This window comes from Vigna unguiculata, chromosome 5 (genome assembly GCF_004118075.2).
Source record: "Vigna unguiculata cultivar IT97K-499-35 chromosome 5, ASM411807v1, whole genome shotgun sequence".
Classification (NCBI taxonomy): Eukaryota; Viridiplantae; Streptophyta; class Magnoliopsida; order Fabales; family Fabaceae; genus Vigna; species Vigna unguiculata.
In genome coordinates, this window is record NC_040283.1 from 33,578,138 (window position 1) to 33,650,226 (window position 72,089).

The 72,089-nt window shown below is 33.0% G+C and overlaps 3 protein-coding genes across 3 annotated transcripts; all 3 read left to right on the forward strand.

Moving 5' to 3' along the window:
- The first annotated feature begins 17,880 nt into the window (after positions 1 to 17,880).
- On the forward strand, positions 17,881 to 18,836 carry LOC114184642. The gene is made up of 2 exons (XM_028071958.1): positions 17,881 to 18,133; positions 18,241 to 18,836. Exons 1-2 carry the CDS (start codon positions 17,881 to 17,883, stop codon positions 18,834 to 18,836), a joined length of 849 nt encoding a protein of 282 aa, XP_027927759.1.
- Positions 18,837 to 20,951: 2,115 nt separating this feature from the next.
- Positions 20,952 to 24,382, forward strand: LOC114184643. The gene is made up of 3 exons (XM_028071959.1): positions 20,952 to 21,173; positions 21,285 to 23,254; positions 23,683 to 24,382. Exons 1-3 carry the CDS (start codon positions 20,952 to 20,954, stop codon positions 24,380 to 24,382), a joined length of 2,892 nt encoding a protein of 963 aa, XP_027927760.1.
- A 4-nt stretch (positions 24,383 to 24,386) lies between these two features.
- On the forward strand, positions 24,387 to 26,392 carry LOC114184644. The gene is made up of 2 exons (XM_028071960.1): positions 24,387 to 24,710; positions 25,304 to 26,392. The coding sequence occupies exons 1-2, from the start codon at positions 24,387 to 24,389 to the stop codon at positions 26,390 to 26,392; spliced, it is 1,413 nt and encodes a 470-aa protein (XP_027927761.1).
- The last annotated feature ends 45,697 nt before the right edge of the window (positions 26,393 to 72,089 follow it).

Sequence of the window (72,089 nt, forward strand, 5' to 3'; positions counted from 1 at the left end):
TACATCTACAAACTCAACAATAAGTATTATCACCCAAGTACAATTTTTCTGGCAAAAATTACAAACCTTCTTACAATTTTTTATGGACCAAAATTGCAAACCCCTTATAGTGCAATTTTTGTGGACCAAAATTGCAAACCCTTCATAGTGCAAATTTTCTAGCAAAAATTGCAAACTTTCCAATGACACACAACTACCCAAGTCCCCTTATACACCCAAGAGACCTATTGAGTTACGGTCACAACTCCAAAACCAACTCTTTACTTTTATAGTATTTTTTTGCTACTCTCTTCTTCATATTACTCGATGTGGGACTTTGGTGAATACCCACTTGAGAACCAACACTAGGTTTATATAAGGAATGGTGATGGTTCAAATTTTCTCAGTCAGTGTTTTTATTACATGTTTAGTAGTCTTAGTGCCTTTGTTTCATTCAATTTTGTAATACACCACGACAACAACATCCAAGCTTTCTTTCTTATATATATATTTTTTTAAATGTAAGTGTTAATATGTAGTGGTGTTTGAATCTGTTTTACGTTGTGGGATAGCTTTGCCAATTTTTTTAAGTAATTGGAACTGTAAAACAAACCCCAAGGCAATGGTCATTATTTTGACTCAAGCCAAATAATATGAATTGTTATCTGAAAAAAAAAATTATCATGATGAGTAGATAATATATATGTGTATTCATGCATTAATTTAGGCCATTTTTATTCATTTGTGCATTATTGGACTAATTTCATCATGCATTATCTTGTTTCGGATTATAATTTGGATTTGTGTACTGTTTGTGTAAACAAGTCTAGAGGGAGTTAATGAGACACAAACAGCATGTTCCACAAGTGCCTGGTGGAGTTTTCCACGACTTGTGGATTTGGCTTAAAAAATGTGGGATTCAAAACAACGTGTTCCACCAGTGCTTGGTGGATTTTTCCACGACCTGTGGATTTTTCTTCAAATTGCATGATACAAAACCACATGTTCCACAAGTGCCTGGTGGACCTTTCTACAACCTGTGGAGTTTGCTTCAGAAGATCAAACGCAAAACAGTAAGTTCCACAGGTGGCCTGTGGATTTTTCCACAACCTATGGATATTTCAGTTAGAAATCTAAATATGACGTGCACTGACAAAGATTTAAAGAGAAAGAAAATAAAAGAAAGAGAAAGAGGGGGGAAATGTTAAAGGAAAGAGAAAACCACCTCACCAAAGGGAGAGAATGTGGAAAAGATAAAAGGAGGAGGAATGTTCATGAAAAACTTCTTCTTCCTCAATTTTGTCATTCTCTTTTGGCTAGCGTTTTTTAGTTTTCTTTTTCATGATGCAAAACTAATTTTCTTTTTGTTCCACTATCCGTATGTATTAATTAATTAATTAATTATTTAATTAATTAAATTTAGTGGATCTTACAAATATAGGTAAGATGTGATTCGTCGAGAAACATTACCTTCAAGTGCTAGCAAAAGGAATCGACTAAAAATAAGAGAATTTTTTGCTTTCATATCCAAACAAGACAAATAAAAGCCATTACTCTATTGAGATCTAAAAGGTTGTTCCAACAATTTGTGGTAGATAGTTATACCATGATAGATTCAGAACAACTATCTTTTATAAGGAGCAATCAATCAAAGTTAAAAGTTGACAAATACAATAATCTCTTTGACTGAAGTTTGAATTCAGAAAAGAAATGGGCAAGCAAAGGAAAAAGAATAGTGATGCCTTCAAGTTCTGTTGGTGGTAGACACTTTATGGATCAATTGTACTTTGATGGAATGACCATTTGTAGTTATCTAGGTTTTCCGGATTTGTTTGTTACCTTTACATGTAATCCTAAATGGTCAGAAATAACAAGTTTATTAAGAGATTTAAGTCTCACAACATTAGATAGACCAGATATAGTTTCAAGAATCTTTAGGATTAAATTTGAAGAATTGTTAGAGGACTTAACTAAAAAAAGATTTGCTAGGGAGGGCAGTTGCATGTCGATATCATGATTGTGTTCATAAAATTGTTGTTCTAATTCATAATTGATTGTGATAACAATAAATATTTTTTGTCTTTTGAAGATATGTATATTTTTGAGTTCCAAAAGCGCGGACTACCTCATGCACATTTATTACTTTTCCTACACCAAACAAGAAAATATCCTATTGCGGCTGATATAGGTAAAGTAATCTCAGCTAATATATCGTGTCTTGTAATGAACACATTATTGTACAATTGTGTCAAGGATCACATGATTCATGGCCATGTGGAATAGCAAAAAAAAATCATCTCCATGCATGAAGAATGGAGTATGCTCATGATTTTATCCAAAAAAAATTCAACCCATGATTGTTATAGATGAAGATGGGTTTGCGCATTACAAAAGAAGGGATAGCAGTGTCAGTGTTACTAAGAATGATATCTCATTGGATAATCGTTATGTCTTCCCTTAAAATCGAAACATATTAGTAAAGCATCAAACACATATCAATGTTGAATGGTGCAACAGAAGTACTTCAATAAAGTACTTATTTAAATATATCAACAAGGGATATGACAAGATAACAACAACTATAGTTCCTAATCATCACGATGAGTCTCTAATAGTTGAAGATAAAGATGAAGTCAAACAATATCTGATGAAGGCGTGACCACCACCACTACCTCCTTAGAAGCTCCCTCAAGAAGGATCACTAGAAGCATGTCTAGAGGGAAGTCTTCTATTCCATCATCTTTATCTTTGTTTTGCATTTCTTTAGTTTGAATTCCCTAAGTTGGTTTAGAGTTGACTTATTTGGGTTAACTTGTTGACTTTGACCCAAGTTGACCTTTTGACCAAGATTAGATTAACTTAAACCAACATGTTATTCCTTGTTTGTCTTGTTTTTGTAGGTATTTAAGAAAAAGTAGAGCATGGCTAGGTGGCACATGATGATTGGAGCACTTGGATGATGTGGAAGAGAGAGGAAAGCAAAAAAGCATAAAGGAAAAGCAAAAGTAGACATGTACCTTGTCTCCTTTTGCCTTTTTGGTTTATTCCTTTGAAGGCTACTTGGTCTCCTTCCTCTTTTGGCCTAGAATCCTCATGGAAATGCATCCACCAATCATGTTCAATCATTTGGCTGAGAACTCCATTAGCTTAAGGTTTCTAGGGTTTGCTTGTTAGTCCATTTCATGTTTGTGTATTTGCTTAAGGACCCCTATGAACTCCTATTTAAAGGGTGCTCCTTGTCTTGTAAAAGGGTTGAACATTTTGTTGCTAAACTATTGTGTTTCAACCATTGTTCTCCGTGAGCTCTCCTTCTTAGAAGTGAACTCACCTTTGCCTTATCTTGCTTGCAAGTGGCGGCACCATCACTCATCTCTAGGGCTTGGTTGGCTTAGATCCCCCCTATGAGTGGCGTGCTTCTCCCATGCTTCATCTTCTATGCTTTCCATTTTCTATGTTTCTTCTTTCATTTGCTCTTTTAAGTGTTGCTGAATCCGTGTGTGTGTTACTTGAAACCAACTCTCTTCTTCCTTTCATGAGCTTGAGAAATGAACCTTCACATCTAGATAGCATGCTATCTTAATGTCTAGTGGGAATTTTCAAAAAGCTTTCTTAAACAACCTCACCATATTCATAACTCTAAAAGAAAACAAGATAATCCTTCATCATTTGGTATCTAGAGCCTAGGTTATTTTGAATATGATGTTTTTCTTGTGCTAACCTTTGTTTGTTGGCTTGTTTGGCTTGGGGGAGCTCTCGGGCTTTGGTGATTCAAGTTGCTATGCACATAATTTTTCCACTTCACTTGAGGTTAAAGTATCTAAAATCTTTGTCTCTTGATATATGTTGTTTGGTGAAGTGAAAACATGAAAATTTGGTGCTTATGTTTCCTTTGGCTGAGAGCTTGCTTAAATATTACCATGCCAACATTTTTCTTCACATGTTAAAAGTCTTCTTAAAATGTTCATAGCTACTTTTGAGTGTCTTGTCATATGCTTGGGGGAGCTCTCGGTTTTTGGTGATTCAAGTTGCTATGCACATAAGTTTTCCACTTCACTTGAGGTTAAAGTATCTAAAATCTCTGTCTCTTGATATATGTTGTTTGGTGAAGTGAAAACATGAAAATTTGGTGCTTATGTTTCCTTTGGCCGAGAGCTTGCTTAAATATTACCATGCCAACATTTTTCTTCACATGTTAAAAGTCTTCTTAAAATGTTCATAGCCACTTTTGAGTTTTCTTGTTCTTGTTCCTAAGTTTTTGAACTATTGCATGAGATCTATGCCTTGTGTTGTTGTATGCTCCTTGAAATTGATTTTGACCTAATTTTAAGGAACTAAGTGTTCAAGACACCCTAAAACATCCTTCTCATCATTTTAAGTACCTAGTTTTGAAAAGAAAAAGTGTTTTCATGACCAAATTTTGGCCGAGAGGTTTTACAATGCTTGGTGAATCCATTTGGCCATTTTTACTAGGTGTTATGCTACCAAACCTTATACTTGGATTTTGGGTGATTTTGGCAAATTAGTTCCATGCTTTGACTTGGTTATGATCTTTCATGGTGTGTGCATAATTTGAGGTATAATCTTGGCTTGTTCAAATGCTTTCCATAGAGTCCTTAAAAGTGCTTTTCATTGTTTTAGTCTTGTTCAAGTTTTGTCTTTAAAAACAAGTTTCCTTAGAAGTTAAACTTTCTTGTTTTTTGAGCTTTGCTTGCTTGTCTTTAGGTAATCTTTGTTTTGTCTTAGTAGTTTTATTTTCCTTGTCTTCCTAAGAGTATTGTGGCCGAGCCACTTGTTTGAGCTTTGGAAAGGTTTTCATCTCTTTAAAGGTGTTTTCACTTGTTTGGAAGGTTTTTGAGTGCTAGCCTTTCTTGTGTGCTTTGGGAGTGTGATAAAAACACTTTGGTGCTTGAGAAGACCACACTTGGTCTCGGGTTTGGAATTGTTTGTTAGCTAACCTCTTCCTTGTCTCGGTTTTTGGTGAGTATTTGGTGTAGGAACATGAATATGGATCCAATCTTGGAGGTAGAAGAAGAGGAGGAGTCGGCCTAACCTTATTCCCCTCCCATGGTGACTCCTATGGCCCAAGAAATTGAACAAATGACCCTTGCCAACATCTTACGTGAGATGGAAGTGAGTAGGAGAGAAACTTTTGACCAATTGAGGGCAGATAGGAGGCAAAGTGAGATCTTCCTACAAGAGCACATCCAAAGACTTGTGCTTAGGGAAGATGAGAGGAGGAGGAGGTCCTCTTTCCGAGGACTCTAGCCATGGTGGAAGAAGAAGAAGGCACGACTATGATGGTGGTGGAAGGCACAATCAACTCCCACAAAGACAACCTCCACCAATCAAGATTCCCAAGTTCAAGGGGGAGAATGATCCAAACATCTCCATAAAGTGGGAGCAAAAAGTGGACCAAATCTTGAACATTCATTTAGTTGGTGATCAAGAACAAGTAGAGTTAGTAGTTTTAGAATTTGAAGATTATGCCATGACATGGTGGCATCAATTGTGTATGGACAATATTAACCAAGAGCCATCTGTGGCCTCTTGGATGGACATTAAGACTTTGATGCGCGCTAGATTTGTTCCTTCCTACTATAGGAGGGAGACTCTTTTGAAGCTCCAAAGGCTTCAACAAGGGTCTATGTGTGTGAATGAATATTTTAAAATGATGGAGTCCATGCTTCTCAAAGTAGGACTCCAATTTGAAAGTGAAGAAGAAAAGGTAGTTAGATTTGTGAGTGGTCTTAGAAGAGAAGTTCAAGATGTAGTTGAAAGTCATACACACTCAAGGTGCCAAATCAACAACAAAACTTGCTCCCTCATAATTGATAGTGGAAGTTGTGTTAATGTGGCTAGCACAAGGGTTATGGAAAGGCTTGGCTTGAAAACCATCCCTCATGCCAAGCCCTATAAGCTTTCTTGGCTTAGTGAGGAAGGTGAAATCAAAGTGGACAAACAAGTCCTTATTAACTTCTCCATTGGAAACTACAAGGATGAGATATTATGTGACTTAGTGCCCATGGAAGCAACTCACATTTTATTAGGAAGACCATGGCAATTTGATAGAAAAGCTTTTCATGATGGCCATGCTAACAAGTTTACCTTTAGCTTCCAAGGCAAAAAGATCACATTACTACCTTTTTCACCAAGAGAAGTCAATGAGGACCAATTACAAATGATTAAGAAAAGAAAAGAAGAGAAGGCACAAAAGAAGGTGCAAGGGCATGAGTCCAAGAAGAGCATGATCACCCTCAAGGGGGTGAAGAAGGTAATGCTTGCCCAAAAACCCATCTTCCTAGCTTATCCTAGTGAATCTTCCCCCTCCTTCCAAAACCCTCACTCTAGATATCCCTTAGACTTGTCATTAGTCTTAGATGAGTTCAAAGATGTTTTTCAAGAACCTCTAAAGGGTCTCCCACCCCTAAGAGGTATAGAATACCAAATTGATTTCATACAAGGCTCATCTTTGCCTAATAGGCCAACCTATAGGACTAGTCTCGAGGAGGCTAAAGAAATTCAAAAAACAAGTGAATGAGTTGTTAGAAAAGGGGTGGGTGAAACATAGCATGAGTCCTTGTGCAATGCCCGTGATTCTAGTCCCCAAAAAGGATGGAACATGGAGAATGTGCATAGATTGTAGGGCTATCAACAACATAACCATCAAATATAGGCATCCCATTCCTAGGTTAGATGATTTGATTGATGAGTTACATGGTGCAACCATATTTTCCAAAATAGACTTGAAGAGTGGGTACAATCAAATTAGAATCAAAGAAGGTGATGAATGGAAAACCTCTTTCAAGACTAAGTTTGGATTATATGAGTGGTTGGTCATGCCTTTTGGCTTGACCAATGCACCTAGTACATTCATGAGACTCATGCACCATGTTCTTAGAGAGTTCTTAGGGAAGTTTGTTGTGGTGTACTTTGATGCAATTCTCATTTATAGTATGTCTCAAGATGACCACTTGCATCATTTAAGGAATGTGTTAGAAACCTTAAGGAAGGCATCCTTGTATGCTAACATTGAGAAATGTGTGTTTGGGATGGATCATGTGATCTTCTTATGTTTCAAAATAAATCAACATGGGGTCCATGTGGACCAAGAAAAAGTGATGGCCATCAAGGATTGGCCTCCCCCAAAGAATGTAAGTGAGCTTAGGTCTTTCCATGGGTTGGCTAGTTTTTATAGGAGGTTTGTGTCAAACTTTAGCACCATAGTCGCCCCTCTCAATGAATTGGTCAAGAAAGGTGTGGTCTATAAGTGGGGCAAAGATCAAGAAAAGTCTTTTGAAACTTTAAAACAAAAATTTATCAATGCACCACTGTTAGCCCTCCCTAATTTCTCTAAAACTTTTGAAATTGAGTGTGATGCATCAAATGTAGGCATTGGGGTCGTGCTTCTCCAAGAAGGGCACCCCATAGCTTATTTTAGTGAGAAACTCAAGGGGAGTCACATCAACTACTTCACCTATGACAAAGAGCTTTATGCTCTTGTGAGAACTTTGCAAACTTGGCAACACTATCTTCTTTCAAAGGAGTTTGTGATACATAGTGACCATGAGTCACTCAAATTTTTGAAAAGTCAAAGCAAGTTAAACAAGAGGCATGCTAGGTGGGTAGAGTTCTTAGAACAATTCCCATATGTGATCAAACATAAGCAAGGAAAGGCTAACATTGTGGCGAATGCACTTTCAAGAAGGCATTCCCTCCTTTCCATTCTTGAAACTAAATTTCTTAGTTTTGATCATATTAAGGAGTTGTATCCAAAGGATGTCGCCACCAAGGGGCTTACAAAGACTTTTACCTCCTCAATCAATATCTTTTCAAAGGTAAGAGACTTTGCATTCCCCAAGGTTCCTTAAGAGCCTCACTCATTAGATAGGCACATGAGGGAGGATTAATGGGGCATTTTGAGCAAAACAAGACTTTGGAAGTCATAAAAGAACACTTCTATTGGCCTCACATGAGGAGGTATGTAGATAGGCATTGCAAAAGTTGTATAGCATGCATGAAAGCCAAGTCTAGAGTCCAACCCCATGGTCTTTACACTCCCTTTCCTATCCCTTCCAAGCCTTAGGTTGACATTTCTATGGATTTTCTCTTAGGCCTTCCAAGGACCAAGAAAGGTAGGGATTCCATTTTTGTAGTGGTGGATAGGTTCTCTAAGATGGCCCATTTCATTCCTTGCCATAAGATTGATGATGCAACTTATATTGCAAATCTTTTCTTCAAGGAAGTGGTAAGACTACATGGCCTACCTAGGTCCATTGTAAGTGATAGGGACTCTAAGTTCCTAAGCCATTTTTGGAGAACCTTGTGGGGTAAACTTGGCACCAAGTTCTTTTCTCCACCATTTGCCATCCCTAAAGTGATGGCCAAACCGAGGTGGTTAATAGAACCCTAGGGCAAATGCTAAGATGTATGATAATGCAAAACATTAGAGAGTGGGAGGAACTTCTTCCCCACATAGAGTTTTCCTACAATAGGGTTGTGCATTCAACTACTTCTCATTCCCTTTTTGAGGTTGTGTATGGGTTCAATCCCCTAACTCCCTTAGACCTTCTTCCCCTACCCACTCATGAGGCATGGACTTGCCAAGATGGTGAGGCCAAAGCCAAGTACATCCAAGACTTGCATTCACAAGTCAAGGAAACCATTGAGAGGAGAGTTAAGAAACAACAAGAGGATGGTAATAAGGGAAGAAAGGAAGTCATCTTCCAAGAGGGAGATTGGGTTTGGCTTCACTTGAGAAAAGAGAGATTCGCTACTCAAAGGAAGTCTAAGCTCCTCCCTAGAGGGGATGACCCCTTTCAAGTCATTAAGAGAATTAACAACAATGCTTATGAGTTAGACCTACCCCCAAGCTACAACATAAATAACTCATTTAATGTTTGTGACCTTTCTCCTTTTAATGTAGGGTTTAAGAATTCATGGTCGAATTCTTTCCAAGAAGGAGAGGATGATAAAGGCGTGACCACCACCACCACCTCCTTAGAAGCTCCCTCAAGAAGGATCACTAGAAGCATGTCTAGAGGGAAGTCTTATATTCCATCATCTTTATCTTTATTTTGCATTTCTTTAGTTTGAATTCCCTAAGTTGGTTTAGAGTTGACTTATTTGGGTTAACGTGTTGACTTTGACCCAAGTTGACCTTTTGACCAAGATTAGATTAACTTAAACCAACATGCTATTCCTTGTTTATCTTGTTTTTGTAGGTATTTAAGAAAAAGTAGAGCATGGCTAGGTGGCACATGATGATTGGAGCACTTGGATGATGTGGAAGAGAGAGGAAAACAAAAAGCATAAAGGAAAAGCAAAAGTAGACATGTACCTTGTCTCCTTTTGCCTTTTTCCTTTGAAGGCTACTTGGTCTCCTTCCTCTTTTGGCCTAGAATCCTCATGGAAATGCATCCACCAATCATGTTCAATCATTTGGCCAAGAACTCCATTAGCTTTAGGTTTCTAAGGTTTGCTTGTTAGTCCATTTCATGTTTGTGTATTTGCTTAAGGACCCCTATGAACTCCTGTTTAAGGGTGCTCCTTGTCTTGTAAAAGGGTTGATCATTTTGTTGCTAAACTATTGTATTTCAACCATTGTTCTCCGTGAGCTCTCCTTCTTAGAAGTGAACTCAACTTTGCCTTATCTTGCTTGCAAGTGGCGGCACGATCACTCATCCCTAGGGCTTGGTTGGCTTAGATCCCCCCTATGAGTGGCGTGCTTCTCCCATGCTTCATCTTCTATGCTTTCCATTTTCTATGTTTCTTCTTTCATTTGCTCTTTTAAGTGTTGCTGAATCCGTGTGTGTTACTTGAAACCAACTCTCTTCTTCTTTTCATGAGCTTGAGAAATGAACCTTCACATCTAGATAGCATGCTATCTTAATGTCCAGTGGGAATTTTCAAAAAGCTTTCTCAAACAACCTCACCATATTCATAACTCTAAAAGAAAACAAGATAATCCTTCCTCAATATCTTGACTGTAGATGCATCTCCTAATGTTGGAGAATATTTTCATTCCATATTCATGGAAGAAACCCAATTGTAGAAAGATTATTTGTCCATCTACCTAGAGAACAGTCCATACTTCAAAGATGATGATGATATTGAAGAAATAGTGAGTCAACCAAGTATTATAGAATCAATGTTCACAAGTTGGATGGAATGTAACAAATTTGTTTTGCAGGAGTTGGATGGTGGAGTTATGCATACAAGATATTTATCACATATAACTTTTGATGAATAGAGCCAAATTGCATAAATACATGTTTTAGCGTAATTCAGTTTCATTATGGAATATTGTAATATCTCTCATTTTTAATATCATATTTTCTCATGTTTTCGATGTGATTAGCAAGTGAAGATGTTAAGTATTCAACTCTAACCAAAGTAGAACTGAAGAAGTTGTTTGCCAAGAAAATAGTACGTAGACATTCTTTTCACGTTTAAGAAAAAGGGGTTTCCTATTTTTCTTGTCGTTGTGATGCACATAGTTTTTTGGATTAGCATATAATTTGGATTGCTTTTGTGCTATAAAACTATATCTTTCTGGTTGTAACGGGTAATGGTGTTTTATTATGCAAATAAAGGGGTTGAAAACGATAACCAAAAGAAGTCAGAAATAAAGAGAATGAGATGGAAGGTTGAAGGAAACAATGGACAAGAACCTCAAAGACTTAGAGGTGGCCCTGTCAGCTATCCTAATTTGGTTGTTGAGCTTGGCCCCATGGAAATTAGAACTTTCCTATTGAAACTTTAAAATACCTCAAATCATCATTGATGATTTTATTTGAAGAAATAGACATTGTAATGATGATGTCAGTGAAATAAACATGTTTGATGTTTCTATCTTTTGTCTTCAATTTCTAATTGCAAAAAGGCAAACTAAATCCTGTATTTTTTTCCTCATTTTTCCTAAAGTATTTGTAATATATCAAATATTTGGATAATAAATTTTGAAATGAATGTGTTTATCTCTAAATTATATACAAATTTTACATTCAGGAGTTGATGAAAATTGAGTGCAATTACTTCTCTCCATACCTTTGTTAATGTAGGATTTAATTTATCCTCAATTTATGTACTTGTTCAAAATATGATGCATTATAATTATGCCATTTTTTTTATAGGTGATGGACTTTATAATTATGTATTTTTTTTCAAGATTGTGTATTTTTTTTTATATTTACATTGTAATTGTTAATAATTTATCATATAATCAATAAAATTAATTTTGGTTAATTTTTGTGTACATTAAAAATATATATTTTTTATTTATTTATTATTATAAAAATAATTTCATTAAATTAGTAAATTATAAATGCAAGTGGGGAGTTACAAATAAAGGAGGTTACAATCCCCTACAAAATAATAATATCAATAAGTCACCATAGAAGATGTTAAAACCCTCCACAAAACAACATTCGCAATATAACTCGGATACTAGGGATTGCCAAAACCTCCACAAATAGTTTGTGATGACTCTAACTGCGGAGGTTTAAAAAACCCCCACAAATTAATTTGCAGAGGGTGAAAACCTCCACAAATTGAAAAAAAAAACTCTATTAAATAATAATTTTTTTGTAGTGATTGTTGCTTCCGGGAGGAAGAACAACACATTCAAATTTTAAATTCCAATCCTACACTAAAGAACTTAGTTTGTAATTTTTTACAAGGATAAAATCTCTCACAATTGTTAAATAAAGTTGAGTTGATAATTTGGGATGAAGCACCAATAGTGCACAAATATTGTTTTGAAGCATTGGGCAAAACTATGTGCGACATAATGAGGAAAAAAAAATAAATCTAACATGTTCTTTGGTGGAAAAATAATTGTTTTTGGAGGAGACTTCAGGCAGATTCTCCTAGTGATTCCAGGAGGGAGCATATCCAATATTGTTCATGACAATTAATTCTTCTTACTTATGGGATCTTTGTCAGATTGACAAAAAACATGTGTTTAGCACAAGGGGAATCACAAACCCAGAATGTTACTATAATTAAAGAGTTTTTGGAATGGATAATAAAACTAGGAGATCACAATTTATTTGAACCAATTGATGGTGTAGTACAGATACATATACCATTAGAATTCTTTATATTATAGTTCAATGACCCTATTGAAGCTATAGTGAAAAGCACACACCCATTGTTAGCACAAAACTACTCACGTGATAAGTTTCTACAATCAAGAGCTATCTTACCAGTAGAATTGAGACTGTTAATGAAATTAATGATTATGTTTTGTCTTTGATTCCAGGCTTGATATATACCTTAATTAATTATTGGATATACTTTATATAAATATATCAGTACTTTTATTATATGACATAAATTGTATGAACCCTTATAGGTGAAGAAAAGGAATATCTTAACTTCAACAACATTGACAAATCTGACCAAATAGAATTTGACGCATATTAACATATTACACCAGAATTTATGAACTCATTGAATACATCAGGTTTGCCAAACCATAGTATTAAATTGAAGATGAGGCACCCATCATGCTTTTGAGGAATTGGGATCAATCGGAGGGTTTATGTAATTGAACTATATTGTTGTAACTTGACTAGTTAATCATGTTATTGGAGCAAAAATTATCACAGGAAGTAAATCAAGTAATGAAGTATATATTCCTCGAATGTTCATGTCCCCATCACAATCACCATGGCCTTTCAAGCTTATTAGAAAACAATTTCCAATAATATTATCCTATGCCATGATAAGAAACAAATCTCAAGTTCAATCTCTAGCATTAGTAGAACTGTACCTACCGTCACCAATTTTAAGCCATGATCAACTATATGTGGTTATGTCTAGATTTCATAGCAGATCTGGGTTGAAAATACTAATTCACGACAAAGAGAAAAGACCTCTCAATTCTATAGTCAATGTAGTTTTTAAAGAGGTTTTTTAGAACTTGTAATAACTAAGTTCTTAACTACTTATAAACTGTAATATGTCATTAGAAACCTTATTTTGTTAATGTTATTAATATTTTGTACTTACTACATATCTGCAATCACCAATTACATCAGTTTTACATTTCCACACGTCCTCATTTGCATCTTTTCTCTCAGTATGATTAATATATATATATATATATATATATATATATATATATATATATATATGTATGTATGTATATATATTCTTTTGTTTCAAAACACAATTGCCACCAAAATCCATCTTAGCTTCATCTTAAACCAACAACACATTAAATCTTTTTGTACACGTTTAGGATCACTTCAAACACTAATCACCACCTTTCAAAATCTATTAAATATAAATTTTTGATTAAAATTAATGAAGTTTATAATGTCTTATATATCATAACTACTTATCCTAACCACTACATTTGCACGAGTTGAAGAACTATCTTTGCTCAAAAAAATAGTAATTAATATGTAATATAACAAGTTTACTAATATCATTTAGAAAATGGTTATACACATCTACAGATCTACTCAACAACAAAAAAGAATAAAAAAAATAGAATGACCAATTATTAGATTTACTAAAAAAAAACCAAAACAACAGTTTTGAAACAAATTAAACATATCAATTATTGGAGTAAAAATGAAAATTACCTGCCACAATTCTTCTTCATAGAGTATGCCAAATTGTGTTATGGAATGCACATGTTTTCACGAACAATGACTAACCTAATCTATTTTAATATAGTAATAGAATGTATAAGGAAAATTACATTACTAACACCACTTAAATAGTTTACAAGTGTCCAAATTTTCAATGTTTTCCCATGGCTCAGTGACCAACATGTGACAATGCTCTTATTTGGTTTGATGTAGTGATGATACAATGAAGATGTAGATGGCGCCAACACTATAGCTCGGTGTGATGCTTTCTTTAATATCTTTTGTGCACATTGACATTTGAAATCATTTATGTGCTTTCCTTTCTCCTTCATCACTTGCTTCGTTTTAGTTTTCCTTTTATTCTTCTACTTCTTCTTCTTCTTCCCTGTAATACATTTGTTTTCCAAGGTGATTGGTTTTGGTTTTTGGATTGTGTATGTTTTTTAAAGTTGTTTTCTTGGACAGTTGTTGTCTTTCAGTTCTTCTGTGGAATATATTTTCATGTGTACTACATTTTTTGTTAAGGTGATTGGTTTTGGTTGTTGGATTTTGTCTGTTTTTAAAGTTGTTTTCTTGGTCAGTGGTTTTGTTTCAGTTCTTATGTGGAATATATTTTCGTTGGGTTAATGTTTAATTTATTTTCTAGGGTTTTGTTTCATGTTTGGTTTGTTTAAGGTTCTTATCATTTTTCTAATATGGACTACCGTTCGTATATTAGTAGTGGTTTTTGTGCTTCTGTTTTTTGTTTTATTTTCTATTTTGTGTTTGGGTTGAGGGTTTTTCGTTGTTGATTGTACTTTTGTTGTTCCTTGATTTTTGTTTTGCAGTTGTTTGTTTATAGTGTTCATAGTTGTGTTTGTTTGCTTCTGGTGTTTTGTTACAAGTTTTCGTGTTTGTGTTAGAAATTTCATTATAAATTTGGGACTATATTTTTTAGTTGTTTTATAACTCGAATATGTTAGATTATTTGTGTTTGTAGGTATACTTGGGTACCAAGATTGTTGTTAAAGTATGACCAAAATTTTTTATATCATTAAGGATATTAATGGAAATAGGGAGACCCTAAAACTTGGAGTTAGAATCAATGATCTTTAGGAGGTCGAAAATAGGGATGGAGGTAAACATATTGAAATGGTTTTGGTGGATGACAAAGTAATATGACTACAATTTCTAACTACATACTTCTTTTTATGTTTGACTTTGAGATAAACATGCTTATATATATGTTATAGGGGGACATGATTCCAGGTATGGTGAAGAAGGAAGACTTGGCTATTTGGGTAGAAAAGTTGGTAAAGGGTGAATCATATATAATGCTGTCAACACCCAATTTCGTTCGGCTAAATAAATAATAGAATAAATAATAATAATTTGTTTTTTCAAAAGAAAAGGGTAAAAAATATAAAATATAAAATATAAAAAAAATCATTTTCTCTTTGGTTTTTTTTCTTTGTCTAAATAATAATAATAATAACAGGATAATAATAATAAATAAATAAATAAATTAAAATAAAAAATTTTGTTTTAATCTTGTAGGTATTTTCTTTTGAGGCTTTGTTTCTATTTTAGCCCAAAATACTCTATATACCCACACCATTTTTCTTGCAACTAACGGCAGCCCAACATTTAATTTTCGCACCCTCACTCTATGCTTTGTCGTTTCTGCTCCAGATTAAGAAGTTAGTCTAATAATTAGAAATAAAATATGTTCTAATATTTAGAATTATTTACTCTGATTTTGTGCTCTGATTTTATGACACCTCCTTTTCCAGATGAGGAAAATATTAATATGTTTCTCAAGAATATCTTTTTTGTAATTATAATTGATTTGTCCTGATCACGTTTGATTTTGTGCTCTAATTTTATGACACCTCTTTTTTTCCAGATAGAGAAAGTAGTAATATAATTTAAAACAATATCTCTTTTACTAATTAGAATCAATTTTGCGGATCACGCTTGATTTTGCGCTCTGTTTTTTTCTATGATTTAATTCCCATATTGTAATAATATTGAGACCAGTTCTTGCCTTTTAAAACTCGTTGTAATTAAGGCAGACCTTTATTACGAGATTACATTAGATTTATACTGCTGTGTATATAAACCCATCAGAAAAAGAAGAAAAAAATTAATTTTTTCTTTCTCAAAATTTTCTGGAGACCTCTCTCACCCTAAGCACACATTCTCTTTTAACCCTCGCACATAAAAAACCTACTCACCTTCGATCGCCACCCCCACGTGCTTCTTAGTGTTCCAACGCAACTATTGTAAGTATGATCTCCCGTTTAGGTTCCCAAAATTAAGTTTTTATTGTGTTGTGCAGTATTTCTCGAGATGTGTTTTTCATCTTGGTTGAATTTGATGTTTTCACTATTTCTTTTTGATATGGAAAAAACATTATTGTCATGCTTTTTGGGGTTCATTAGTTTTATAATTAATGTTTTGTTGATTGCTTTGGGTTGTGAACGTTGTTGCGTGAATAAGTGAGAGATATCATGTTTTGACATTTTATGAATATGTTGTGCCATATTTTTTTTCATGTTAAGGATTGTAAAACTTTTTCATATTAAAATAATATGTTTAATCCTAAACGTTATTTCCTAATATTTTATTTATTTATTTTTCTAATGTATTCATAAATTGTGGATATATAATAGTCACATTTTGTTGGGTATCAATGTCTTATTTCGGAAGTTTGTTTTTTAAAGGAAGTAATAACAAATAAATAATTTAAATACCCTTTTAACTTTTAAAATGTATAAGTGCTCGTGTGACCGCTCGCGTCGACTTAGTACTTAATACCTTTGCTTTTCTATAAGATTACTAACAAAATACAAAATTTTCAAATATTAAAAAAGAGTGATATCAACATCTTCGAACAAATTGTTTTCAAAAAGTCTTTTTCATAAAGAACTACGTGACCCTGATTCTCCATTATGAATGGAGATACGTAAGAGCAAGGAGTAATCCTTGTCGGGCCCAAAAAACAAAACAAAAATCTTTTTTGTTTCGTTTGTTTTTCTTTGTCATTTTTTTTATTTATTTTTATTAATTTATTAATTTATTAATTAATTTATTTTATTTTATTTATTTATATTTATTTTTATTTTTTTTATTTTTTGTAAATAAACATTTAAAGGAGACCACATCAATTTGTATTTTAATTAAAGGTGTCGTCTTAGGATGGGCGTTATGGGGTGCTAACACCTTCCCTACGCGTAATTAACTCCCGTACCCCCAATCTCTGTTTTCGTAGACTTTGCTCATTTTTATGGTTTTCCATAGTTTCTTATAATAACTATGGTTCCAAAACTTTTTTTTTTTACAAATTTTATTTTTTGGTTCGTCATCCCGTTGTGATTTCGGTTGCGACAAATGGCAATTCCATTGGGGACTTTAGAGAGTTATGCCATTTAATTAAATATATAAAATTGATGTGGTTGTTTCAATTTTTTTTGTTTTTTTTGTTACTGTTATTTTTTTCTCTCTTTTCTTTTTCATTCTTTTTTTTCGTCTTATATTTATTTGTTTTATTTTATTTTATTTTTATTTCTCATTATTTATTACTATTGTGTATATTTTTATTAATTTTGGATGATTTTTTATTTTATTTTATTTATTTATTTATTGTACATATTATTTTATTCTTATGCTTGAATTTTGAATCTTAGGATAGATGACTTTATTATATATATTAGTCTGTTTTTTGTCTCTATTTGTTTGCAGGAAGGGGTTTGGGTATGCATTATTCTCCCTTCACACACACACACTATGTGCATGACATGAGTGGGGCCCTATACCCGGGCATGAGTAACTTTAGAAGTAGAGGGGATTGTGTAGCAGTGTCATAGTGGATGTACTTCCCAAGTGGTCATTGTGAGAACCCCAGCTAGAGTTTGTTTCCTTCATTGGTATTCCCACCTCTTGTTGTTTACCAACTGTCGTGGGAAATGCTATGAAGTGGGTCATAGCTCTAGTGACCTTGATATTTAGGTATTAGGAAACCATCCTGGTAAGCGCATGTATTTTACCTTAGATCCATTAGGCGCCAAACCTTTGTTAAGGCACAAAGGGAGATATACACGTTTTTTATTCCTCGGTTTATTTTATTTTATTTTATTTATTATTTATTTATTTATTTTCTTTTCCTCTTGATTTTTGTTTTAGTAATAAAATCATGCATAATATATTATTGCATCCATATAGTTATGTTTTCCCATATCATCTCATCATGTTTATTTAATTTTAGGTCCGAAATTATAAAGCTGTGATTAAGTTTAAAAAGAAAAGGCAAATTAACATGGAATCTGGAGTCGGGGGGCAATTAGATTTTGTTTCTTTGAAGAAAAAGTTATCCATTAAGGTTGTAGAAGGTAATTTGAGTAATTTGAGAGAGTTAGCTGGAAGAATGAAAACCATATCAAGGAATACTTTCAAGAGGAAATATGAGAATTTATTAGGTTTGTTGAAAGTGGAAGTTCAAGTTGCATCACTCACAACTTTGGCCCAATACTACGATCCACCATTAAGATGTTTCACCTTCCAAGATTTCAGTTAGTACCCACAATAGAAGAATTTGAGCATATCCTAGGTTTGTCAATGAAGGGCAAGGTCCCCTATAGATACTTAGACCAACTTATCTCAATTGTTATGTTAGCAGGGATCTTGAAAGTGCATCCTGTTGAGCTAGAAGGTAAAATGATTACCAAGGGCAATTCGAAAGGCATCTCTCAGGGGTATTTGGAGTGGCATTTGCAACAATTGACTGAAGAAGGATTTGGAGAAACATTCATGGACGTCTTAGCTATCACACTTTACGAAGCCATGTTTTTCCCTAACATGGAGAATATCATTGACCACACCGCCATTAATGTATTTGTGGTTTACAAAAATCATTCAGAAAGCCCAGTTAATGCAGTTTTGGATGATATGTACGAAAGTCTAAACCTTTGCCATGACTTCAAGAAGAAGAAGATGTTATGTTGTTTACCTGTGTTGTACGTGTGGTTCATCTCAAGAATTAATAAGGGTATTTCAAATGTTGAGGGTCCAGTTGAAGAAGTTTTATTGAACAAGCCAGAAATTAAAGGGGCAAAGGATTGGGCTCAGTTTTGTGCAAGCTTGAATGGGGGAAAGATCAGATGGTGCCTTCCTTGGCAATCTAGGTCACGTATCATTTCATGTGGAAATTTTCCTAATGTACCTCTCATAGGCAGAAGGAGCTATATAAATTATAATCCTGTGTTAGCTCAATGACAATATGGGTATCCCATTCGGGGCGCTCCAAATCCAAGAACTTTGCTGCCCATATGGACACATTATGAGGAAGGAGTTTCCCCCGATTTAATTCGACAAATTAAGGGATGAGATTATGTGTGTGGAGGAAGATCCAAGGTCTTGGATATTTGAGGACAGAATGTCTTACAATCGATGGATTATGGAGAGAGTTAAAGTGATAAAGCTACCGTTCAAGTCAGACTTCTCTCCTTCAGAACAATCACAACCAGCAGAATCTGAGGAAGCGACAATCTTGAAAGGAGAAATAGAGGTAGTAAAGATGAAAAATGACGAGTTAAGTAATGATCTCCAGAGGCTCCAACAAGAATGTGCAGGCCTTAGGCATGATAATGAAGAAAGGACAAGGATGTACCAAGAGCTATTTAGGACACTGAGGGAAGAGAGGAATCATTCATTCAGAGTTAAACAAGATCTTGCTACAGCCAATGTCGAATTAACATTAAGGGCTCATGAAAGAGATGCAACAACTTCATCTGAGTACTACAGGAATAAAATGTATGAAGAGGTTAAGAGAGATAAAAAGGAAGCATTAAAAAGATTGCACGAGGCCCAGATTAAGATCAATAAGATGGAACAACAGATGAAGGAGATAATGATGACCTATGATATGAAGATGAATAAAGAACGTCAGAATCAAGCAGAATCCGAGAAAAGATATCAAGAGATGATTGCCCAGATGAATGACTACACATTGGGGCAAGAATGGAATATAAGACACTGGAAGAAAAGTTTTTCGCAATTGGCGGCCTTGGCCAATAGAGCCATCGAAGACATTCCACGATTACTATCTGAAGTTGAGTCTGCACAGCCGATTTTTAATCCTCCGAAGAAGATTGAGACCTTTTTGGACCACTGCAAGAAATTAATAGAAGAGATGAAGAGCATGATATCTAGGGCTAGAGATTAAGATTTTCTTTCTTTTGCATTTCATTTATAAGCTTTTTAGAGGGTGGGATTTGTATTGACTCTTTTCCATGTTAATTTACTTACAGCTTTATAATTTTGTTTAATAAATTAAACGTTTTGCATTGTTTTCCTTCGTTTTCTTTTTCTTATTATTTCTTTTTCTTAAATAATAATAGAGCAAAAATAATAAAAAACAAATACCACAAAACCAAGGCATCCCTACAGGACGCGAGCAAATAGAAAGAATATGGAAGATTGGGAAATAGCACAAGAGGCAGTGAAAGCAGATATCAGTCAACTAAAGGACCAAGTAGGTCAAATACTGGAGGCCTTGAAGTCCCTAAAGGCATCAAGAGAAGCTTCATCGGCAAAGGGTGAGGAAAGCACTCACGGCGGTCCTGTTACTTTCTCAGCATACGGATTGCCATCTGGTTACACCCCACCTGTTGGAGAATATTCAGAGACTGAGCGTGCTTCCTTCTCATTCCCAATCAATCCTCAAGAGAATGAAGCGACTATCTTCGCAGGACCCCGAGAGACTGTAATGCCCAAGCCTTTAAACACCACTATCAGTGTTAACTCTTTGGACAAGATTACATCACGTCCTACTATGCAGGCCGTATCCGCTGAGTTTAGGGAACGAAAACTAAATTAGAAATTTTGGAAGAATGACTACGAGCTATTGAGGGAGGTGGAAACTATGGGTTTGGCGATGTTGCAGGTTTAAGCTTAGTTTGTGATGTAACAATACCTCACAAGTTTAAGGTTCCGGAGTTTGAAAAGTACAAGGGTACCACATGTCCTAGAAGCCATCTAACCATGTATTGTCGAAAGATGGCTGCCTATGCTTACGATGACAAATTGTTGATCCACTTCTTCCAAGACAGTTTGGCTGGGGTAGCGTTGAGTTGGTACACCCACTTGGAGGCGTCTTGCATTCGCTCTTGGATGGATTTGGTAGATGCTTTTCTGAAACAGTACAAGTATAACATGGATATTGCGCCAGATCATTTGCAATTGCAGAACATGGCCAATAGGGATGCAAAATCATTTAAAGAGTATGCCTAACGATGGAGAGAGCTTGCTGCTCAAGTGGAGCCTCCTCTTCATGACAAGGAAATGGTGGCAATGTTTGTGAGCACATTATAACCACCATTCTATGAACACATGGTAGGGAATGTATCTTCAGTTTTCGCCGATATTATCATCATAGGTGAAAGGATAGAGATTGGGTTGAAGAATGGAAAGATTGCATATAGCTCGCTCGCAGCTACAACTCTTAGAAAGCTCGGTTTCAATCCAGGGAAGAAAAAGGAAGTAGAAGTGCACGCAACGTCCACAGTACCAAGGTGGGAAAACCAAGCCCACACTCAAAATTATCAACGACAGGTGAATCGACATCCTTATGTGACTCATACAACAGCTACCCACCAACCACAATCTCCATAATAGGGATTTAATCAGCCACTACACACCTCAAATAACACTTGGAAAACTTAGGCTAGCACAAATCTCAACCAGCCTTTGGGGCAAATCGCTAGTCCCAAAAGCAATCAAGAAAGGAATTTTGTTCATTTCACTCATATTCCTGTGACTTACACAGAGTTGTTGCCAGATTTACTCCGTAATGCTTTAGTAGCCATTTGCCCGATGAAGCCCTTGCAACCGCCATATCCTAAGAATTTTGATATAAATGCCAAATGTGATTATCACGGAGGAGCCATTGGACACTCTACCGAGAGATGCTTATCTTTCAAAGACAAGGTGCAAGCTCTAATAGACTCAGGGTGGTTAAAATTTCAAGAGGATAAACCCAACATCGAGGCCAATCCCCTCTCTAGGCATGGTAATGCTTCGATAAATGCTATTGATCTCAATGAACCCAAGTTGGTTAAGAATGTGAGCGAAATTCAGAGTTCACAAAGGGATATTTTTGAGGCGCTACTAATAGCAGGACTGTTGGAAGGAGAATATAACTTGAATGAGGCATGTGGGTTCCATCCAGGTGCTAAACACTCCATCAAGTTGTGCAATAGGTTTGAGAGCTTTTTGCAAAATCTGATCAATAAGAATATCGTACAAGTATGTCGTGGGGGTAAGGAGGAAGAAGTTTTTGCACAAACCAATGAGAAATCTGTCATGTCGCCACCAAAGCCATTGATAATTCGTTTCGCTATATCCACTCTTGCACCAACATTTCCGAAAAGACAATCTGTTGTCATCCTATCACTTTCACCCTTCCCATACAAAAGTGAGAAGGCGGTCCCTTGGAAATACGGTATACATGTGTTAGGAGAGGGACAACAAACAAAAAATCAATCAGCCGATGGGGAGCCAATTGTAGAAAATATATCAGGCACTGGAGGAATGACAAGAAGTGGTTGTATCTTCACCCCACCCATTTTAAGGAAGGACGTAGTTGGCAACGAGGGAATAACAATAGGAGAAATTAAAGAACTCTTGAAAGAAAAGGACGTGCAAACACAGGAAGGACCTAAAAAAAAGGAAAAGCAAGAAATATCTGATGCAGAGGCTTGTGAGTTTTTAAAGTTTATACAAAAAAGTGAGTACAAAGTAGTAGAACAATTGAAACGCATGCCTGCTCGGATTTCCCTTTTGGAATTACTTATGCATTCAATTTCCCATAGAAAGATGTTAATGAAGATACTCAGCAAAGCTCAAGTGGATCAGAATATTTCCCTAGACAAGTTTGAGGGAATTGTTGGCAATATCACGACTAATAATTACCTCACCTTTACTGATGATGAGATACCTACTGAAGGTAAAGGACACAATAAGGCGTTGCATGTATCTGTGAAATGTTTGGACCATGTCATGGCAAGAGTTTTAATTGATAATGGTTCCTCATTAAATGTGATGCCAAGATCGACGCTAGAAAAATTGCCATGTGATGGTATGCACATGAAGCCGAGTGCCATGAGTGTAAGGGCCTTCGATGGAAGCAAGAGGGAAGTAATGGGAGAAATAGAGTTGCCAGTTCAGATCGGTCCTTGTATCTTTCAAATAACATTTCAAGTCATGGATATTATTCCAGCTTACAGTTGCTTGTTGGGCCGCCCTTGGATCCACTCTGCGGGAGTGGTGCCTTCAACATTACACCAGAAACTGAAATACATAATGGGTGATAAACTGGTAATAGTGTCAAGTGAGGAGGACCTCTTTGTGAGTGGGCCCTCATCATCTCGTTACATTGAAGCAGCAGAGGAAGCCTTTGAGACAGCTTTTCAATCACTGGAAATTGTGGGGAATGCATATGTTGAACCATTTTCGATGGTCCCACACATGTCTTGTGCTTCCCTCATGATGGCCAAGGTTATGTTGAAAGAGGGTTACCAATATGGAAAAGGGCTTGGTAAAAATAACCAAGGGCTAACTTTCCCCTTAGAGGTCTTTGAAAACAAGGGTAGATACGGTTTGGGGTACAAGCCTACTAAAGAAGACAAGAGGAGGTTGTTAGAAGAGAAGAAGGAGCGAATCTTGGCTCGCATAGAAGGTCGAGAATGAAAGATAGGGAAGATTCACATATGTGATATCAAGAAAAGCTTCCGCAGTGCTGGATGGGTTAACACTTGTCAGATATCAGCTATAAAGGAAGGAAGTGGATCTGAAAGCTTGAACTTCGTGCGATCTTGTCCTCCAGATATGCAGCTGAACAATTGGGAGATAATAAATTTACCAATGATGTTTAATTTGAAAAAAATGTAATAGTTTTAGTTTATCCTTTTGCTTTACTCACGGTTTTAGGATGTAAGACTTTTTGAGATGACCATTTTTAATCTTTAAATCTTTTTATGCTCAATGTGACAATAAAATCATTTTTAATTGGCGTTTTTGTTTGTTTCATTTTATTATCCATTTTATAAACTCAAAAATGCAGATATGATGATGGATGTTTTGAAAATGTTAATGTCGATTTTCCTAATTTTGAGCACCTCGTTGATAATATGGAAGGTGATTATGAGGATGAAGTGGAACAAGAAACTAAAGAGATAAAACCCCATCAAGAGAATGTTGAAGTGCTCAATTTAGGAGATGTAGGAGAGATAAAAGAAGTGAAAATTGGCACTAGTGTAAAGAAAGAAGAAATACGGGAGCAATTGTGTGCTCCACTAAAGGAGTTAAGGGACGTTTTCGCATGGTCATATAATGACATGCCAGGACTAGATACTAACGTATTGCAACATAAACTCCCTCTCAAGCCAGAGTGTCCTTCCGTCTTGCAAAAGTTGAGGAGAATGAAACCAGAAATGTCCTTGAAAATTAAAGAAGAAGTAAAAAAGCAATTTGATGCTGGTTTTTTGGCTGTGGCGAGATATCCCCAATGGGTAGAAAACATTGTACCTGTGCCTAACAAGGATGGGAAGGTTCGAATGTGCGTTGACTACCGAGACTTGAATCGGGCCAGTCCAAAGGATAATTTTCCATTACCGCATATCGATACGTTGGTGGACAATACAGCCAGATTCTCGTTGTTTTCATTTATGGATGGTTTCTCGGGTTATAATCAGATCAAGATGGTGGCTGAGGATATGGAAAAAACTACTTTTATTACATTGTGGGGGAACTTTTTGCTATAAGGTGATGCCTTTTGGTCGCAAGAATGCTCGGGCAACTTATCAGAGGGCGATGGTAGCTCTTTTTCACGACATGATGCACAAAGAGATTGAAGTTTACGTGGATGATATGATCGCTAAATCTAAATCTGAAGAAGAACACCTCGTCAACTTAAGAAGATTGTTTGAAAGGTTACAAAAGTTTAAACTCCGTTTAAATCCGGCTAAATGCACATTCGGTGTGAAATCGGGAAAGTTATTGGGTTTCATTATTAGCCAAAAGGGGATAGAGGTCGATCCTGACAAGGTGAGGGCAATAATAGAAATGCCAATTCCCAACACGGAGAAGGAGGTGCGAGGTTTCCTAGGCAGGCTGAATTACATTGCTAGATTTATCTCCTAGTTAATCGCTACCTGTGAACCAATTTTCAAATTGTTGCGTAAAAATCAAGCTCTAGAATGGAACGAGGATTGTCAGACTGCTTTTGATAAGATCAAGCAGTACTTACAAGACCCGCCAGTACTGCGACCACTGGAATCCGGAAGACCCCTTATTTTGTACTTAACTGTATTAGAGGAATCCATGGGTTGTGTGTTGGGCCAACACAACAAAACCGGGAAGATTGAGCATGCAATATACTATTTGAGTAAGAAGTTCATAAATTGCGAGAAAATATATTCTATGCTAGAATGAACTTGTTGCGCACTAGCATGGGCAATTCATCGTTTGAGACAATACATGTTGAGTCATACTACATGGTTGATATCCAAGATGGACCCAATAAAATACATTTTTGAAAAGCCTGCTCTCTCTGGGAGGATAGCAAGGTGGCATATGCTTTTGTCAGAATATGATATTGTATATGTCACTCAGAAATCCATCAAGGGTAGCGTTTTGTTGAGTATCTAGCTCAATAGCCCATTGATGATTATCAACCAATGTAGCCTGATTTTCCAGATGAAGATATCATGGCTTTGTTTGAAGAGAATGAGGGACGCCAGGATGAAAAGGCATGGATATGGTTGTTCGATGGTGCATCTAATGCATTAGGGCATGGAATAGGGGCAATGCTTATTTCTCCGGAAAGTCAATACATACCAATGACAGCAAGACTATGTTTTAATTGCACAAATAATATTGCAGAATATGAGGCATGTGCCATGGGCATTCGAGCAGCAATTGAATCAAAAGCAAAATTTTTGAAGGTGTATGGCGATTCAGCTTTGGTTATCCATCAGTTGAAAGGAGAATGGGAGACCCGAGATCAGAAATTAATCCCTTATCAAGCTTACATCAAGGGGTTGATAGAGTATTTTGATTTTATAACATTTCAGCTCATTCCTCGTGAAGATAACCAATTAGCCGATGCTTTAGCTACCCTATCATCAATGTTTGAGCTTGTTCTAGACAGAGAACTACCAATGATCAAAATGGAGAGTTGTGAGGACTTAGTGTATTGTCATTTCATCGAGGAGGAGTCAGATGGTAAACCTTGGTATTTTGATATCAAACATTATCTTGAAACTCGAGAGTATCCTGAAAGGGCAACCGACAATGATAAAAGAGCTTTAAGAAGACTGGCTGCTAGTTTTATTTTAAATCGGGATGTCTTGTACAAAAGAAATCACGATATGGTTCTCCTCATATGTGTGGATGCAATAGAAGCCGAAGTGATATTGAAAGATGTTCATGAGGGCACTTTTGGCACACATATGAATGGGCATTCAATGGTCAGAAAGATTTTGAGGGCTGGTTATTTTTGGTTAACCATGGAAAATGATTGTTGTAGGCATGTGAGGAAGTGTGAGAAATGCCAAGTATATGCTGACAATATTAACACGGCACCCACAACCCTAAATGTTTTGACATCACCATGGCCTTTTTCAATGTGGGGAATATATGTTTTTGGAGCCATAGAACCAAAAGCATCAAATGGACATCGCTTCATTTTAGTTGCAATTGATTACTACACCAAATGGGTAGAGGCGGCCTCTTATGCCAGTGTGACCAGAAAAGTAGTGCCAAATTCATAAGAAGAGAGTTGATTTGATATATGGTTTGCCTAATAAGATCATCACTGATAATGCTACCAACCTAAATAATCAAATGATGACGGAATTGTGTACAGAATTTAAGATTCAACACCATAATTCTTCTCTTTACCGTCCGAAGATGAATGGGGCAGTTGAGGCTGTTAATAAAAATATAAAGAAGATTATACAAAAGATGGTAGTCACGTATAAGGATTGGCATGAGATGCTTCCTTTTGCTTTGCATAGATATCGCACGTCAGTATGTACTTCAACCAGGGCAACACCTTTCTCTCTGGTATATCGAATGGAAGCAGTACTCCCTTTTGAAGTAGAGATCCCATCCTTGCAAGTATTGATGGAAACCCAATTAGAAGAAGCGGAACGGGTTCAAGCCAGACTTGACCAGCTTAACCTCATTGAGGAAAAAAGGTTAAATGCGGTGTGTCATGGACAATTGTACCAAAGAAGAATGAAAAAAGCGTTTCACAAAAAGGTGCGTCCCAGAGAGTTCCATGAAGGCGATCTAGTTTTGAAAAAAATCTTACCTATACAAAGGGACCATAGAGGCAAATGGACTCCAAATTATGAAGGCCCGTATGTGGTGAAGAAAGCATTCTCTAGTGGGGCACTAATTCTCATAAGGATGGATGGGGAGGAGTTACCATTGCCAGTCAACTCTGATGCGGTTAAAAAATTATATGCATGATGATTCCATAATAAAGGATGCAACTAAGGATATCGACATTATTGTCAAGTTTTTGTATTTCGTTTTATTTGATCAATATATATATATATATATATATATATATATATATATATATCATTTCATAAATGTGTTGCAAAAGTGTCACATTGAGCTGATAATTAAAAATAATAAAAATATTGGTAAAAGGGTACATTTATGATGAATTCACTAAATGCCACGAAAATGGAAAAGAAAAGGAAAAGAAGGAAAAATAAGAGTTTTATGCATGCATTCATGCACCCTCATCACATCATACCATCAAGACTTTAAAAGCCCATAGGGGAAGGTTTTCACATGGCATTCACGTTGTGTTTGTTTATGCTTAAATCAATTTTCAGGTCCTCCTTTAGATGTAAACCCTCTCCTCGGGATTGGTTTAATCTTTTCAAAAAGAAATTATATTTGCAAAAAGTATATGTTTTTGGGATCGGGGCCTACTACGTGGTAATGGTCGCTGAATCCTTTAGATGTAGACCCTCTCCTCGGGATTGGTCTAATCTTTCTCAAAAAGTTTTAGTTTGCAAAAAGTGTATGTTTTTGGATCGAGGCCCTCTACGTGGTAATGGTCTCCAAATCCTTTAGATGTAGACCCTCTCCTCAGGATTGGTCTAATCTTTCTCAAAAAGTTTTAGTTTGCAAAAATTTTATGTTTTTGGATCGAGGCCCTCTACGTGGTAATGGTCTCTGAATCCTTTAGATGTTGACCCTGTCTGATAACGCTGTCGTTGACGCGATCAAATTAATACTACTAAACTATAGCAACTTCAGTATTGCTAAGATAGTAGTCAAAAAAAATAGAAAGGGTAAAGTAACTCTAAGTCGTCTCCCAACAAACACATAATTGATTTTTAACAAATTAGTTCTTATAAAATCTATACAAAAGAGTTAGTCAAATAAAATAATAAAAATATGAGGGATAAAGATAAAAAGATAAAATAAGATAGAAAAGATAAAAACAATAGTAAAGAAAATAGATTGATTCCATTGCTTTTTCAAAATAGATTCATCATCGATTATCTAAAGATTATTGCTCAATTAATTATTGTTGTAGATTTACAAATTAATCAATGTAAAGTCTCAATTAATTTGTTGGCGTTCTCACTTTTAACCAAAGTATAGTCTCAATTAAAAGTGAGAACTTTTAGATTATCCACAGTAAATTCAATCAAAGTACAGTCTCAATCAAATTTCACTATGCCTAATCATGTCTATTCTTTTATCTCGTCACCAAATAAAAAGCTTAATTAATCAAAGTAAAGTCTCAATTAATTGTAGTTAGAGTAAATACCTTTAACTAAAGTAAAGTCTCAATTATTGGTAAAAACTCATTTAATCATATGAAAGTTTCTAAATAAAATCAAAGTAAAGTCTCAATTCAATTTAAAAACCCTTGGACTCATATGACCAACATGCATATAGATTTAAAATCATTACTTCTTACGTGATTCAAAGATAAAAGACATAGATGAATGAAAACCTCAACAATAATAAAAAGAACAAAGAAATTAATTGATCTAACCTCAGAATCCAATTAAGAAACTACAATGGAATCAACCCAAGAAGTTTAGAACTCCATGAATGCAAAATAAAGAGAGAAGAATAGAGAGAAGAAAAGAGAGAGAAAGAAATTAGGTCCCCCTAAGGGTTCCTCAATTCCGACGTGTCGAGCTTGTCCTTTCTGCTTCTCCCTTGGTGTCTTTATATAGGAATTGGACTAGGCTTTTTTGTTGCTAAAATCCCTCAAATATCTTTTAAAATAAAGATAAAGATAAATATTTAAAAATATTTGGAGAGATATAGACTATTTGACAAATATAATTGGTTGATAATATCAATATATAATATAATTAAATTAATTAATTAATTAAAGATATATGATAAATTATCACCAATTAGTATTTGTATAAATTTTCCAAATCAACCCTTTGCAATCTCCTTAAATTATCTTCTAAATAATCCAATATCTTCAAGATATATTTGTTTGTTGTGGAACTAAAAAGATTCAAGAAGATCTTGTCATATTTAAAAAGATTTGGTAGTTATTATCTTTTAATATTTTATGATATAATTAAATAAGATAATTATTTAAACATATCAAATAAAATATCTAAAGATATATTTTTCCCAAATTATCTTCTATCATAAAGATAAAGAAAACCACAAGGTCCAATTTTTTTGTTCCTCTCTTCTTTGTTTAGCCAAACTTCTCCACTTTTTCAAGCTTTTCTTGCCGTCTTCATTCAATGCTTGGCTTGGATTTTTGTTTTCTTACTCTTGGATTTATCTTTAAGGTGTCATGAAGCTTTATTCAATTTATTTCCACACCTCCATGAGCTCAACTTAGCTGCAGCTGCACTAACACACCTCATAATATCCAAAGAACATTTATGCAACTGAAAAGTTATTTTTAACATGTTTTTGTATCTCATGCTCAATAAACCCAATTATAGGAAATCCCAATTAAATCAATCTTTAAGCACACAAATTCAATTAAATACCCAGAATTAAACATTAAATGAGGGCAAAAATATGCACTTATCACTCTCCTCGGAATTGGTCTAATCTTTCTCAAAAAGTTTTAGTTTGCAAAAAGTTTATGTTTTTGGATCGAGGCCCTCTACGTGGTAATGGTCTCCGAATCCTTTAGAGGTAGACCCTCTCCTTGGGATTGGTCTAATCTTTTTCAAAAAGAAATCATATTTGCAAAGAGTATACCTTTTTGGATCGAGGCCGTCTACGTGGTAATGGTCACTGAATCCTTTAGATGTAGACCCTCTCCTCGGGATTGGTCTAATCTTTTTCAAAAGGAAATTATATTGGCAAAAAGTATATGTTTTGGTATCGGGGCCCTCTACGTGGTAATGGTCGCCGAATCCTTTAGATGTAGACCCTCTCCTCAGGATTGGTCTAATCTTTCTCAAAAAGTTTTAGTTTGCAAAATGTTTATGTCTTTCTGGATCAAGACCTTCTACTTGTAATGGTCATTGAATCCTTTGGAAATGAGGTTGTTGGTTTGTGACTTTTGATTTCATGTTTCGCCTTTGTTTCTTTTGAAATCGGACGAAATTAATGTCTTTATCTTTACTTATATTTCTTTGAGAATATGAAAATGTAACATTCTCATATTATCAAGAAAAATCTAAGTAAAGAGGGGCAGCTGTCAACACCCAATTTCGTCCCGCTAAATAAATAATAATAATTTATTTTTTCAAAAAAAAGGGTAAAAAATATAAAATATAAAATATAAAAAAAATAAATAAGTTTTCTCTTTGGTTTTTTATCTGTGTCTAAATAATAATAATAATAATAAATAAATAAAAAGAAAAAAAAATTAATTTTGTATGTATTTTCTTTTGAGGCTTTGTTTCTATTTTAGCCCAAAATACTCTATATACCCACACCATTTTTCTTGCAACTAACGGCAGCCCAACATTTAATTTTCGCACCCTCACTCTATGCTTTGTCGTTTTTGCTCCAGATTAAGAAGTTAGTCTAATAATTAGAAATAGAATATGTTCTAATATTTAGAATTATTTACTCTAATTTTGTGCTCTGATTTTATGACACCTCCTTTTCCAGATGAGGAAAATATTAATATGTTTCTCAAGAATATCTTTTTTGTAATTATAATTAATCTGTCCTGATCACGTTTGATTTTGTGCTCTGATTTTATGACACCTCTTTTTTCCAGATAGAGAAAGTAGTAATATAATTCAAAACAATATCTCTTTTACTAATTAGAATCAATTTTGTTGATCACGTTTGATTTTGCGCTCTGTTTTTTTCTATGATTTAATTCCCATATTGTAATAATATTAAGACTAGTTCTTGCCTTTTAAAACTCGTTGTAATTAAGGCACACCTTCGATCGCCACCCCCACGTGCTTCTTAGTGTTCCAACGCAACTATTGTAAGTATGATCTCCCGTTCAGGTTCCCAAAATTAAGTTTTTATTCTGTTGTGCAGTATTTCTCGAGATGTGTTTTTCATCTTGGTTGAATTTGATGTTTTCACTATTTCTTTTTGATTGGAAAAAACATTATTGTCATGCTTTTTGGGGTTCATTAGTTTTATAATTAATGTTTTGTTGATTGCTTTGGGTTGTGAATGTTGTTGCGTGAATAAGTGAGATATATCATGTTTTGACATTTTATGAATATGTTGTGCCATATTTTTTTCATGTTAAGGATTGTAAAACTTTTTCATATTAAAATAATATGTTTAATCCTAAACGTTATTTTGTAATCTTTTATTTATTTATTTTCCTAATGTTTTCATATATTGTGGATATATAATAGTCACATTTTGTTGGGTATCAATGTCTTATTTCGGAAGTTTGTTTTTTAAAGGAAGTAATAACAAATAAATAATTTAAATACCCTTTTAACTTTTAAAATGTATAAGTGCTCGTGTGACCGCTCGCGTTGACTTATTACTTAATACCTTTGCTTTTCTATAAGATTACTAAAAAATATACAAAATTTTCAAATATTAAAAAAGAGTGATATCAACATCTTCGAACAAATTATTTTCAAAAAGTCTTTTTCATAAAGAACTAGGTGACCCTGATTCTCTATTATGAATGGAGATACGTAGGAGCAAGGAGTAATCCTTGTCGGGCCCAAAAAACAAAAAAAAAATCTTTTTTGTTACGTTTGTTTTTCTTTGTCATTTTTTTTTTATTTTTTTTATTTATTTTTATTAATTAATTAATTTATTTATTTATTTATTTATATTTATCTTTTATTTTTTTTATTTTTTTTAAATAAACATTTAAAGGAGACCACATCAATTTGTATTTTAATTAAAGGTGTCGTCTTAGGATGGGCGTTGTAGGGTGCTAACACCTTCCCTACGCGTAATTAACTCCCATACCCCCAATCTCTTTTTTCGTAGACATTGCTCCATTTTATGGTTTTCCATAGTTTCCTATAATAACTATGGTGGCGACTCCAAAACTTTTTTTTTTTACAACTTTTATTTTTTGGTTCGTCATCCCGTCACGATTTCGATTGTGACAAATGCATAACTTTAAAGTTTTAAAAAGTCATGATCAATATCGTGTATGTGAACATGAATATAAGTTGTTATTTATTGGTGCAACTATTGTCAAACCTCATCCTATGCCAAATATACCTTTAAAATTATACAAGTTCAAAAGTACGAAGGAAATCGTAGATGGAGATTGTTGTCCATCAATCGTGATTCGTATGTATATATTACATTTATGGTTATTTGGTATATATTTAAATGTTTGGAACTAATTACTATCACATTGGAATCAAATATTATTGGGGTGGTTCAAAATGTAAGAATCAAATTGTACTTTGTGCGATGGATATGCCACAAAGTTTTGGGAAGCTGTGAAGGATATGAAAAATGAAGGCAACTTTGTGATTATTTTGACTCAAACAAAGATTAAGCCTGCTTCAAGTAGTAAATATATTCTTCTATATATTGTTTTATTATGTAGGAATTTAATAAATTATTTGTCCTTTAGGGCAGTGGCCAGTTTTCATATCAAACTCATGGCATGGTTCAAAGTTCTTAATGGACGATACCATTCATGAGATTAAAGAAATGAAGCAAAAGTTGATTGGGTAAGTGAATTTTGAATTTTAATGCTTTTTTCTTATATCTGAACTTATTTTAATGATTTGGACAATTGTAGATTAGCTCCAATGGATATCTCTCACTCACAAATTAGAAGTTATCTAACTAGATGCTCCTAGAGTAGTGAACAAGATAAGTTTATGTGTAAGGTTGATGTTAAGATGATTTCTGAAATTGTTGCAATGAAGCAGGTAATATTCAATGTCCTTTTTAACCTTAAATGATGTATGAATTGTTAATATCAATTTGTATATGTGTTTATTTATTATAGGAAGCATTTTGTGTCACTATTGCAAAAACAATGAAGTTTGTTTTGGTCAAGATGGATGGAGCTATCTAGCCTGCAATTATTGTAATAGAAGAACTTAACAAGTCAGTGCTTTCAAATGCACTACATGTGATGGATATAATCTGATTGTTGCAGTCAAGTTAGTATGCTAACTTTCTTTGTTGTAAGTTATTCTATTAAGAATAAAAATGTTATTTTTATTTGGGATAATAATAACTTTGCACAATTTTAGGTACAAGTTAGAAATACAAGTTTGCTATCAAGGTTCTTTTGCTAATTTTGTTATGTGGGATCAAGAATGTACTGACATTACTGAAAAAACAACTGCAAATTTGAGGAGTGTTATGATACAAGTCATACATTGGCATATTAAATTGTGATTTAGTTCCTAATTTTTTAATATATACGTTGTGTATGTATATATAATGAATTATAAGTTAGTGTAAATCATTAAATTGACAATAGGCAGGTGAAGATGATCCAAGATGTTTTCCTAATGACTTAGATGTGGTATTAGGATGCACCTTAGCATTTAAAGTTAGAATACAACCATGAAATAGAAATGCATTAGTAGTAAAAGCTTCTACAAATCTTGATATCATTGCACTAATTAAAGATCAATTCCAAAAAAATGAGGTAATAATTAATATGTGTAAGGTAATGGTTAATAATGCTCTGTTGATTTTTATAGTATGCCTGTTGATTGGTAGTGTATGTGTTTGTAACAGACTCTAGATATAAGTCAAAAAAGTACTTCTGACGTGGTTCTTGAACAGGTTGTAGATGAAAGTCAAAAAATTGATTGTGATGTACCAAACTCCAATGATAGCCAAATTGTAAGTATTGATATGGTTTCTATTTTTGTGGTTTGCTAATTTTGAATGTATCTATTTCATACAGATTGCAGAATTTAGCTCGAAAAGCATTTGTGATTTAAGTGCAGATACTGATAGCTTTATTTTAAGTATTTAACATCAAAAATTTGGTTTTCAATTCCAATATAACTACTTCTAATGTTTTCACAATATTCATATTTATATGTTGTGAATTTGTGCTTATGTAGTATAATCACTCAGGTACAATAGACCATGATCCTGATTCACAAGGATATATAACTCCTGCAAAAAGATTGTCCGCTCAATCTACCAATGATAATGAGATTTCACAGGAAGAGCAATCAGGACAATGATCAACAACTAAGATGACCAAAGTGATCAAGAAAGAAGGAGAAATGAATATTGATGAATTTGTTAATAAGATTTTTATGTAAGTAGTTGACTCTTTTGGAAACTTTAACTTATAAAGGACTTCAGTCTTGATGTTTACCCTTTTGGAAGCTTCTGTTTTATATATATATAAGTACTTGCGTTTTAAGATTTAACTTTTGGAAGTCTTCAATTTTAGAAGTATTTAAGCTTTTAATCATGTTATTCATTATGAATACTTTCTACTTATATGCACCTTTTTGTATAGGGATGTCATTATTAGTAATGTCGATCTACTGTAATGTTCGTACATTTGTCTTTTATTTGTTTTCATATAATAGTTTTATACTTTGGCCATTTGAAGAAGAAATATATACAGAGCCATTATTTTGTAAAGGCAAAATTAAAAGCAATAAAATTGAAAGTGCAGGGATTTGTTGTGAGAGTACTCCATAAAAAGGATGGACATCAAAAAAATAGAATTGGTATTATAGCATTTGTTATCAACTGTTTCCCTTTAAGTTGTTATATTTTTTTATACTTCTACAATTTGAATATAAGTCAAGATTACATATTTTAAATTTTCTGATTTGATCATTTTAACTTATTTTTTATTAAATATTGATTAATCTTATATTAGTGTTCCTTTCGCAATTCCTTAAGTGTTTGTTTAGATAAGTACTTCTTTTACTTATGTGATATTACAAATCCAGCAATGATTTCTAATTTCACTTATGTAATCCAGCAATCATGTCTACTTTCACTTATGGAATATTACAATTGCTTCATGTTTTCTGTAGGGATTGGCTAAAATTAGATTTTTTTCGAAAAAAAATTAGAATATTGTAATGAATTAAACAAATTTAAACTTTATTTAACTAAGTATAATTTTGTTGCTGAAGTTTAATTTTTAGCTTACACCAATTTATTGTTACATTGATATAAAAAAGACAATTGGAACAAACATGAGTATAAAAAACAAGCTCCATTATTGCAATATATGCTTATATATATATCTACTCATTTTATATATTAAAATATCAAGTGGTTGTGTGTACAAATATCACAAATATATTAGTACTCATAAAGCATCCATATATCAGTTTACCACCATACATGTTTCCAAATTTAAGTTACAAAATATGACAAAATGAGATGCCAACATACATCATCCAAATAAGAGTTTGTAATCCTCCACAAATCAGGGTTGATACCATATATCATCTCAAATTTAAGATTCTAAAACACCACAAAAGCAGGAGTGTTACCACTAGATGACATCACTACATATAGATATATAATCAGATACATCCCTATATAGACATGTAACTTATTTCAATTTATCTTCACCATGTTGATCCGGTTTCTAACATTTGTATAAACACCAATTCATATTCTTTCTCCAACCCTCAATCCATTCTTAGTGCAGAAGACTTTCCAGCCAGATGTTATGTAGCATTCTGTTGGTCTTCTCAACGGCCATCTTGACCTACACTTCCACTCCAACCCATCACTATTGACCAAATAGTAGTAGTCGCAATTCCTGTCCAGTGCATTTAAGGAAAACTCTGAACACACATACTGATAATTTGAAATATGGTTAACTTTCTTAAAATTTAATCAAAAAATTAAACAATAAGGCAATAACAGATTGCTTAGAAAAATACCAATAATGAGCACTTGACATCATAAGAAGACAATTCCTTATCAATGAAGAAATCAAATGCATGAGGGTCCAGTTCAATGGACAATGTGCTTTGATCAAAATCAGAAATGTCAGTAGATTCATACAAGTCAGATATATCTATAGATTCACACATCTCAAAGTTTGAAGAAGAAATCACAACACGATCTAAGCAAGAATTCCTATCAGGTCTCCTTGGTTTGTAACTTATCTCAATCCCAGTCATTTTATCATACAACCTGAAACAAAACACATTGCCCTTTACATACTTTCCATGAAGTACATGATCTCCCTTTAGTTGATAATAATGGATTATGTTTAAGATATTGTTGCTAACAATTGGGTAACTATGAAATATCTTGAATGCAGACCATAAAACTCGATAACGGGAGCAACAAAAAAAGATTTTATGGGTGCATGTGTTCCATCAAACTCTATAGTTACCAGGTTCCCATTGGAATCTCTAAAGAAGTTTGAACCACTGACTAACTTCTCACCCCAGTAATGAAGGAAAAAATTTTGAAATTGCACAACCACCTGTACTTACAACGTTTAGTATCAAATATAGAAGATCATATTAAATACAAATTGAGTTTGCACAGTTACATGAAATTTATAACCCTAAAGTAAGAAATCTATAAATTTAAACAAACATCAGCCCAATCCAGAATCCAAATAGTGAACATGCAAAAAAAATCTTCCATGATCAGATTTTAGTAAGCACAACATATGATTTCAACAAAAAGAACTCATGCAAATAAGATATATAATGCAAATAGAGAATAAGGAAAGATAAACTTACTTCAGAAGGTGTAAAATGTTGACATGAGAAGCAAAGGTGGTTTACTTCTTGAAGATATTAATGAAGCTCTTTTCAACTATCGTGAAGCCATTACCATTGGAATGAAGCCTACATTGATGAAGGAAAGGAGATTTGATGATAACCATGTTGATCAAGGCTGGAACGTGTAACATCCCGCCCGAATATTACGAATTTAATAAAATAAAATAGAAATAACACGTCAGCATCATTTATTAAAAACTCATTTAATAAAAATGCCTCGTTTCCCAAACACGGGAAATGTAAAACTTCATTAAATTACCAGTAAGTTCATAAATACAAAACTGTGATTTTAGTGAAATAGGCCATAAGCCCTTACATCATATTTCAAAATAGAATAAACAAACGTGAAAATAAAAGTTCCCCTAAACATCCCCTCTCCGCAGCTAAGCCTCACCAGCTCCACCTGCATCATCACCTGCTCACGTGTACCGCGTACACGATCATCGCCAAACACAAATAGATAGGGTGAGCTAACAGTTAAAACACACAAAAATATACCAAACATACATATACATGTAAACCCAACACAAATAATGCAACAATAGTACGAACTCTTTCTTTATACTGCATGGCCACAACCATATAGAATATCCTTACTTTTCCCACAGAACCTTACTCCATTTCCATCACATGGCCACCACCATGTATACCGATGCACCTAGTGGAAGACTTGTTACCTTCCCTCCACATGGCCACCACCATATATATTAAGTACATCAGGGAACCTCGTTCCATTTCTTTCACATGGCCACAACCATATTAGCAGTGTTCTACATCTCCTAGTAAGTATCTCAAGGTGTCTTGCTGCCACACCTATCGACCACAACCGATAGAGCACGTGCGGAAACCATGCTACGGATCACACACCGTAACGCCAGGTGGATTTCCAAATACGAACATAGTCTGTAACGTCCCAGGACTACCAAACTCGTCAACAACCACTAAGGAGGGCAATCCATCTGGACCCATCTGTACTGGTCACAACCAGCACACTCACACCGGCACACTCGCCAACCCGAGCCACAAGTCAAGGTTCCCCATGTTCATCCGCTATCCCGAGCCACAACTCAAGGGAAGTCATTCCGGACCACAACCCATAGAATGGCACGTGTTTAACCCCTATCCCGAGCCACAACTCAAGGATACGTTCTGAGCCACAACCCATGGAACACCAGCAAGCCCACCAAGAAGATATTTTAAAAGCCCTGCAGAACACCTCTCACAAGTTTCATCTCATCTTATAAACACAGCGGGTACATCTTCCTTAAACGTACCTCTTCACCCTTGCTTGCTTAAATTAAGAGCCTTTGTTTAACCACTCCAGCCCACCTTTTTTAAGCTAGGCCCCCAACTTGTGCAAGCCTCCAGCACCACTACAGCCTACATATTCTCGCTTAAGCGAGCTCATGCTCGCTTGGGCGAGACCCTTGTTCGCCCAAAAGAGAAATGCCTCGTCTAGGCGACGAGTCCCACAAAAAAACACAAACCTTCCTTCAAAATCTCGCTTAGGCGAGAGGGTCTCGCCTTGGCGAGACGTACTCCCGCTCAAAACAACAATCAACCTCGCCTGCGCGAGTTGTTCAATCAAAACACACAATTGCATACGAGTTCTCGCACTCGCCTAAGCGAGATGAGCCCTCGCCCAAACTCCAAAACCCTCCGCCCGAGCGATGGCCACGAGCAGATAGAGGATACGCATCCCTGCATATCTCGCCTAGGCGAGCCTGACTCGCCTGAGCGAGAATTGCAGGTTTTGACACTGATTCACGCACGCACACACTGCACCAGCGACCCCAAATCACATCTCAAACACACCAATTCTTTAAGCACAATTTAGATAGGCATATACGCATTATTTGGACGCGAAAATAACCCCCAACCACCCAACTTTGCATAATCACAGAATACACCACATACCATCCCATTATAGGCAACTTTTAGGTCCAATTCCAATGCAATAGTCCCCAAAATCCACAACCCTGAATTCCCTCAAGTATAGCACGAATTTTAGTGCAACAATTCATCAAAAAATCAAACAAAAACAGTGCAGTAAAGCTAAGATTCGGGTTCAGCTCCCCTAACCTGAAAAATCCCTTGCTTAACTTCTGAAATTGGGGAATTTCCTTTGATCACCAAGACTTGCCTTATCACCACTTCAATTACCCTCTCTACTTCACTCCCAACTCTCTTTTCACTCCCAAATTTCGTCCTCCCTCTAAAGCTCTCAGAAAATAGCCTTCCAAAACCCTATTCTCCTCTCAAATTTTGCCTTTTATAGGTCTTACTAATTGGTTAATGAAAAAAAAGGGAATATGATTAAATTTGGGTTTTATTGTTTTTCAAGGGCCATGGCTTGATTGTTTCTCAGCCCTTTAGCTGCCCACTTTCTGCTAGGTTTCTCCACCTATTCATATTCAGCCCACAACTAAAGTTTAAGCCAAAAAGAGTTAAATTTGACTTACCAAGGTTTGAACCCATGACCTTCCCCATGCCAAAAATCAAAGCTAAACCACTAGGCCAACTTATGTTTCTTGCTAACACACACAATTCAAGCATTATCTCATACAAAAATGTGGCCCAACATACCATTAAAATAATAATAACAAAAATACACACAATTGGCATGCATAGGACTCAAACCCAAGTCCTCTCACACAAACCAAGTACTCTCAACCACTTGAGCTAGTACTTTTCCACATCATAAATTACACAATTTAATATCATAAATGCACAACCTACCCGTATTTATTAATTATTTATTTATTTAATTAATTAAATTCCGCGGGTCTTACAGAACGTGTGCTTTCTATATAGTTACATCATTAAGAAAGTGTATTTGAAGTTTGTAATTCATATTATAGACCTTGTTGCATTAATTAGATGTATTTGGTCTTTGTTCTGTTTTTTAATTTGTTGAATGGTTTTTCAACAAGTTAAAATATGTCTTTTAATCTGTTGAATGGTTTTTCAACAGATTAAAATGTTGGCTGTAGTAGTCTTAAACTGTAACAAATTTAGTCAGTTGATTTATTTTTTAATCGACTGATTTCACTTAAGTCAAGTGAAATCAACCGATTGATTTAAAAATCAACCTGTTGAATTTCGTAACAGTTTGACTATAAAAGCTATGATTTTCGAAAGAGAGGTCAATTGATCAGTTTTAAATGTGAAATTGCTCTGGAAACTCTCTCCTTCGTGATCATACAGTTTGCAACAGTTGAAGATTGATCTTGGATCAATTCTTCGAGCTTTTGGCTTGGTTTGAAGCTTGGAGAAAGTGGTTTGTGGTAGGCTGGATTGTGCTACCACTAAGGTTTGATTTTTCTCAAGCTTTTTGTGTGTGTCTGGTGGTTTTCCAAGTCTGCAAGAGGGTTCTTGCTGTGCTGGTGTGTCTCTTGTGTGATTCAAGAGTCTTTTGTGGTGTTTTTGCATATTTTGAAAGTGTAAGGGTAGATACTTTGTAAATCTTACGAAATAGTGCAAAGTCAAGCTCAGGTTGCCTTGGCAAACTGGATGTAGCTTAGGTTTGAGTGAACCAGTATAAAAATCTCGTGGTCTCCTCTCTTCTCTAACCTTTCTCTCTTGCATTTTCATTTTAAAGTTTAAGAAACTTGTGTTTTAATCATTTTTTTCATGTTCTTGCATGTTTTCATGGCATCTGCAGCATTGAGCATGTTTGTATGATCATTTAGAACTGGTCTTGATCATTCTTGTGCATTGTTCCTGGTTTAAAACTTGAATTTTCATTTTTGCATTTTTTTCAGTATTTCAGTCGACTGTTTTCCTATTTCAATCGATTGATTATACCAAAACAGAATTTGTTTAGTAAAATCAATTTGTTAACTTTATTTTTGATCGACTGAAAGTATATTGTCCAGCACCTTTTGCATCTTAACTTGTGATCTAATTGATTCAATTAAAGGTGGTTTTAAGCTTGCAAAGATAGCCTAAATTTTTAACTAGCCAATTCAACCCCCCCCCCTTCTTGGCTTTTCAACCATTTCAAAACTAACATAAAACTGCTTATAGACTGCTGAAACCAGTTGCGAAAAACAAGCCCAGATGGACTCTTCATGGTGTTGGTGAGTGGAAGTTTCTAGATCACTTCAGACCAGGATGCCACTAACAGGAAGTCTCCAAACCACTTGAACTCGTGATGTTGGAAGAAGTCTCCCCAATTTATAGAATTGAACATACCAAACATAACTAAATTTTTTATAATAAAAATTATCATAGAAAAGGACAATTTGACGTTTGAAAAAAATACAAGAAAATCTAAACTAGATAACATGATATAACTCTTTTGACATATACTGAACGACATTAATTATAAGCTAAATTAAATTATTTAAATTAAATCATTTAAGCCATTCATAATAAAATTCATCATAACAAATCTTAAAATGAAATTTGAGTCCTCACACTACTAGAAAAATGCTCTATACCTGCATATTCTTTTATAAATTTTTTTTTGGTAAGAAATTGATGTGTATTTTGTTTAGAAAATTTTTTGGCAGGAAATTCATTTGACTTTTCATACAAAATATAATTTGCAGAAAAATATTTGCAGATTTTGTGACACAAACTTTTTTCACATAAAATAGATGCAAATTTTCTTATAAAAATTATCCGCAAGTAATTACTTGCCAATTTACTTACGTGTATGCTTATGATATAATTTTTCTTACCAAAAAAATTTTGCAGCAACATTATTGTTAGAAAACTTTGTATTTCCTGCCACTTTTTTTAGGATTTTTTTTTTAAAAATACTTCCTGCCACTTTTTTTAAGATTTAAAAAAAAATTACTTGCAAATTTATTTGTAATAAATTTTTGTCAACTTTTTTACCAATTTTTTTAAGCATAAAATTGTTGCTAAATTTACCACAATTTTATTGATTATTTGTAAATTTATTTGTGAATCATAATTTGTAAAAAAAAAATTGTCAATATTTTTACCAATTGTTTTGGCATGAAGTTATATATACTTTAAACTTTGGCAGGAAACTGTTATAAAAAAATACAAACTTCTTGCAAATATTTATTTAATTTTTTTTCGTAGGAACCTAATACAAAACTTATTAAAAATTTATTTTATAAATTTTTTCATACAAAATTTAAATCAGCAGCAAACTTATCATTTAAAATGTTGTCGTAGGAAACTTTTGTCCAATTCTTTTATACTAAGAGGAAACGTGGCGTAAATTCTGCTTTTGCTTTTGTGTAAATACTCAGAGTATAACAGGAACTTAACATTTACACAGGAAACTCCTCTCAACATCTTTCTTTTGCTTTTGCACACCACTCTCTCGCACTCCACTTTCGATTTCTCTCTCGCGCTCCACTTTTGTGTTCCTCTTTCGTTCTCTATTCTCGTGATCCGTTCTTGTGCTTTCGTGCTTTTTGCTCTAGACGTTGTTCTCGCAAAATCACGTTGCTTTCGTACTCTCGTGGACTCTCTTACTCTCATTAATAGTAAGATTCTCAATTGTTCAATCGCATATTATTTCATTCTCGCAATCTCATCACCTCTATTTCTTCTTTTGCAGAAAATTGCTTTCAGATCATAGTGTGTTACACACAAACCCTAGAAATTATTCATGTAATGTTTATTTGGCTTTGGACCTAGAAATTATCCTTGTGCACGGTTTCCATTCTTTCATTTTTAATTTAATTTTTGTTTTAGTTGACTAATCTACATATTATCAATTTAATATAATTTAAAACTTATAGAATAAGAACTTAATAAAATTTCAATTTGACATTGTGACTTTTGCTTGTATATGTTGATTTTCAGGGTTTATAGTAGGATTTGGGCTCAAGCAATGGTAGCATATATATAAACATTGGTAGTTACTACTCTGCTGGAAACCTCTTGGGATTCTTATAGGCTGGTTGTTGTCTTCGAATATTATTGTAAGTCTACCATGTCCTACCATGTCTCACTCTACTGCACCGTAGACACTTAAATGTTCCAATTCACTATTACATAAATTAAAATAATGGTTCTAATGATTTAAGTAGTGATGCTAATTAAGCAGTTTGTTGATGCAAATAACAACAAAGTGTTTTTCTTTAGTTATACGAGTTTTTCTTTATTAAAATTCACCAGCTACCTTTTTTTATTCTACTATTGTGTATACTCACCCTTTATAGCTTTTGTTTGTTGATGTATGGAGGCCTTCCCCTGTTCATTCTACTAGTGGAGCATGTTATTACATTGCTTTTATTGATGTTATTTTTAAGTTTATTTGGTTTTATCTTCTTCATTCATCTCCATTTCTTACTAATAATGGTATTTTGCATTGCCTAATATGCTCTCACACTCATTTGTTGAGAGAAAACACTGTCACATCATTGATACTGGTTTTTCTCTACTTGCTGCTTCTAGTCTTCCTCTTAAATTTTCTTAATGAAGAATTGGCTAAAATTGCTTACATGCAACAGTCCCCTGGTTTTGTCTCCACTAATCCAAACTTTTGTTTTCCAACTTGAGCACTAGACAGAGGGTATGTGTTTCTCTGAATTGCATGTCTAGTTTATAGTAACTATGGTTTACATTGAAAGTTGTCAAAATTTCTCATAAACTATGCAAATGGTTCGGTCAATTATTATTGGCGGTGGAATACCTGAAACACATGTTTCCTTGTTTTTTATATGTTAAGGGTTGAGGCTTAGATAGGGTGGTGATTAATAATGTTAATGGATTTTATTCATCTAGCATTTAACCATTGAATCCATACAAAATCAAAAATGCTTCGAGTGGAATTTGATTTTGCTTTTCTGCTAGGCAATGTCAGTTGTTATTGTGGTTCTATAATTAGTTTCTCTACTTAAACTTTTAGTGGTTCCTGCGGCAATGCCTACTTTAGAAAACTAGACTTGGAAGCTAGACTAGACTTAAGCTTGTGATCCTCTTCTTTAGAAAAATAGACTTGAAATAGCACTTGGAGCTGATTTTAGAATATTTGTACATAACTACTTTGGATACGCATCTGACTTTTACTTGTACATTTATTGTTTCGTATCTAGAAGGTGTATTTAGCTGTTTTTTTTCTTTAGTCATGCTTGGGCTCTGTAGACCATTTAGAGAACCTTACAATTTAGCTTTTGATTTAATTTAATTATACTCTTGTCTAACTATTGTTGTGAATGAAACTAATTATGTACGTTGTAGATTTTAAAATATATATTATACACCTACTAAGCTCACTCGCAAGTTTTAAATTTCATTATGAGAATTGAAAGAAACAGTTTTGTTTTCAACTTTGGCAATAAGGTTTGCTTAGATTGTTAACAACTATCGAGAAATTATGGCATAAACTAGATGATACCAATAATCTTATCAACTTGTAGTTATTCAAATAAATTATGTTAAACAGGGGATTTGCACCATGTATAATGATCTGCACCATGAGATCATTATTATTATTTTGTCTTTGTTTACTTTGTTTTTATTGAGTTATTAATGTCTTTGTTTTCATTAAGTACTTTTCATTTGCAGGACAAATTTGAACAAAGAAAACGTGAGTTAACATCTCAAGGCAATATGGAGAATGCTAGTGATGGTGAACAATCCATTCACGAAAATCCATCTGATTGGGATATATGGATTGACTCAGTTGGTAAGAAAAAGGGAAGGGTATTTGGTCTTGGATCTGTGGGTAGAATGTTTATTTCAACCTCAAGTCAACAGTTACATTTTGAGGAAGTTGATACTTTAAGAAGTCAGATTCAAGCATTAAATGAATCATTACAAAGACAAGAAGAAGAAAAGGTAGAAATGAAAAGAGAGTTGCAAAAACAAAGAAAAGATAAAATAGAAATGAGAAAAGAGTTGACTGAGACAAAAAATCAAGTAATAGCTTTAATGCAACATTTAGGATATGTGGCATCCTCTTCTCATCAATCTTTATCATCTCCACATACCAATGAGGATGAGGATGACAACGATAGTGACCATACAGAAGATGGTGATAATTATTATTTTATTTTGTACTTAGTATATTAAGTTAATTTTGTTATTTATTGTATTACTTATTATATTTCATTTGAATTTGCAGAGAATACAAGGTTTTGATTATAGGTACAAATTTGATGCAATTGGTAGTACAAGAAAGTTTTAAAAGTCATTTGATGGATGTGTTCATTTAATTATTATTATTATTATTATGCAAATTATTAAATTTTATGACATTTGAATTTGTTTATGACTATTGCAGGTTATTGAAATATTGGAGGCAAATTTGGAGTATTGATATTATTGCAGGTTACTCAAATGGTAGTTTCAATTTACTTGGATATTCATTTCAACTTTGAAAATTCTTGGTTTGAAGACTCACAGAGTCAGTCAAGCATGAAGAGTATTCTTATCAAAAAAGCAATATGCTGAAAATTTTCTTGAGAGTAAATATTTCTACACTTTTTCTTGCACATTATTAGCTTCAGACCTTTCCTACAAAGGATGGGAGTGAAGAAGTGTGAATCATATTCCTTATACTAGAGTAGTCGACAACCTTAAGTATGTTATGGAATGTACTAAACCTAATTTAGCTTCTGTTGCATGGAGTAAAGATATATAAGATTAAAGATAGAGCTAAGAAGGTTGGTGTGCACTGATTTAGATTATGGTATTCATCTTGATTAAAGATCTCTTTCTTGGATATCTTTATTCTTTGTAGTTGTGCTATTAGTTAGAAAGTTATACATCAATCAAATGTTGTTGTATTATCTACAGTTATTCACCGGATCTTTCTCTGCCCAAATCTGAATATCTTTCTTTTGACAGGGAACTTTATAGTAATAATATAACTGGGAAAATCCCAATTGAGCTTGGGAGTTTGACAAACTTGGTGAGCTTGGATCTTTACTCGAACAAAATTACTGGTCTCATTCCAGAAGAATTAGGCAACCTTAAAAAACTATGTTTCCTGTATGAAATGCTTTCCTTGATTACTGGTCTTGATTACTAGTCTTGATTTATTTGATTTTGATTATTACAAGTATGATCTGTTCTTTTGACTATTTTTTGTGTTTCTGGGCGTGTATTAGACACAATGATTGAGAGAAGGAAACTGTTCTTTTGATTATTATTTTTTGTATCTAGAAGGTGCATTTAGCTATTTTTTTTTTCTTTAGACATGCTTGGGCTTTGTAGACCATTTAGAGAACCTTACAATTTAGCTTTTGATTTAATTTAATTATACTCTTGTCTAACTATTGTTGTGAATGAAACTAATTTGTCAGAATGATAGGCATGGATTCTTCTCTCCAAGATTTGCACAGTCTGATGCAGATGGCAAGGACCAATTTGTTGCTTCTTGGAAAAGATTAAAGTATTATATGTTGCTTCTTGGAAAAGTTCCTTTAAACAAAGATATTATGACCTTTTGAGAGCCTTACTTTTATTTTATGTTTTTAATTTCTAAAGCTCAAATTAATAAAATTGTTTTCTGCATTATTTTGTCTACATTGTTGATCATTTGAGCTTAATCTTTTATATATTCATGATGCTCGTAGGTAATTTTGCAGGAATAAAGTTATAATGTCATTTTTGAAATTATTGTAATTTGTTTGATATATTTTGAAGAATATTTTAAAGATTTGAAATAGCTTATGTAAAAATTTATTAACTTTTCATGAATTATGTTATTCAGGATCATTTATTTGGTCAAAAAGCTAAATAGACGTAGAAAGTATTTTGTTTTTTTATTTAATTAATATATGGTATTGATAATAATAAAATAAATAATTTTTTTACAAATTATTTTGTCAATTAAAATAATATGAAAGCAAAAATTATATATTTTTTAAAATTTATAAAAAATTTCTTGCGAATTTTCTTACAAAATTATTGGTAGAAAAATATTCATACAAATTCATTTTCGCAAAAAAATTACCTGCAATTTTTTTTAGTAATAAATTACCTGCGAATTTAAAATACGCAAAAAAATTACTTGCGAAATGTAAATTTGCAAGAAAAAGTACTTGCGATTTTTTAGATTGATTTTTTTGCAGGAAAAATTATTGTGAATATTTTTCACAAAAAAATTTGCAAGAAATTTCCTGCGAATTTTGAAATTCCCCAATAACTAATTACCCACGAAGGTATTACCTACCGATCAAAATTTATAAGAAAATTGGCAGGAAACACTTTTCCTGCAAATTTTTGTAAAAAATCTGCAAGAAATTTTTCATGAAATAGAGAAAATTCTAGTAGTGTCATAAAAATAATCTTAAATCTGAAATATATATATATATATATATATATATATATATATATATACAATAATTAAAAGTTAAAAGTTAAATAAATTGCAAAAAAAATTTCACTCCCGCCATTAACAATTAATAGATTTTAGGAAAAATGCTTTATGGAAAATTAAACTGCAAGATGTAAACTGAAGAACAAAATGAAAAGCTAAGAATTGTTTCAAACATGGAAGTAAGGATTGTATTCTGGCTACATCCAAAACAATGTATGAAAATAGTTGATTGAAAAATGCAGAAGACTTCAGGTTACCTCTATTCAACTCAATACGTGCTTTCTTTTCTAAAAAGGTATACATTTCCAAACTGCTATAGAATCAACGTATACAAATTCTTCCAAACTTAAAACTCTTGGCTTTTATAGATACAGAACAACGTTCATCAAATCTTTATAAAATTATTCATTGAATAATTTGTGTTCATTTTGCAATTCATCTAATGTTCTATATATTTCATGTATATTACTAGATCAGTACTACACAAAATATTTTCTTTATTCTTACAACTTATTAAATATTTCAGGCTTTTCTACTTTGTATAGTCATTTATGGATAATCATAATCAGATGAATAAGCACAATTGTGCTTTGGCAAGATTGAAAGGAAAAGAAATTCTCATTGATAAGAGAAGTGGGTATTACACTACTGTAGTGGCATCCTCACCTTCTCAAATTTAATGTCAATTGAAAAGTCTTTCAAGATCCAATGAAAATAGATTTTATTAGAGCCTCTCCCAAATGAGCTTGTCCCAAATGGAAGGTAGCAGTTAACAACTGATTTACACTTACAATTTCAATTAAATCATGTTCAACTAAGTTATGTATTAACATTCCATAATCATGTTTAAATAGACTATTCAATGCACTCAAATTCAAGTTCTGAAGATGAAGAAACATTACGAAACAATGTTCTTCATAAACAGAAATCCAAGAAAATAGATTATTATGCTTTGACAAGATTGAAAAGGAGAAACTTGATTATTGAAAAAAGATGTAGATCTACATGGAATCATTGTACACCAGATCAAAATACACAACCAAGGATATACAATAGGCCACTGTCAAATGTTACTTTAAGTGCACTCAATGAACCCCCTTCCTTAACTCCTTAGTGGGAAACACTACAACCACCACAAATATCCCCGTCAGTTAGTAATGATATAGCAATTACAATCCCACATAATATTGTGCATCGTACCAACCTAATTAATAGGTTTGATGCTGTTACAGAGGGAACAACTCCTTTGAAAGGTATACTTGATGAGTACAAAGATAAAACCCTCAATACACAAATGGAAGGTATCAATCAGATTATGATTTCCAACTACTAATCTATTAAATTGTATTCAAATTGTTTTTTATTAACATTATTATCAACAAATGAAGAAGATTTTGCAATGCATTCAAGTTCAAGTTCTGAAGATGAAAAAGAATATGAAAACAATTTCATTGACTTATCAGTTGAACCAAATGTAATATCTCATATCAATTCCTATTTCTTACTATCAATTCCTATTTCTTACTAAATGATTTTCTCATGTGTAAGGAATATGGAGATATTGGGCAACCTATATATCAATGTATACATTGCAAAGCTTATATGTGGTATCAAGAAAGGATAAGGAAAAAAGTACATGCCTTAATTCCAAAGTTCCAACTATGTTGTGGAAATGGTAAAGTTCAATTGCCACTGCTAAAGGAACCTCCTCCTCTACTGCATCATTTTCTTACTAATATTGACTGTCAACAATCCAAGAATTATCAGCAAAATATAAGAACATATAACATGATGTTTGCTTTTACTTAGGGCAAAAATTGATAGAAGTATCAACAATGGAAAAGGACCACCAAATCTTAAAATACAAGGCCAATCATGTCACAGAATTGGTAGCCTCCTTCCACCAGTTGGAGAGGTCCCCAAGTTTGTACAACTCTATATCTATGATACTGATAATGAGAATGAGACACATAAAAGGATCCAATCATCAAGGTTAACATTTTCAATGTAGAGTTTAAAGTTGCTAACAAAATAGATTTCAATAAATACAGCTACTTACACTAATTTATTCATTATTGGTGTAGGAACTCAAATCGTATAGAAGTTGAGATTGTGCAACAACTAACAAACATGCTTGATATGCATAATTCCATGCCAAGTCATTTAGAATGGCAAGAGACATATACAGGTACAAACCATATGATGACTTGAAGCTAAGACTCATAGCAGACAGGAGTAAGGATGATAGAATTTATAATATTCCTACTATTTTGGAAGTTGCAGCATTAACTGTAGGTGATGTTGATACTGTTTCTCCTAGAGATATCATCATGGAAAATAGAGGTGGAAAACTATAGAGAATAAATAAGTTACACACAAGTTACTTAGGATTTCAGTACCCATTATTATTTACTTATGGTGAGGATGGATATAGGCATGACGTGAATCACCGACACTCATTGTCATCAACAACAAGAAAAAGGAATCGGTTGACAATAAGAGAATGGTTTAGTTATCGTATACAAACAAGAGAATCTGAAGTGAGTACTCTGTTAAGATCGAGAAGACTATTTCAACAAATTGTTGTGGATGGATATACCATGGTAGAATCTGAAAGATTATCCTTCATCAGGAACAACCAATCCAAACTAAGAGTTGAAAAGTACAAAAATCTTTCTCAAAATAGTAGAAATGAATAAAATAAAGGTCCAACAAAGGTAAGATAATTGTCTTGCCGTCAACTTTTGTTGGTAGTCGTAGGTTTATGGATCAATTATACTTTGATGGTATGGCAATTTGTGGACATGTTGGTTTTCCAGATTTGTTTATAACTTTGACATGTAACCCAAAGTGGCCTAAAATAAAACAATTATTAGCTTAGTTGAACTTAACACCAACTGACCGTCCAAATATACTTTCTAGAGTATTCAAGATTAAATTTGATGAACTCCTAGAAGAAGTAACTAAGTAGCACATCTTGGGCAAAGTTGTAGCATGTAAGTCTTTATGGTACTAATAATTATAGCTTTAAAACTAATTTCTTATTTCTATAATCAAACTACAAAATTTCTGTTGCAAATATATACACTATAGAATTTCAAAAATGAGGAATCCCTCATGCTCATCTTGCAATCTTCCTACAACCAACTAGCGAATATCCAAATGTAAAGGACATAGACAATGTGATTTCAGCTGGGGTTCTAGATCCACAAAATCTACTGTTGTATAAAACTGTCATGGATCACATGATTCATGGACCATGTGGACTAGCAAATAGATCATCACCATGCATGAAAGACGAAAAATGCTCACGATTTTATCCAAAAAAATTCCAAGAAAAAACAGCTATAAGTGAAGACGGTTATCCACATTACAGAAGAAGGAATAATGGAGCAAATATCGTCAGAAATGGTATTGAATTGGACAATCATTTTGTAGTGCCATACAATCCCAATTTGTTAATAAAATATCAGGCTCATATCAATGTGGAATGGTGTAATCGAAGTACTTCTATTAAGTACTTATTCAAGTATATCAACAAAGGATATGATAGGATAACAATTGCAATAGTATCTAACTATACAAATCCATCAACAAGTGAAACAATAGATGAGATAAAGCATTATGTGGATTGTAGATATATCTCACCATGTGAGGAATGTTCGAGAATATTTGCATTTCCAATCCATGGAAGAAATCTAGCTGTTGAAAGACAATTTTTTCACTTAGTAGGGGAGCATCAAATATATATCAGAGATAGAGATATCATTGACCAACTCATTGTGAAACCTTGCATTACTGAGTCTATTTTCACAAGTTGGATGGAGTGTAACAAGAAATATCCATAGGCAAGGCAACTAACCTACAATCAATTTGTATCTAAGTTTGTTTATGTCAAAAAACATAGATGTTGGAAACCAAGGAAGAAAGGAAACACTATTGGAAGACTTTTGTGGATATCACCCACTATAAGAGAACTTGTCTACTTAAGAAGAATGTTAACAATAGTAAAAGGGTCATTATGCTAAGTAGATATCAGAATTGTTCAGAACATAGTATATCCAACTTTCAGGGAAACCTGCTTTGCATCAGGATTTCTAGCTGATGATTCTGAATTCATACAAGTTATTAAGGAGGCCAACGACTGGGGTTCTGGACACTACTTAAGAAAACTCTTTGTAACAATTCTGATCAACAACAGTGTCAACAACCTTCAAAATATTTGGAACAATACTTGGAAATGGCTTTGTGATGGTATTTTGTACAATGAAAGAAGAACAGCAAGAAATCCAGGTACTACTACAAAACAAATTTTGTATGTAGGTTTCATGTTACCTTAGATAATTAATTCACTAAGATTTTTTTCTAGATCTTCATCTACATGATGCTCAATTACAAAATTGGACACATTAGTTGAGATAGAAAAGTTACTCCAATCATATACAAGAAGTTTGAGGGACTTTCCAAGAATTCCTTATCCTGACAACTTCATACCTTCTCAAACTGGAAATAGTCTGATTTATGCATAATTGGATTACGACACAGCTTAAAAACATATAAATTTTGAATCAATTTTCAAATCCTTGACTAGTAAGTTATTTAATATAAAAAACAATACAAACTATATTTTAAGCACTTATATTTGTTTAATTTTACAGATGAACAAAAGGAAATCTTGGAAAAAGTATTAGAGATTGTAAACTACAATAAAGGAGGAATGTTCTTTTTATATGGATATGGAGGCAGAGGAAAAACATTCATGTGGAAAACATTTACATCTGCCCTATCCAAAAGAAAAATTGTCTTGAATGTTGCTTCAAGTGGAATAGCTTCTTTGTTACTACCAGAAGGAAGGACAGCACATTCAAAATTTAAAATCCTAGTCCCTACTCTAGATAACGCAGTTTGTAACATTTTCAGGGATCTGAGTTATGTCAATTATTAAAACAATATGATCTAATTATTTGGGATGAAGCACCTATGGCTCACAAATATTGCTTTGAAACTCTTGATAGAACATTGAATGATATAATGAACACAGAAAATGAAAATGGGACAGTTTTTAGTGGAAAAGTTATTGCTTTTGGTGGAGATTATAAGCAAATACTACCAGTTATTCTAGGAGGAACAAGATCAGATATTGTTCATGCCACTATCAACTCATCTTATCTTTGGGATCACTGTCATATCTTAACTTTGACAAAAAAATATGTGTCTATCACAAGTTGGATTAAACCCGACAAAGATAGCATAAATTAAACAATTTGTTGATTCGATAATCAAGATTGGGGATGGTACACTGGCTGAACCAAATGATGGGTTAATGGAAATTGACATTCCACCCGAATTTCTGATAATGGAATTTGAAGATCCTATTCAAGCTATTGTCAATAGCACATATCTAGATTTAACAACAAACTGCTTCAATCACAACTACTTGCAAAGTAGAGTTATATTGGCTAGCAAAATCGACATTGTCAATGTGATTAATGAATATGTTTTATCTTTAACACTAGGTACATCATGATGTTAAAAACATCCTTCTTTACTATATTTAATAACAACTATGTTTAAATCATTCAACAATGTTATATAAAACCTACTAAATCCACTATTATAAGTGAACACAAAGAATATCTCAGCTCTAATATCATTGCTGACACAGAAGATATGGTTGTTGATGCATATCATCAAATCACCCTCGAATTTCTTAACACACTCACTATGTCAGGACTTCCAAATCATAACATTAAACTGAAGATTGGTGCCCCAATTATGCTTTTAAGGAACTTGGACCAGATTGAGGGACTATGTAATGGGAGTAGATTAGTTATAAGTAGACTAAGAAATCATGTTATTGGGGCAAAGATAATTATTGGGGCAAGAAAAGGCCAGGAAGTATACATTCCTCGAATGTCTATGTCACCTTCACAAACACCATGGCGTTTTAAGCTTATTAGAAGGCAATTCCCAATTATGCTATCCTATGCAATGACAATAAACAAATCTCAAGGACAATCCCTAGCATCAGTAAGTTTATACCTGCCAACACCAGTTTTCAACCACGGGCAGCTATATGTTGCGATATCTAGAGTTCAAAGCAAAGGTGGATTAAAGATTCTAATTCATGATAGTGAAATGAAACCTTTGATTTCTACAACCAATGGGGTGTTCAAAGAAGTTTTCCAGAATCTGTTACAAGTATGCAAATAGATATGTTAATCTGTACCAACCAATGTTATGTATTTTTCAATTCCAGCAAACTATATCAAACATATCTTACTTCTATTAATTTACTTCTATTACTACGTTGAATGGGTTAACATACAGTTGTAGATCAACTTCGACAATTAACATATTGATATAGTCAACGACTCCATACCAACAAATTCCACCACAAAATTATCATATAGCTAAACTGGAACAGAGAGATAGAACATTCAAAACAAGAATTAACCTCTTTTCGTGTTCAATATACCATGCAGTAGCAACTTCTCTTCATGCATCCTTTCCTTTACCAGCATCCATAACTGCCAGACAATGGTATTTTGATTCTCTGCAATAAATTTTAACTACATACAACCAAAATTATAAATGTATGGGTTTTTCTGTATGCACCCCAGTTATTACTCTTAACACCCCTAATATATCAAACAAAACTTCATATTCCACCCATTCCACCCATTACTTGGTGCATAACTTTATTTTGATATTATCAATTCCTTATAATATTTTATTTCAAATTTTAATCAAAATATTACTATATAAAAAATATTTCAAACTAATATAAGAATTATTATATTAAATATTATAATAAAATTAAGAAAAAAAATAAAAATAAACATAAGCACGGGTCTCAAACGAGTGAATGTATAGAAACCAAGAAGCATTTAAGTTAAACAATTAATGTGCACCCCTACTATCCAATACAACCGCATGGACTTTTATAAGTTCACCCCTCCAATTTTTATGCACTACCCTTTAATATGAATAAATGAATTCACTTCAATTACAAAATATTTAGTTTGTATAACTACTATATCCAAAATATAAAACTGGATAGTTTGATTGAAAAGCTGTTATTATTTCTTTAAAGAGTCCAAACAATCACAACAAAACTTAGAATAACTTTTTAATATCAATTGTATATATATGATTATTATTTCAGTAAGTTTCATTTAGTACTCAATCTAAATCCCAAAACATTCATAATACTTTATATTCCAAGACAAACTATACGTAATTTTATTTATAATAACTAAATTTCTAAGAGAATTCAAGATGTAATAATGAAATAAAAAACCTGCTCAATTATTATATTTAGAACATTGTTGATCTCAAACATCAATATAATTATTATATATCTCTTATAATGCAAAAAAATTATTCATATAATTATGTATCAACGGAATTTTGAATAACTAAAGGATTAATAAATTATTTTTTTACATATTTACTATTTTTTAACTACTGTGTTTTATTTTTTTACAATATAACGAAGGGTTTTCTGACGTTGTAATAATTATTATGTTCCAAGATATCAATTTACGCGATTTTTTATTTAGTATTATACTAATTATAACTCTACTCTTTCAATTACTACAAACCCTTTTCATGAAGGTTTTATTTACATCACTATTTTAATTTCTACATTCTAACTATATATTGTTCAATTTAGTAAACAAAATCAATAATCAATTGAAAGAAAAAAAAAAGTCATGAAGCTAACAAAGTAGGTTCCAACAAAATTATTTATACTATTTGTACAAAAGTGATGAAGCGGAGAAAATATTTATCAATTTCTAATGTAATTGTATTTACAATGCAGTTATTTTGACCATGTAATTGTACCATTAATATAATTTTTTTTTTAATATAATTGTTTCTAATATTAAAAAATTGAATGCACCAATGCAAACCTACAGTGTTTGCCGAACTCTTCTCAAGGCAAGAATTTGGTGTAGTCACAATGCTAGTTAATTTATGTTTTAGTTCTCTTATGTAAATAGTCAACCTGCAAAGCCTATTAATTTCGTTGTCCGAGTAACACTACAATGGTAAAATAGACAATGTTATTTTTCTGAATATAGATGTTGCAAGTATTTTTCTCAAATGTATACCAATATACATGGTCGAGTTTTGATGTCCACGGTTAGAAGTGAGTTTTAAGCCTAACTCAACCCCACAAAATCAGCTTGTAAGGTGAGGTTTGTATCTCACTTATATACTATGAAATTGCCTTATCTCTAGTCGATGTGAGACTTCCAACACACCCCCCTCACTCCAAGGTATATATATCTCGTGCATGAGACTAAAAATTAATGGGTGATTCGTTAGGCCCGATCCAACATCCACACATGTGTTTTAGATTCTTTTTCTTTACATGTTTCTATTTCTATGTTAACAATGTTTCTATTTCAATGTTAACAAGGTTTCTTTATTTTTATTTGAATATGTTAGCTTCCTTTTTGTAATTCAACTTTTTTTTAATAAAAGTATACTTTAATGGAAACAAATGTACTACTAAAACAATTACACTCAAAATTGTAAGGAAATTATTTTTGAAACTTGAAAAATTATATAAATAGAATTTGTATCACTACAAAAAAAATGATATTTGTGATGGTTAAAATTACAAATTTTAACGATTAAAAACCATCACAAATGAAATTTCGAACGATTTTAAAAACCGTTAGAATTACACATGTAAAAAACAATTTGTGATAGAAAAATTTTAACTACTGGCATTACTGTCAAAAAAGAAAAAAAAATTACTAGTGGTTCAAAACCACTACAAAATTTACTTTTAATTTATGATATTTTATTATATTTTGACTGTTAAAAACTTCCACAAAATATATAATTTTTTACGCTTAAAAACCGCCACAAAAATATATCATTTTTTACACTTAAAAACCGCCATAAAAATATATCATTTTTTACGGTTAAAAATCGCCACAAAATATATCATTTGTTACGGTTAAAAACCGCCATAAAAATATATTATTTTTTACAGTTAAAAAATGCCACAAAATATATCCCTTTTTACGGTTAAAAATTGCCACAAAATATATCATTTTTTGTGGTTAAAAACCGCCACCAAAGATATTATATTTTGAGAGTTAAAATCTACCACAGAATATATTGTTTTAATTAAAAATTACAAAACAAATGTTTAAAATATTTTTAAACTGTAAATTGTCTACACAAATTCTAATAGACTAAGAATGACACAAAATTTACTCAAAAATTAACTTCTAACAAGACTTCTAAAATTCACTACTTAAACCTCACAAACTCTACTAAAATGGGTAAAAAATTGCAATTACACTAAACTAACCTAAGAAACTATTTTTAGTTTGTGTATTTATATTTGGGTTTTATTGGACCATTATTCCGAATTTGGGTTAATTTCACATTATTTGGCCTAATTTTTGCTTTTTAATTATTTTTTGGTATTTGGGTGAAACAATTTTGGAGCTTGGACATTTATCTTAAGGTCAAGAGAGAGTTGCCACATGATTTCCACATCATTGCCACGTCTACGCCAAGTCAATCAGCCTATCCACGTCATTGGGCCAACATTTTCAGCCCATAGTGGCATTTTTGTAATTTTAAGTGGCAGAATGACATTTTTGTAATTCTGAGTGGCAGATATGATTTAACCAAGAGATTTAGGTCATTCAACATGCACTAGCCGCACATCATCTTCTCCACTCTTCTCCAACCTCCATTGTTTATTTTTTTTCAAGCCTTGGAAGGTGACCCATGGAGGTACAAGCTGATTTTTCACGTTTTCCACTCGTTTTTCACGTTTTATGAGTCATGGACAACACCTATTGTTTGTATTCACATTTTCTACACCTTGGGTAACATTTATATTGAAGCATTTTCGTTTTTGTTGGCTATTTTCGTTCTTGCCCCTTTCTCTCCTTGCACATTTTCGATTCATGCACCAACTTAGGTTTTCTGCATCAATTTGCACTCATTTGGATGGTTGAATTACAATTTATGTTGAACCCTAATTTGAATTTCATGAGGAGCTAAGTTTAAGTGTTGGTTCTTTGCAAATAATGAATTGAAACCTTGAGATTAGTGTTTTGTTCGGTAGAGTTTTGTTAATCTCTCCATTCTGAATTTGTGTTTGGGTTTAATGAAGAAACCATCCTATTTTTGCTTAATTTGCAGAGTGGAGTCATTGTGTTTTCATGCTTAGTGAACTGTAGCAGATTCATGAATGTATGCATTGCTTAATTGCACTTGAGTTCGAGTTAATTTGCGCTTAGTAATTAATTCGGTCTCACGAGAGTTAATATAACCATTTTGATTTGTAATCCGTAATTGGTGGATATTCATTTGAAGCAAGGAATCAACGTTGTTTTTACATCTTTTTTACACATCTGCATTTAAGTTTCAATTGTGTGTTACATTCGTAAATCTGCCAAACCCCCCCTTCCTTGTGTTGTAGTGTTGTGTTCATCTGGAAATTGAAGCTTTGGACGAAAATATGGGTCGTTGGGAGACGACTTGGTTCAACTTTTATATACTGCATTTAATCTGTTTTAATTTGGTGGCGTACAGCCTATCACATAGACAAAAAAGGAAGAACTAGTTTGTATCATTTACGTACTATACCACATTAAAAATGCAAGAAAATAAACAGGGTGGAATTATAAAGGCTTTTCCTCACAAATATTATGCTAAAAGGATAGGGGAAGCTTTCCTACATGGATGTCATTTGTTATTTGTTAGGCCATCTCTTTGGGCTCTTCATTCTTGTCTTGTTGAATTTATTATACTAAATAAAATGGATAACATTTACTAGACATTTGGAGCATATATAGAGACGATTGTGGTCTAACTTGCATATTCTATATTTGTTTAAGCAATTAAAGAAGTGACATTTTTTAATGTTTAAATTTTAAACTTTTATTCATGCAACTGGTATCTTGTTATACATTCACTATAAGAACATAAAAGTTCACAATAAAATACTTTATCTGAACATCCCAAACATGGTAATTATGACCCTTATAACAAACAAGATTGGCATTAAGTGTGGTGCTCCATAACTAAACTGCATAAAAATTTAAGATATATAAGGTTTGGAATTAAAAATATAATATGAAAGAAAAAATAAATAGAATGTGACACAAAAATGAGATTAGGTAGTGTACTTGTTGAGTTTGCTGAGGATGAAAGGATAAAATCTCCCACGGGACTAAAAGAGGTTGCATAAACAAGTCCTAAATGACCTTGAAATAATGCATACTATCTTTTCCTAACCCCTTGCCCAAACATTTGATCATTTAGTTTTCCAAACGCAAAATACCTGAGAACTAACAGATACAATGTACCCTCCAAAAAAACACTATTAGAAATCTAATTTGATTATCAGAAATGAAAATGGGAATGTTAAAGCTTGTGAGTGTAACAGATGCAAACTTTTGCATTGCAAAGGAAGTCCATTAATGTTGTATGCTTGTGAAAATGAGAGGGTAAGGGTGATACGATCCTATCCAGGAAAGAGTATGATCGTTTCTGAATTTGAATTCTCAAGAGGCACGACACGAATAAATCAGAGAAGAACGCGGAATAAGACAGAGATGAAGGACGCTACAATCTAGCAAATTGATAAGTCAAGTGAAGATTCGCCACAAAGATGTTAATCTTTGATAAGAACCGGAGGCCAAAGCCAAGAACAAAGAGAATCCTCTATTTAATGAAATCAAATTCAATATATGACTAAAAGTCTCTACATTGTTTTTGGTACCTTTATATATAGGTACATAAGTTTAAGAAAACCTGAGAATCCTACAAGAAGGCCCAAGCCCAAAACATAAAAACATAAACTAATTTATAAAAAAAAAACCAAAAACATAGAACATAACTAATTCCAAAGAGGAAACCCAAAGTATAAAAACATAAACTAATTTTCCTAAAAACTATCCTTCAAATGTGCTTCAAGTCATAATCTTCATATTCTTTGAATTTCAGATTGCTTGTAGCATCAGGGGCCTTGAATAATTTTGATCTTCCAATCTCTTGCTCGTTGCCTTTGTCATAGGTCCTTTAAATTGTAAAGGTTCATCTTCAAGTTCTTCTTATATGGAATCTTGGGATAGTCCTCTATCAAAGGGTGATGGGTTGGTTGGAAAAATGGAGCATTAGCATAGAGTAGAAAGCAAGCACAATTGATGTTGGTGCTCATCAAAGACCTCAGTGAATCACAACACGTACTTGGTGGCTTTGAACCATTACAATTAGTGCTTCATGTGATGATGTTGGTGCATGGTGTGAAATTGTTCATCATAGAGGTTATGCAAGAATTGCTAACATATCCAGTAACTGAATTTATTGAACCCACTATGAAAGTTGTCAGAATCACTCCTATTTGAAAAGCCATGAGCGATAAGAGCATCAATCTTAGATGAAGGAGATTTTGTTTGATTAAACTAGTATATGGAATGATTTTATATACTACAATAGAGGATAGGTAGATGTGAGCATGATAAAGGAGTTTAACTAACTTGACTAACATTTACTCTGAAGAATATTCCTATCAGTTGTGCCACTTGTTATTACCTTTAGAAGGATGAAATAGAAATTTAGAATTGAAATCGTACAACATGAAATAAAATTTAGTAATTCAAGCTAAGGGAAAATTGAAACCAGAAAAAGAAAAATAGAATTGAGGTACCATATAACATGAAATTTAGAAGACTAATAGTGGAGCCTTGAATAAATTGAAAGAGATCTTGGTATAAATCATTTTCATCCCTTTAAACGTGCATTAACAGTCTCAGTAGTTGCTATTATACCGAAGTTTTATAATTAGAAATATCATTCTCTTGCTACCATCAATTATGTAGTCAGACCTTTCTCAAATGAATAAATGTCATGATATATGTTATATTCTGCGCAGATGCCCCAAATTCTGCTAATTCCTCTGGTATTGCATACCTAATTGCAAACAGAATAAAAAATTGAGCTAACAATAACAGATAAATTCCATTAAAATAAGATGTAGAAAACGTTATAGAAGTGAACAAACCCCTTATGAGTCTAGTGTCTCTGGTAACTAAAATTGCCTAGAATTACAACATAATAACCCAAGAAGAATGTGAAAAAATCAATAACACTTCCATTTGATTCTACAAGCAGAATTCAAACTCCAGAAATCCTCGGTACAAGATCCAAATTAAATAAATAAAGAACATAGTTAGCTACCTCAACTTCTTCTTGAGCATAATCTTCTCCTGATTCTCCTTGATCTTATCCTGGTACGAGTCCAATTCCAATTCCAGATCGGTTCTTTGTAACTTTTCCTTCAACAATGACAATAATTTCAGTTAAAACTAGAAACTCTAATGCTAAAAGGATGAACACGAACATAGTAAACTAATAACGTAATTGACATGTTTAGGGTTAGAGAAATAGAGAAGATAGGAAGCTCCATTGTATGCGAGTCTCATTGTTGTCAAGAAGATGGGGAGCTCCAATGAGGTACTCGATGGTCATATTAGCCAACAAGTTCGAAGATAGCACCCTCAGCCACATTTCTCAACCAATAGTTTTGATAGATTAAGATTTCAATACAGAAAATTTAAAATTTAATTATATAATTTAAAATAATGTAAAAATTTCTTACGGTTAAATAAAACTAATTATTCTACCATCATTGAATGCTGCCATCATTGAATGTTGAATCTTTTCCTTTAGGCATTGTGAGCACTAAATCGTTTAAAGGTTGAGCTTTAACACCAACTAAGAAAAACAAGGAAAAATACAACAAGCAAAATTTTTTTGCAAATATCATCTCATAGAGAATAATCAAATGAAGTTTTATATATTAAGCAACCAATTATTCATAATTGCATTTAATGAAGTGTATCGTACAAATATTTAAGCTTTAATTAATTTATTTGTTATATGAAAAATTTTCTTTGAGTTTATTTTCAATGTTTCTTGTTCTACGTTAGCATAAATAATAACATGCAAAGTAAAGCCATAAAGAGAAACACATATACATGGTATTTTTATATTGGTTTGTCTGATCAAACAAATTATATCTAATTATCAATCAACTAATTGAATTTTACTAAGCAAACTAATACTGCAAGATACAATACGTGTATTTTTTGGCTCGTAACCACTTATGACTAACCCCTTGAGTATTATTTGGACTCGTAGCCACTCTTGGCTAACCTGTTAAGTACTATTTTACCAAGTCATTCTTGGTTAACCCCTTGAGTACTCTTTTACTAGGCCATTCATATAGCTCAACCAAATATTCTTTATCAAGCCATTCATGCCTTAAACAAGTATACTTTCCTAAGTCATTCGTAGCTTAACACAAGTATTCTTTTGGTTCTCAACCACTTCTAATTGGCCTTGTTCAAGTATTCTTTCTACAAATCACTTTCGACTTAAGCAAGCATTATTTCACAAGTCACTTCTAGCATTAAAGTATTTCAACAATAGTTACTCCTAGTCAATAATCGGGTACTTTTTGTTAAATGTCACTCTTGGCTAACACTAGTGCAAAAACACTTTTTATGACGACTTTTATAGTGGTTATATTCCACCCGACATAATAAGTGATGCGAGGGCAGATTTGTAAATAAGTGGAAGACTTTCTATAGTGCTTATCTCCAAAATTGGTATAGAAAGTGAATCGGTGGCATTTTCATAAATAAGTGTGATGAACTAAAAATCTTAACCACATTAAGTTCAGTCAAAACCAATTTCCCTTTTCTTTAAAATATAATAGTAGGGAAAACTTGAGTGTCAATTCATGGACAAGACTAAATTAAAATGCATATTCATATGAGAGTTATGGTAGAGAAATTTAACTACTAAAACACTTAACTATAAGTTATGCTTACTTAAAACTAGAAACATGAAAAGGCTACTCTATATGCTCATGTGAATGTTGTGATGAATAATTAGAATGGTCTACTGAAACTAGTTTATGAATACTAACTCATAAAGATGCTAGATATTCATGAAAAATACTAAACCAGCCAACTGTTTGATGTAAATTCACAATGGCTCATTATGCACTCAAGGTGTTTGATGAAATGCAATATGATCATGAGACAAGTTGTTCACAATGCAATGAAATGGAATGCAATCTAATGGATAATAGAAACTAATATGCATGTTTATTACTTATCAAAACCTAAGGAAACATAAAAACACAATTAAAACCAGTAACTCAAAAATCATCGCAAAACTTGAGTTCATAAGTCTCGAAAATGCAGGATATGAATTGTGATAGATGTAGTGCAATGCAATGAACGAAATAATGGTGAAGAATGATTCCCAAAGAGATGAATAGAAAATAGAAACAAGAATGAAAGAAAATTATGCAATAGAAACGAAAATCCTAAAATTCGAACCCTAAATTATACTAAAGAACATAGTTAACAAACTTAACCATCAATGCCAATTTTTCCCATTTTTTGAGTTAATACGAAATTAAACGATGCAACACATTAAGAATAATCAATCTTAGCTACACAAATTGTTCACTACTCAAAACGTATAGAATTCATATACAAAAATTGGAAATCACAAATGAAAATACTCAAGAACAATTTGAACTTTGAGTTTTCCACTAAATCTACTCCCAATGACTAGGTTTAACATCGAAACCTTGGCATTTGAGGTCTTTTGGACACACTAGGTTATTGGGATGAATCCATAACTAAAACCTAGCCCATTATGGAAGAAATCAGGATCTAACTCAAATTCAAAGTGTAATCAAGACAAAAATAGTAGAAAACATAATAGAAGCACCACAACAACATCATGAATGAAATAAAAGAGAAAATAGTAGAGATAAATGATGGAAATTAAAAGAAAAACATTATTTGCATAAAATGTACCAAATGGAATGCAATTTCTTAAAGAACATGAACCTATCTCACCCGAGCTCTTCAACTTCAAGCCAAAAGAAAGGAGAGAGCAAAGCCAAGAGAAAGAAACTGGAATTGGAATTGTTCTGTGATCTCAGCGTGTCCTTTTACTTATTTAAATTCCTAGACACAAGCTCCATTAGGTATCTTATTTCATTTCTAAGTTTCAAAAGATATTTTTCAACACCTAATGAACCAAGTATCATGCTATGGGTGATCAAACCAAGCAAGCATTAAGTAAGAAAACAAGAATACTAGCAATTAATGGAAGAGGCATATATATACATACATACATATATATATATATATATATATATATATATATATATATATATGTATGTATATATATATATATATATATATATATAAAGCATTTGCAAAATACAAGAGATTTTAATGGTTACATCTACCCTTAACAAAATGATTTTAACTCTTCTTTGTCATGGAAAGTCCAAGCTTACAAATGGAGAAATGGAAGAAGAAGGAGATACAAAGAGGAAAAATGGATGGTTCCCACAAACCCTAACAGATCTCCAAGCTCTCCCAAAGAGTGTTTTTGCATCTTTAACCACCAAAGATAGCTTTCCTTCAAGCAACCAAGTAGAAATAGGGCAAAATTTCCATATCAACATAAGTGACGCTAGATGTTGGCCAACCTTGAAGTGGCCTGGGCTCTCTGATTTGCTAGCGCCTGGCCTTGTGCAGTTAGAACCCGACGCTAGCCACCTCTGCAAAACCTCTGCAATAGAATTGGTTTCTGACTTTGTACCGTTGGACTTAGCATTTGTGGTGAACAACACCCTACACTTCTTTTAATTCAGGTTCTTGATTGCTTCCAAGGATTGCGGTTTGAGACACAAGCTTCCTAACACAAAATTTACACAAACAAATGAGGATTAATGGTAAAATTATATTATTGTAACCCAAAATGTAATTATTTGCAAAAGCAAGCTAAAATTAAAGATAACAAGGTTTAAAAGCTAGAGAAAAGTTGATTTTGTTAATAAAAGATAACTAAGATATTGGTAAAAATTAATATTATCAAGGGGTCATTGGTAGTTGCTAGTAATTCTTCCTTAGAAGTCTCTTTTGGTTCTTTTGTGTCCATTACACAAGAAACCAAACACTTTGACAATTAAAAGTACACTACAAGCGTAAGTTTTTTTATTAATTTATTTATTGTGTTATATAATTTAATTTTACTAATTTCCATACTAGGCACAATTTCAATGTACATTAACTTTTACAGAGCAGTTGAGGCTCATTCAAGGCTGCACAGACAATAGATCGTTTCTAGGAAGAAGTTGTAGTTCATTGCAGCAACTGTAAGTAGTTAATCTTAACATTATTGCAATACAACTATCAAATTTATGATATTATATAAATTCAACTTGTAGTGCTCACATCAACTAGGGAGCTATGAGTATGGATATTATACCATGAGACACATGTATAAAATCATATACATAAACATTGTTGACTCATGAGACATAGTAATATGTACAATTTATAACTCACGTCTTAAGTATTTATCACTAAAAGATTGTTGACTCAATCTATTCATTGTGCAAATTTTTTCAGTGGTCTTTGTTTCTTTTTAGTGTTTATAGAAGATGATGTTAAGTATTTTATGAGTTTTCATGTAAATCTTATATGTATATTCATCTGGTTAGGATTGTATTATATTTCATGTAAACATTATATTAAATGAAAATATTTGTTGTTTGGTTGTTCTATTTAATTATATGCAGGTTTTGCATGTGGTAGGAAACATAATATGAAAACTAGTAGCATATCACCTAGTTAAAAACACACTTTGAGTTCACTAAAGAGCAAGATTGCTCTAGGCTTCTAAGCAAAAATAGGTGTAAACATTTTCTTCTTTGGCCACTAGCTTCATAAATTAGTGAAAACAAATTTTAGGTGGCTTGGACACTTAGTTCCACAAATTTGTAGGCCAAAAATCAATTTCAAAGAGCATACATCAACAAGACATATACTAATGTAATATTCAAGTACTTGATCACAAAGGCAACAAAACTTCAAATAGCATATGACATAAGACTCAAGCAAAGTTTAAGATCCAGAAGGAAAACTTAAGAAAATTTTGGCATGGTAACAAGGAAAAAGAACTCTCAGCCAACATATTTCCAAACATCATAAGGCACGTTTTCACTTTATCCAAATAAGAATTTAAAGAGAGACCTTTTAGATACTTGAACCTCTTAATGGAATGGAAATAAAATGTGCCCACCAATTAGGAACATCAAAATGGAGAGCCTCTCATTGAGCCAAGACAAAGAAACCAATTGTTAGCACAAGAAAACACCATATTCAAAGACAACCTAAGCTCTATATACTAAATGATGTAGGATTATCTTGTTCCTTTTTAAGATTCATGAATATGGTGTAAGTTGATTAAGAAAGCTATAAATGAAATCTCCATTGAACATTAAGATAACATGTTATCTAGATGTGAAGGTTCCTTTCATAAAGCTCAAGAGAAGGGAAGAATGGATTGATTCAAAGGAAAACCAAAGTGGAATGCGCATAAATATAGAAAAACCGAGAGCATAATAACAAGAAAACCCGAGACCAAAATGAAGAGAAAGAAAGCATAGAAATGGCAAGAAAAGAAATGGAAAGATGTGAGAAGCACGCCACTTTAGAAGAGAGGAAAAGCCATGGACTCCTCTAAAGATAAGTGATGGTGCTGCCACTTGAATCAAGATTCAAGATAAGGCTTAAAAGCATTCACTCCCTAGGGAGGAAGACTCTCACAATGGTTTATACACAAAGGTGCTTAATTTTTTCAAAATGTTCAACGCTTGTACAAGTGTTAGAAATCCCCTTAAATAGAAGTGTTTAGGGGCCTCTTAGCAAAAACATACAATTCAAAAGGGTTGCATAACAAAACATGAAAGATGTAAATTCTAGAAGGTAGGTCACATAGGAGCACATGGTGAGATTTAGGATTCTTCTCGGCCAAGTCATGAGGAAGGCACTTCTAGATGTTTCTAGACCAACTTTGTGGCCAAGGCATGTGGTCCTCCTTTCTAGATGGTTCTAGAAAGTCTTGCCATCTCTCTCTCCTCCACATGGGCTTGTCTTCATGCGCCACATGTCCTATTTATGCGCCACCTCATTGATTCCTACAAGACAAAGATGAATAAGATTAGCATGTTGGCTTTAGGTTAAGCTAATCTTTGAGTCAACAAGTCAACCAAAAGTCAAGGTTAACAACTCAACTTAAAATAGTCAACCAAGCCAACTTAATGGAATTCAAATTAAGGAAATGCTAAATAAGGAAAGAGATGGAAAAACCTCCCGTTTTGACATACTTCTTGTGATTCTTTTGGGGATGGACTCCATGGTGCTAGGTGAGGTGGTCATGCCTTCATCAATGTATTTGGTTGTTGAGCATCTTTAGCTCTTTTTAACATCCTTCCCTTTTGTATTATAGGCTAAATAAAGTTCCATGCACTCAATGCACTTTATACAACAAAAATGCTCTTTCTTCATTTTGTCAAAGTCCCATTAGTTGGATGTGCTTATCTCGTTCTTGCACAATGTGTGTTTCCTTAAATCAAATTATGTTTGTAGTGTCATACGAAGTTGACAGTCTTCTAGAGTTTAGCTCACATTTATGCGTTTTTATCATCTAAGAATTTTCTTGGTTCAATAGAAATAAACTAGGAATTCATAATGTTGTATCATTTGTCACATCAAACACTAGCATCTTACAATATCTAGTTTTTGTTATATTCAACATCTATTAAATGAAGCATGATCATGTTTTTACACTTAATTATATTCAGCACTTAATCAAAATCATAGGGTGTTGGACTTTTTGTCTAACATTTTCAACATCACAAGTGTTACGAAATTAGCAAGTGTACCAAATCAAACAAATAATATAGTGGAAAGTCCAGATATCGTTTCCCATAGAGACTAATTTGATTTAAGATAATTGTTTGTTTACTGATAAATGGTAAAAGTAACAAAACATTTTGATGTATAAAAATAAATTCAAGATTACGAAATAAACAAAATTCACACAATGGAAACAATTAATTTGATTTAAAAAACTATATGGTAAAGGCTTCACTAGGATTGGGTTTCATGGTTCCATTGAAAGAAAAAGACGTCAAACAATATATTTCTTCTTCCTTCTCTCACATTCGCACCTTTTGTAACAAACCTTGATTTTTTTCGTACACAAACCTAAACTTGAATAATGAAAATTCTTTGTCTAACATTTTTTATCATTAAGTTCACATTAATGAACAATATTCTGATGTTATGAATGACCAATGTCCACATCTATGTTTGGCATGTGAAATCCATTAGTTGTTCTATCCTAATCAGACCAAACTATTTTTTGGATCAGTAGGTACTTTCACATATGCACCATATCTAGAATATGCAATTAAAGATCATAATCAGGTTTCTCAAACTATTTTTTGGATCAATAGGTACTCCCGCATGTGCAACATGTCTAGACTATATAGTTAAAACAAGAATAAAACACAAGAGGTTATGGAAAAGAATTATATTAAATGAGAAATTCACAAAGAATTAAGAATACATTATGCCCAACTCCTGTGAATGAGGGATCAAGTGTCTTTATCTCCAAGAGTGTTTATTTTTTTCCTCTCTCCCCCAAAGGGGTTCTCAAAAGGAATGTCATTTTTCACCTCTACAAAGCCCCATATTTATAGATCTTTCAATTGGGCCTGCAACTTGTACTTGATCTAGTACTGGAATATCTTGGATATATATCTTTTAATCTTCTAAAACTCAATATTTTTGAGATGTTCTTCAAATATTCTGACTAGTAATTGGAGTATAACTGATGTTATTAATAATCTTTGAATATTCAGTACTCCACTTGAATAATAATCTTGAAAGTAGTCTTTAATCTTCAAAGATTTCCCTTTATTTAATAATCTTGGAAATATCTCAAATCTTCAGGGATTTTCTCCTAATTTGCAAATTATAAACCAAATACTTTATTTTTCAATTTTATTAAATAAAACCTAAAATATTTAAAAAATAATTATAAAATAAAAATAAAAGATAAAAATAACTAAAATAAATACATGATAATGTCAATTATCAACAAACCAACACATTTACCTAAAGTTCCTTTAGCATCTGCCACTGACAACAACATCTTGTATCTTGTATCCATGCTCTGGTCCAATATCATCTAATGAAGTTTTGTTCATATTAGTAACTTAAAACCAGGAAACCTTTGGGATTTTGAATAAGCAAGTTTTAGATAGTTGACTCTTGTTCTTGTAGAAAGAAGGTGGTCACATCATTAGGAAAATACATATTGGTTGGACACAAGAAAATTAGATCATCCAAACTATAGTAGCATCTCCATGTATTAGATGACTTGGAGGAGAAAGCCATGTTAGAGTCTTTATACAACTTTTCACTCCACTCTTGAAAAGCTTCTTCTTTAGAAAGGGTTCTCTGAAAGCCTTGTGCTGTACAATAGATGCATCCCTAGTTCTGCAGTTTATACATAGGATAAGACTAGAAAAATCAACCCAAGAATCCTAGAAAATAGGATCAAGTTCATCCAACACATAAAGAAGATAAAGAAGAGATCATAGAAACTCGGAGTTTCACATCACATGCAATAGGCCCATTTTTAAGCCAAATGTGCACCGCAACAAGCAAAGGAATGTTGCGTGATTCATTCCAATCTTATAAGTCCCACATTTTTTTTTAAGTGGGAAAGGGTTAGACATATGTAATGATTTCAACTCATAATTGAGGTGACTAAACATATGTTTGTTCTTAAGTAATTATAAGATGTGTTTTTTAGAAGGAAAAATTAATGGTAGCGTACAATTAACTTTGCAGGAATCAGTAAGGATTCAAAATTTATAAAGCAAAAAACAAGGAGTCCTTCATTGTTAATTGTATATTAATCTTAATTTTTCTTTTAATAAATACACACAATTACTACAAGAACAAATAAATGTTCAATAACTGCAATCATTAACAAAATTAATGAAATTAAAGAATACTTCATCTACCGAATTAACTATTTAGTCTATTAATTATAATGAAATATTTTAATATATAAACATAATCATATTCTAATTTATATTAGTAAAAATATTAATTAATTAACTAAAAACGTAAAAAATATTTATATAATCAAATTTGTTTTTAATATATATATATATATATATATATATATATATATATAACAATTTAAAAATACAAAATTAAAAATAAAAACAAAATTTAAGAAACAAATGGGCAAGGTGTCTACGGTCTACCATTTAGTAGGGTGAACCAAAATTTTCAATTCACTTTTCTATATTGGATTTAGTCTATCTCATAACACATTTTTGAGACACTAAGATAAAAATATCAAATTAATTCTTTTTACCACTCCTACATATTATAAAGATAACTATTTGTATGCGTAATATGACGTGAATCTATAACTATTATTATTAATAAAGAGAATTGTTTTTTATAACTGCTAAGTAATTGTTTGTTGTTGCTTACATTTTGTTATTTATTTTGTCCTTTTAATATAAACTATTTTATTAATATTTTACTCTTTAAATTTTGTAACTATTTTTTTATAATTATAATTATTTTTTGAAACAAATAATTTTTATAAATTTTGTTGGGTTATGAAAATAATATGTTTTAGAAAGAAAGTCCAATATCGCTTAGGATAAGCTAGGAAGTGGATGTTGGTAATTATATAATGAATTCTAGTTTCTTGACCCAGTCAAACACACTCTAAACTTGTATTTGACTTTCTTATACTTTTGTAGTAGGGTGTTGTGAGGTTTGAGTTAAATTTTTGCTTTGGAGAGTGTGGATATACTTGAGGTCAAAGGGCATGGGAGGGTAGTCTATATTGTACAAATTTTCACATAGTGTTACTCTCTAGTTGTCTTTATTCAACGGTCGTGGTTTTTCTCCAATTTTGGGATTTTCACATTATATTCTTTTGTTCCTTGTTTCTATCTTATTCATTTGCTAATAGGGTGATTCTTGGGGGTAAAGATGGTAATGTTCTTAATTGATGATGTGTTTTCCCTAACAAGTGGTATCAAAAGCTATGGTTTGGTAGGATTTTTTCTTAGTATGCTTTGTGGTTGCAACTTAGTCTGATTTTCCACATAAAAAAATATTAATTCCTTGTTAGAGAATCATCCTTGTTTGTTGAAGTTATTGAAAGACGTGTTGACATGGTGAATTTGCAGTCAGGTTATTGGATGTGCGAAGACGCTAAGTTGTGTTGGATCTGTAGTAGAGTTCACATGTGGTGAGATGCTCCTATATATGCGGAGGAGGTCATAGTTGATGCTCGTGTGGCCCAATGAGTGATGTACATATCTACTTTGGTTGTTTGTGTAGTGTAGCTCGTGGATTTGGGTTGTTGCGTGCGGTGGACTACAATGTTTGGTAACGTTGGATTTGCATGGTGAGGGTGAAGCTTGAGATCTCCAATGGTGGCGTTTTGTGTGGCTCGCACGATGTTTTGTCGATGACACGTGTTATGTCATAGTACGACAGTGACGTGATTTCCAACGAAGGGTGTTGGTTTAGTTGATGCGATGACTACGTGAAGGACCGATGGTGGTTGTGCGGTGAGGAAGGTTGGTTGTAGTGTAGATCTACTTGAGGAAGAAGGAGATTACGTGACAACAAGGAGATTACGTGACAACTTCTGGTTGGACAAATCTAATAGTAGAGAATTGTGACATGTGGCATCTCTTATTGGTCAGATTTAAAAGTGGAGGAATGTGACACGTGACAGCTCTTGGTTGAGCAGACTGTGAGTGCTAGAATGAATTTTTCTAGCTGTGATTTTATACATGGACATTGGCTAATATTGATGCAAGGTATGTGGGGATTATGCACGAGCATTGGTTAGCATTGATGCAGGGTGTATGGTGCTTATGTGTGGGCATTGACTAATATTGATGCAAGGTATGTGGTGATTATACACAAGCATTAGTTAGCATTGATGTAATGTGCATGGAAATTCTTGGGATAGTTTAATTGTAAGTGATTATACTCTTTATGGTAGAGTATGATTATCGGTATAGGCAATGAAGATGTGTTTATTTTAATCAGGGTGGAAATGATTGCGTTGACGAAAATAATACGTCTTTGAAAGTCCCACATCGCCTAGAATAATCTAAGGAATGAGTGTTGGTGACTATATAATGAGTTCTAAGTCCATGGTGTTTCTTGCCCATTGTTATTTTCTAGTTGTCTTTATATAACAATCGTGATTTTTCTGCGGTTATATTTTTCTATTCCTTGTTTTTATTTATTCCCGTGTTAATAGAATGATTCGTGGAAGTAAAGATTACAATGTTTTTAATTTATGATTGATTATATGTTTTTTCCAACAAGTTTAATACTATTTTTTGTTTTAATAATAATTAGAAAAATTAATTTTTATTTATTACTATAAAGTAAAAGTGAACAAAGATGCTAACACATGTATTCTAGTTCACTACAATAAAAACCAAAAAAAAACATATGCAAATGAATTAACACAGTAATTTAACTTTTTAAAAGTAAAATATAATAAATACAAAAGAAAACACATGAAACACAAAATGAAATGAATCCAACAGTTAGAAGGTAAAATATGTTAAGATATGTCAAATATTGTATTAGCTATAATTTAAGCATTATTATCTCTATGAGCAAATATGTGCACTCATTCCTTTAATAGATGAGGAATTATAGCACTCTTGTATGTATATATATAGTACCCTATTCTTTGAAATAATACATCATAATTATTCTTTAAATCTTTTCTATATGGTATTAGAGCCAAACACAGACATCCTCTGCAATATAGGAAGCAGTGCTTCTTTATTTGAATATATCTGATGGCTCATTCCGGCAAAAATCAATCGGAGAAACTTGATTTTGGGACTTCCACTGCTACCCATATGCAAGAAGCTATTCCCAAGAGTCATAGTTCTACTATTGTCGAATTTGTGATCAAGTCAGGTATATCTAACTTTGCTCTTAATCTTTCTGTTCTTACTAGGGGTGGTGATTGGATAATTGATTCAGGTGTTGTCGATCATATGACTTGTGATCCACATAAATT

Bases quoted from the DNA above. Each gene is read 5' to 3' on its own strand.
- LOC114184642 (XM_028071958.1), top strand. From the start codon at position 17,881: ATGGAATCTGGAGTCGGGGGGCAATTAGATTTTGTTTCTTTGAAGAAA. The intron at 18,134-18,240 runs GTTAGTACCCAC...TTATGTTAGCAG, and splicing joins TTTCACCTTCCAAGATTTCA to GGATCTTGAAAGTGCATCCT.
- LOC114184643 (XM_028071959.1), top strand. From the start codon at position 20,952: ATGGTAGGGAATGTATCTTCAGTTTTCGCCGATATTATCATCATAGGT. The intron at 21,174-21,284 runs GTGAATCGACAT...TGGAAAACTTAG, and splicing joins CTCAAAATTATCAACGACAG to GCTAGCACAAATCTCAACCA. The intron at 23,255-23,682 runs GTTGTTAGAAGA...TCAAAAATGCAG, and splicing joins ACTAAAGAAGACAAGAGGAG to ATATGATGATGGATGTTTTG.
- LOC114184644 (XM_028071960.1), top strand. From the start codon at position 24,387: ATGCCTTTTGGTCGCAAGAATGCTCGGGCAACTTATCAGAGGGCGATG. The intron at 24,711-25,303 runs GTGCGAGGTTTC...CAACCAATGTAG, and splicing joins TTCCCAACACGGAGAAGGAG to CCTGATTTTCCAGATGAAGA.